The sequence below is a fragment of the Nicotiana sylvestris genome, chromosome 12, assembly GCF_000393655.2.
Source record: "Nicotiana sylvestris chromosome 12, ASM39365v2, whole genome shotgun sequence".
Taxonomy (NCBI): Eukaryota; Viridiplantae; Streptophyta; class Magnoliopsida; order Solanales; family Solanaceae; genus Nicotiana; species Nicotiana sylvestris.
In genome coordinates, this window is record NC_091068.1 from 12,020,262 (window position 1) to 12,092,350 (window position 72,089).

General features: G+C 38.4%; 1 protein-coding gene, 1 long non-coding RNA gene and 1 other non-coding gene across 3 annotated transcripts; 1 reads left to right on the forward strand and 2 right to left on the reverse strand.

The window, feature by feature from the left end:
* Positions 1 to 45,527: 45,527 nt before the first annotated feature.
* On the reverse strand, positions 45,528 to 45,599 carry TRNAD-GUC (transfer RNA aspartic acid (anticodon GUC)). Its single transcript has one exon. It is a non-coding gene; the product is annotated as a tRNA-Asp (tRNA).
* Positions 45,600 to 47,695: 2,096 nt separating this feature from the next.
* On the forward strand, positions 47,696 to 50,710 carry LOC104228212 (ubiquinol oxidase 2, mitochondrial-like). Its single transcript, XM_009780642.2, has 4 exons — positions 47,696 to 48,192; positions 48,633 to 48,761; positions 49,537 to 50,025; positions 50,585 to 50,710. Exons 1-4 carry the CDS (start codon positions 47,779 to 47,781, stop codon positions 50,642 to 50,644), a joined length of 1,092 nt encoding a protein of 363 aa, XP_009778944.1. The 5' UTR covers positions 47,696 to 47,778; the 3' UTR covers positions 50,645 to 50,710.
* Positions 50,711 to 56,042: 5,332 nt separating this feature from the next.
* LOC104228211 (uncharacterized) lies at positions 56,043 to 57,367 on the reverse strand. Its single transcript, XR_711284.2, has 2 exons — positions 56,951 to 57,367; positions 56,043 to 56,218 (listed from the first exon to the last, which is right to left on the reverse strand). It is a non-coding gene; the product is annotated as an uncharacterized lncRNA (long non-coding RNA).
* Positions 57,368 to 72,089: the final 14,722 nt, after the last annotated feature.

Below are 72,089 nucleotides of genomic sequence, written 5' to 3' on the forward strand. Positions count from 1 at the left end.
AAAGCCAGCGTGGGGGACATTGGGAATTCCAAGGCTTCTTGGATTCCACAAATGTTCCCCATGCTTTGATTAAAATAACATCATGCTGGAAATGACCAAATGACCCATTCGCCCTTGACTGAATACAACATGTAGCACATAGGATGCCATAAGATGGTCTATTATTTTCAGGTTGCTTGTCCTAGACGGACCCAACCCCTGTGTTGAGTCCCCTAAGTCAAATGCACATGATGCAAATAAACGTTCCTACTAGGGATCCGGCATGTGGCTTTGTTATACTAAGTTCAGAACCTGGGTGTTTGTTCTAGACCTGGCTTACCCGAGCGGACAACTCGAGCCAAGGATGGGAGCTGTGTACCGGTAACCAAAAGGCCATCCGATTTTGCAACTCCTCCGAATCCTCGTTCTATTTTGGCATATGACACTAACAGAAAGAAGCCACGACCAGCGTGCGCTCCTCAAGAGAGAAGAGAAGGGTTTCGGCACAGTTTATATGTACAGTTCAAACAATATCAAAGCAGTAAAAGCAGCATTTAGCACATTAGGCTCAAAACATGTAATAAAATCAGATAATAAATAAAGTCAAATAATAACAATTACACTAAGCTCGAATTCTTAACCCTGAACCATTGGTTCTGGGTTTATCATCCCCAGCAGAGTCGCCAGAGCTGTCGCACCTCCTTTTTACGCACCCGAGGGGCGCAGGGGGAGTTTTTTCCAATTAAAGGACAATCGAAACGGGATTGGTTTATTATCTGATATTTGTTACATGTTTTGACATAACGTGCTGCAATGTTTGTTTTTTACTGCTTTGATATTATCTGAACTGTATATAAACTGTGTCGAACCCTCCGGGGAGAAGCTCGCTGGTCGAGGCTCCCTATTCTGTTAGTGTCAATACCTGAAATAAGAAAGAGGACGGATAAGTTACGAAGCCGGACGGCCTTTTGGTTCCCGGTAAGTTGCCCCTCCTCGACTCGAGTTGTCCGCTCGGGTACACAGTCTAGAACATCTACCCAGGTTATAAACCTAGTATAACGAAACCTCATGCTGGATCCCTAGTAGGAACGCTTATCTACATCATGTTGCATTCGACATAGGGGACTCAACACAGGGGTTGGGTCCGTCTAGGACAGGCAACCTGGAATGAAAAGACCATCCTGCTACATCCCGTTTGTTTTGCGCATCTATTTGCTTCAGATCTGCATGTCGACCGGTTTCCGAAAATTTTCAAAAAAAAAAAGAGAATAGCGGGGTAGGGAGATAATTACTTATTCTTTTGAAAAAAAAACCAATGTCCGAGTAATGTCAAAACCTCACCGGAATTTTCTTAAAAAAAATAATACATAAAAAAAAATGAAAACAAAGCTTGTCTTTCAGTTTGACTATTCTTTTTAATCACATTCAAAATCCAAAAATATATATAAATAAAAAAATCAAAAAAAAAATTTGTTTCATTTGTAGTACCTCTTTAAAAGATTTTCGAAATTTCAAAAAAAAATGAAAAAAAAGGGAAGTTTAAAATGTATAAGTATTTCCTTGGTCTCTTTTCAAAAAATAAATAATAAAAAAAACATATTCCAGAAAAAATAGTTATCCCTCTTTCCTTTAAAGGATTTTATTTTTGTTCCCCTATTTTGATCCGACCTAACTACGCCGGTTTGATTCTCACACGGTGTGAGATACGTAGGCAACTCTCATCGGGTCCAACCTCCCATTTTGCAAAAAAAAATCTTTTTAATAAAAAAAAAGATCTAGATAATTATAATTTTTGAGTCTAATAAAGGTTTTTTTTAATCACCCTAAATAAATGTGCAGGATGAGCACGATACAAAACGAACCTTTTCCAATGATGACCAAGATCCCTTTTAAGTTGCGATTATGGTGGAACGACTTAGGCAAGGAGGAGCAAGGCAAAGTTAGGAAATATCTGAAAAATCTCCCGGATTTACTAGACATTTAGCCTTGGGGCGATATTATCAGATCATTGGTCACTTACTGGGATTCGGCGCACAATGTATTTCATTTCTCAGACTTCGAGCTCACCCCGACTTTGGAAGAAATAGCGGGATACATTGGGGGTGATGAAGCTCCGTTAAGGTTCAAATACTTGATTGCACCTAGGGCCGTCACGGTACACCGGTTTCTGGATTTCCTGAAAATACCCCGAACATTTCACCATCCAGATCTTGCCAAAGGTTTCTGCAGTCTCCACCTCATGTATGCTAGATACGGTCACGAGGGCGGGTTCAATAAGCCGGATTTCAAACTGTGTAGTAAAGGCAACCGACAAAAGTGGGACGAACACAGGCTGTTAGCTTTTATGACGGCCTTCTTGGGTCTTATAGTGTTCCCAAGGAAGGACGGAAACATCTATCTAAAAATAACTGGGGTCGTCAGTACTTTTCTTACCCAAGATAAAAGTACTCTGGCGCCTATGATTATGGCTGACATTTTCCGGGCTCTCACTGCTTGTCGAGCTAGGGGCGACTTTTTCGTAGGATGTAACCTACTATTGCAAATATGGATGACCGATCATTTATGCCACCGCTCCCCGCTCTTGGGTTACGGTTCGCCCGAAAAAACTTGTATTGGAGAATTCTACACTAGAATCAAAGGTTTCAATCTACCTGAGGGCGTCACATCATGGACCTCATTTTTCCGAACTCTCACTGCTAGCCAAATCCAGTGGACGCTCGGATGGTCGCCTATTGAGGAAATCATATACATGCCGGCAACCATGCCCCACTTTCTGTTGATGGGACTTAAAAGCATACAACCCTACGCACCATATCGGGTTTTGAGGCAACTTGGGAGATATCAAGTGGTGCCGAAAGATGAAGATCTGAGTACCCAAGTGAATGAAATTAGTCCAGACGGTCGTTTCCCCGAAGAAGAAGTTCGCCAAATCTGGAGTGAGTGCCAACATCTGACAGCAAGCACTTGTGTGATGGATATAGCAAAAGGGGAAGTTGCCCCAGGGTATCACGCTTGGTTCAGAGGCGACCTGTCTTGCGAAAGACCAGCTAAGAGACCGCATCTCAAAGATTTTGTAGAATCGTCCCAAGGGCAATGGAACTGGTTAGCAAAAGAAAAGGGGTATCGGGCAGAGATCGGTGATTTGAAGCTACAAATTGACAGTCTGAAATTCAATAACAGCATACAAATCGCGGCGGATCGAAGCGAAAAGAATAAATTGGTCCAAGAGAATGAAGAACTTAAGGCCCAAATCCAAAAATTGAGATTGTCTCTTGATGAACAGCCCAGAAGTCGATCAGACCAGCAGTTGATTAAGGGTTTAAAAAGAGAAGTCACGGAATGGCGAGATGGTTTAGAAGAATCTGGAAAGATTATGGCAAAGCTCAAGGCACAGTGGGGAATAAGAGTAGAGAAGCATCGCCGATACTTGAACCAATTGAAACGCGACCACGAGAAAACTGTTGCCAAAATGAAGAGAGAGATGGCTATACTTGAGATCAAAGCAGCTAATCAGGCCAAGGATTTCCAAATTGAGAGCAGATACTGTTACGACATGTTAAGCCAGATGAAACTAGAAGTGCGGCGACTAAAGAATCAGCATATACAGGATTCTCAGATATTCAAGACGTGCAGTGATCAGATAAGACGCCTACTCATAGAGAAGAAACAAACCAGAGATAGGATTAGGGCCATTGCCCACGCCATCATCAGACGGTGTTTACGGTGTGAGAACATGACCAGCATTACCATTCTCTCAGCAGTGATGAGTTATGTCAAGCAGACCATGCACGAGTTGGAGCAACTTGAAAGGGATCTCACACCTAGGACCGCGGCGAGACCGAATGATGCCCCACGGCCACCAATGTTCAAAACCATAATGTACTCATAAGTCAAGCATCTTCTGCCTGTTTTTTCCCATCAGTTTGTTTTAGTCTATTTGAGTCTAGGTTTATTTTCAAAGTTTGCTCTTTCTTTTGCAGAATGTAGGTTGTAATAGACCGTTTCAACAATTTGTTTCGAATTAACCGTTCATTTGTCATTGAGTTTCTTCCAGGTTTTTGGAAAAGGTGGTTGGTTTGGTGAAAGTCTGGCCTCGCACCCGTATTTCACTAGATCGAAAAGGAGTGTTCAATTACCTATTGTTAAGACAGGAGGCAGTGCTCACACTTACTTCACAAGGTCAAAAGGAAGTGTAGAAATGTCTTCAGAGATTCCGTTGCCAACAATCCTTGTTTCCGAGGAAAGTTCTATCTCGGCCGTCCCCACGCTCGAATCCGCAACTGCGGAGGAAAATAGAATCTTGCAGCTTCGCATGCTCGAAATGCTTGATGACTGGAATAATGGAAAAGATCCACCAAGCATCGTCCCTAGATTCCCTGAGTTATTCTCCAGGACAAGCGGGACTTCTAATGTCCCCATAAGTTATCCTGCTACCCCATTCGGATACCCAGCCATTTCAGCCTTCTCTGCGGGATCGCCCTCTGAGTCTCATCCTCGAGTGTCAACGATGGATGTAAACACCAATATCTTTACTGCACCACCTTGCCCGATCACGGCACAACCTGCTGCATACAAGCCGACTTTTGACTCGTCCTCGTTTACATTCCAAGCCCCATCTTTCTCGATGGAACCAACTAGGTTCGCTACCAGCACTAATCCTCCACAGCCTCAGTGCGAGCTTGCACCTGGGCAGGATCAGAACCCCAGAATTGCGGAACAAAATGAGATGGCCAAAAGAATGAGAAGCCTTGAACAGAGTTTGAAGAATATGCAAGGTTTGAGCGGACAGAAAAACGTCTCTTACGCCGACCTATGCATGTTCCCTCACGTACACCTACCAGTGGGTTTCAAGACCCCAAAATTTGAGAAGTACGACGGGCACGGTGACCCCATTACTCACCTAAAGAAATATTGCAACCAATTAAGGGGAGCCGGCAGAAAAGAGGAATTGCTAATGGCATATTTCGGGGAAAGTCTGGTAGGAATAGCCTCGGAATGGTACATGGACCAGGACATGTCCCGATGGCATGTCTGGGATGATCTCGCTAGAGATTTTGTGAGACAATTCCAGTATAACATCGACATCGCACCAGACCGAAATTCTCTGTCGAACTTGAAAAAGAAACCTTCAGAAAGCTTCAGAGAGTATGCTATTAAGTGGCGCGAGCAGGCGTCGAGGGTGAAGCCTCCCATGGATGAAGTGGAAATGGTCACTACCTTTCTCCAGGCTCAAGAGTCTGACTATTTCCAAAACATGATGTCAGCCATGGGAAAGCCGTTTGCAGAAGCAATTAAGATTGGAGAGATGGTGGAGAATGGTCTGAAAACAGGTAGGATTTTGAGTCAAGCAGCCATAAGGGCGACCTCCCAAGCTGTCCAAAGCGGGTCCGGAGGAATGGCAAGAGGGAAGAAAAAGGAAGAAACAGCCATGGCAGCCTCAGAAGCAAGGGAATATCGTAATCCCAGGCCCCGTTTTCCGGAAAGAACCTCGCAACACTACTACCCCCACTCAAACGCAGTATATCATCCTCAACCCTACATGGTCATGAACACCCAGCCTTATGTCCATCCGCCGCACCAAGCCAACCGAGGCCAAGCTCCACCTCCCAGAAATCAGCCTCCTTACCGCAACCATTATAACCCACAGCCTCCGCAAAATAACTTCCGTCCTCAAGAGCCACCTAGGAGGAGGACTTTCACGCCTATCGGTGAGCCATACTCTACTTTGTTCCCGAAGCTAGTCCAGTTGGGTTTCCTGCAGCCAGTCCCTCAGACAAGGCACAACCCGGCGTCACCTTCTTACAAAGCCGGTGTCATATGCGCCTATCATTCAGGGGCCGAGGGGCACGATACAAATGACTGTTGGTCATTGAGAAGAGTGGTCGAGAATTTAATAGAGCAAGGGAAAATAGTGCTAAGGGACGAGGAGGTCCCAAATGTGACTAACAATCCATTACCTGCTCATAATAACGAGCCGCTGATCGGGATGATTTGCGAAGACAAAGAATTTGACCCTGCTTTGAAAGCTATAATTGCCATTGTCGACGCAGGGAAAAAGCCTGAAACAGCCCAGAAACCAAAAAAGGGGAAAAGGCCAATACTGTAAAGTGCGAGCCCGAAAATAAGGTGGAGAAGAAAGCGGTACCGGTAAAGGATGGATTTCTTTACATCCCACGAGGTCGAGAAGAGAAGCCGCAGAGCTTTGAGGTCAAAAAGGCAAAACCTATGTACGTACCAAAAGGGACCTATGTGGTCCGGGGGACGATTCAACCACCTCGGCTGAATGGGCCAGTGGTTCTCGGACGCGTGCCACAAAAGCCGATGACAAACCCGTCCACAGTACTGTGGAACTATCAGAGGACGTTGGTAACATACAAAGGTAAAGAAGTCACGGGGGAACTTCCAGAAAGTACTCTCATTGGAAGGTATTCAAACACCCAAGAGCTGAACAACGCCACACGGAGACGCTTCCCACCAAAGAAGCCTGTAAGCATTGAAGAAGCAGAAGTTTTCTTCCAACAAATGAAAATGCCAGACTACGAAGTGGTAGACCAACTACGCCAATGCCCCGAGCAAATGTCCATGCTATCGCTATTGATGAGGTCGGCCGAGCACCAAAAGATCTTGCTCAAGACTTTGAATGAAGCATACGTACCAGTTGAAACCTCAGTTGAACAATTGGAACGGATGACGGAGAGGTTCTTCACCATCAACCAGATCTCTTTCAGCAAGAATGACTTACCTCCAGAGGGAGCAGCTCACAACAAAGCCCTGCATCTAACAGCTAAATGCGAAGACTACTATGTCAAGAGGGTGATGTTGGACGGAGGTTTAGGTGTTGACATTTGCCCGCTCTCCACGCTACAAAGAATGGAAATTGGGACCAGAAGAATCCGACCCAATAATGTCTGTGTAAGGGCTTTCGACGGCATCAAGAGAGATACCATGGGGGAAATAGACCTGTTTTTGGTCATAGGACCAGTCGAGTTTGAAGTAACCTTCCAGGTGCTCGACATGGATACATCCTACAATTTTCTCCTCGGCAGACCTTAGATCCATGGGGCAGGAGCTGTGCCTTCCACTCTTCACTAGATGGTGAAGTTTGAGTACGAAGACCGAGAGATCGTGGTCCATGGAGAAGACGAGCATGCTATTTATCGGGACCCATCCATCCCATATCTTGAACCAAGAGAAGGGAGCGAACATACGGTCTATCAAGCTTTCGAGATTGTACTAGCAGAACAGCATGAAGAGGGAATACCTTGCCCCCAGCCTTTCTTGTCTAACGCCTCGGTTATGGTGGCCAAAGAGATGATCCGGCACGGATTTAGGCCAGGGAAAGGGCTTGGACGAACCCTGCAGGGAATAACAAAACCCATCACCTTGCCGACCACCAAGAAACCTTTTGGACTAGGTTTCAAACCCACTCCAGGAGATGAAGAGTGGGCAAAGAAAAGGAAAAATGAGGGTTGGAAATTACCTCGACCATTGCCGGATTTATATGAAACTTTCATCAGGCCAAGGTACACCGAAGAAGAAGACGATGAGGTCTTCACGGCTGAGGAAATCGAGGAGATATGTGGGGAAATGAGAGAAATGCTCTACGAGACTCACATGGTTCAACCAGGCGAAGACACAAGCACTGCTGAGATGTTGTACGTGGGGCCAAACGCAAAACTTCGAAACTGGGAGGCCACGCCGTTCCCGACTAGACGAAAGTCCGGGTAGACCTGTCCTGCCACCTTTCCTGTGTCACAAGTTATCTCCAGGACATAACTTGAACGTTTTCTTCCCTTCAATTGTTGTTTTGAATTCCTAAGTTGTAAACATTGTTGTCTTCCAACTTCCCAAAGAAAATAAAAAAAAATCATCATTGCTTTCCCATTTTTTCTTTTGTTCTGATTTTTGTTATTTTTTCTTTTATCATTCCTTTCAGTTATAATAATGCGGCTTTAAATATGACATGCTTGCGGACTTCACGCCCAGATCACAACGAGCTATTTAATTGTGAATTAATGAACCCAGAACCAGAATATGATGAAGAAGAAGCTTTTAGGGAAATAAACCGAGAGTTGGAACATTTTGAGAATAAACCTAAGCCAAATCTGAATGACACCGAACCGGTTAATTTAGGAACTCCTGAAGAAATCCGGGAGACCAAAATAAGCATTCACACGGACAAGAAAACGCGAGACGCGATAATTCAACTTCTTTTTGAATTTAAAGATGTGTTTGCTTGGTCATACGATGACATGCCGGGATTAGGTGTCGATCTAGTGGTTCATAAATTGCCAATTCACCCTGATTGTCCTCCAGTTCAACAAAAGCAACGAAAGTTCAAAACTGAGATCAGTGACAAGATTAAAGAGGAGATCACCAAACAACTGAAAATGGGAGTGATTCGGGTAGTCCAGTATACAACATGGTTGGCAAATATGGTTTCAGTACCGAAAAAAGACGGGAAAACTCGGGTATGTGTAGATTACCGAGATTTGAATAGAGCGAGTCCCAAAGATAATTTCCCACTGCCCAACATCCACATCCTCGTTGATAATTGCGCCAAACATGAGATACAATCTTTCGTAGATTGTTACACTGGGTATCATCAGGTATTGATGGATGAAGAAGACGCCGAGAAAACTGCCTTCACCACGCCTTGGGGCACCTACTGCTATTGGGTCATGCCATTTGGTCTGAAGAATGCTGGGGCTACTTACATGAGGGCCATGACCGCCATTTTTCATGACATGATGCATCAAGAAATAGAGGTGTACGTGGACGACGTGATAGTCAAGTCCAAGACACAGGATAATCACATCCAAGACTTGAGAAAGTTCTTTGAAAGACTGAGGAAGTATGACTTGAAGCTGAACCCAGCCAAATGTGCTTTCGGAGTTCCATCGGACAAGCTTTTGGGCTTCATAGTGAGCAGGAGAGGTATCGAATTAGATCCAACAAAGATAAAATCTATTAGGGATCTACCTCCCCCAAGAACGAAGAAAGACGTGATGAGTTTGTTGGGCAGATTAAACTATATCAGTCGATTTATTGCCCAGCTGACAAGCACGTGTGAGCCCATATTTAAGCTGTTGAGGAAAGATGCGGCGATCAAATGGACGGCTGAATGTTAGTAAGTTTTTGACAAAGTCAAAGAATATCTTTCAAACCCCCCAGTTTTGGTCCCGCCAGAACCAGGGAGACCGCTGTTCTTGTATCTGACAGTCTTGGAAAACTCTTTCGGTTGCGTCCTCGGGCAACATGACATAACCGGAAAAAAAGAACAAGCAATCTACTACTTGAGCAAGAAATTCACCGACTACAAGGCCAAGTACACTCTGCTGGAAAGAACATGTTGCGCTCTGACGTGGGCTGCTCAAAAGCTGAGACATTACCTCCAAGCCCACACTACTTTCCTCATAAGCAGGCTGGATCCTTTGAAGTATATATTTCAGAAACCGATGCCTACTGGAAAACTGGCCAAGTGGCAAATCTTGCTTACTGAATTCGACATAGTCTATGTCACTCGCACGGCAATGAAAGCCCAGGCGCTAGCAGATCATTTGGCCGAAAATCCAGTCGATGAGGAATACCAGCCATTGAGTACCTACTTTCCAGATGAAGAAATAAACACTGTAGAAGTGGTCTCGGAGAACGCTCATGTTTGGAAGATGTTCTTTGATGGAGCTGTAAATGCCAAAGGTGTAGGGATTGGGGCAATTTTGATCTCGCCCTCCGGTCAGCATTATCCGGCCACAGCTAGACTGCGTTTCTTTTGCACAAACAATACAGCTGAGTATGAAGCCTGCATCATGGGCATACATATGGCGATCGATCAGGATGTCGAAGACTTACTAATTATGGGAGATTCTGACCTGATTATCCGGCAAGCCCAAGGTGAATGGGAAACTCAGGATGTCAAGCTTATCCCTTACCGACAGCACGTGGAGAACCTTGGCAAGCATTTTAAATCAATAGAGTTCAGGTATATCCCGAGGTGTCACAATGAATTAGCGGATGCACTTGCTACTCTGGCTTCAATGCTACCCTACCCAGGCAACGCCCATGTCGATCCCTTGGATATCCAAATCAGGGAAAGACACGGTTACTGCAACGTAATCGAGGCAGGATCAGATACGCAGCCTTGGTACCATGATATCAGGAGGTTCTTGAAGACACAAGAATACCCTGAGCATGCTACTGGAGATCAAAAGAGAACCATTAGGCGGCATGCAATCGGTTTCTTTCTGAGCGGTGAATTGTTGTACAAGAGGACCCCGGACCTCAACCTACTAAGATGTGTTGACGCCGAGGAGGCAAGAAAGATCATGCACGAAGTACACGCAGGAGTGTGCGGGCCCCACATGAACGGTTACGTCTTGGCAAAGAAATCCTTCGAGCAGGTTATTACTGGATGACCATGGAAAAAGATTGCTTTAGCTTTGTTCGGAAGTGTCACCAATGTCAGGTGCACGGTGATTTGATTCATGCACCTCCCACGGAATTGCACCCCATGTCTGCACCTTGGCCATTTGTTGCATGGGGCATGGACGTCATTGGACCAATTGAGCCAAAGGCTTCAAATGGACACAGATTTATACTGGTTTCCATCGACTACTTCACAAAATGGGTAGAGGCTGTCACTCTCAAGTCGGTCACTAAAAAAGCTGTAGTGGATTTTGTACACTCAAATCTTATCTGTCGTTTCGGTATTCCTGCGACTATCATTACAGATAATGCAGCAAACTTGAACAGTCACTTGATGGGAGATGTATGCGAGCAATTCAAAATAATGTATAGGAATTCTACTCCTTATCGGCCAAAGGCCAATGGCGCCGTAGAAGCGGCAAAAAAAACATCAAGAAGATTTTGAGGAAAACGATCCAGAGTTCCCGACAGTGGCATGAGCAGTTACCATTTGCATTGTTGGGGTATCGCACTATGGTACGTGCGTCAGTAGGAGCAACTCCTTATCTTTTGGTTTATGGGACCGAGGCTGTGATACCAGCGGAAGTAGAAATCCCTTCGCTTCGAACCATTGTTGAAGCAGAAATCGAGGACAGCGAATGGGTTAAGACTCGATTGGAGTAGTTGACTTTGATTGATGAGAAATGAATGGTCGCGGTTTGTCACGGACAGTTGTACCAACGAAGAATGGCCCGTGCTTACAACAAGAAAGTCAGACCTAGGAATTTCGAAGTAGGTCAACTGGTACTGAGACGCATTCTGCCACATCACCAGGAAGCAAAAGGGAAATTTGCTCCAAACTGGAAAGGCCCATACATCATCAGGAAGATATTGCCGAGAAGAGCATTGTACCTAGGTGACATTAAAGGAAATGATCCTGAAACAGCAGTAAATGCAGACGCAGTCAAAAGATACTATGTCTGAGTGACGTCCCGGCGGTCCTGACACATTCGAAATGCTGAAGGTTTTGTTCCCACTATCAACTCTCTCTACAGGCCTTTGAGCCGGTTACAAAAAAAAAGAAAAAAAAAGAAAAAAAAACAAACAAAAACAAACAAAACAAAACATTGATCGAGTCCTGAACTACGTCTGACTTGATTCCGAAAGGATACGTAGGCAGCCTCTCCCTGAGGTTCAGTCACACCAACAATAAAATCCCATTTACCCTGAAATTGAAACCGGGGCACGTCAAACGGTTTAAAAGTCGTAGTATCATCTACCTCTCTTTACCAAGTACAACCCTTCAGATCAATTACCAAAGGTAGCGGGAAGCCAAGAAGCGTCACGAATGGAGACCGGCACACTCTGAATTGAGAGAAATAAAATGAGATAGTCTCGACGGTGTAAACCTATGGGCACCGTGAGGCGACGGGAGTAGAGAAATCAAAAAGAGAGAGCTTGTGTAGTAAAAACTCGTAAAGAGTGCTATCAAGCGACAACAAGGAGGGAAACGAGAGAGGTCAACTAGCGAAAACCCGCAAAGGGCGCTGTTGGCCGAAAATATGACTCCACCCCAGGAAGTCTCGGCAAAGTTCCACCGGTTTGAAACACAAACCCATTTTGGTTCGGGAGGAAATGCAAGTTCATTGAAGGTCAGACGTCCAGTCCAAAGAGCATGTCATGTCCATTTAAAGTCAGCATTGTTTTCCTCAGATAAGTCTTTTTCGTCCCGAAAGGGACGCTTCTTTTCTGAAGTTTGCTTTCTCCTTTCTTTGTTTTTCTTCAAATCCCTTTCATTTTTAACCCTAAGTCTCCAGATATACCGGAAAGGACAGGTGGCAGGTTTGGTTTCACAGAATTCCGTTTCGCAAAGGAAATGCCCCGTTTTGTTGGTACGTTTGTCCAAACCCGATGGATCATGATGTTTGACTGCATTTAATAAAAAAAAAATTCCCCAGCAAGTCCGCCTTGTACAAATCCCCCACAGAACTTCCCTTTGTACAAATCCCCACAGAGCCTCCCTTTGTAAAAATTCCCCAGCGAGCTTTCCCAACAAATCCTTGCAAGTCCGCTTTGCAACAAATCCCCGGCAAGTCCGCCTTGTACAAATCCCCACAGAGTATCCCCAGTAAAATCCCCGTTGAGGATCTCCAAGAAAAACGGGACACAAAAAGAGCCTTACAAGGCAAATCATTACGGAATTTGGAAATACAAGCCTGAGCAGTCCAAAAGGGTTTCGCCATTTGAATCCAATCAATGGCAGGATTTCTCAACAGAAATAAGGACGCAACAAAGCAATGGGAACAATCAAGGTCACCGAACCAACCGCCATTTTCGAACTAACAATTGTTCTTTGTTTGAGAAATTGAAACAGGTATAAACCAAGACAACCGTGCAAGAAGCAGGTGTCACCCAAAGAAGAAGGTACATGAGTACAAGAAACACTTTGGCAGTAAGGAATTCACTCGAAAGGTAAGTTTCCAAGTGATTCCCTTTTATCTTCTACTAAAACAAGAAAATTCAAAAAAAAGAGGTCAGTTAGTATCCTCGAACTTTGTCCCCAGCCAGTCAACATTAGGGTTTTAAACCCTGAATTGAACTTTTCCATTTAGTCAGCATTAGGGTTTTAAACCCTAAAAACTGAACTTTTTCCATTTAGTCAGCATTAGAGTTTTAAACCCTAAACTGAACTTTTTCCATTTAGTCAGCATTAGGGTTTTAAACCCTAAACTGAACTCTTTCTATTCAGTCAGCATTAGGGTTTTAAACCCTAAACTGAACTCTTTCCTTTAGTCAGCATTAGGGTTTTAAACCCTAAACTGAACTTTTTCCATTTAGTCAGCATTAGGGTTTTAAACCCTAAACTGAACTCTTTCCATTTAGTCAGCATTAGGGTTTTAAACCCTAAACTGAACTCTTTCCTTTAGTCAGCATTAGGGTTTTAAACCCTAAACTGAACTTTTTCCATTTAGTCAGCATTAGGGTTTTAAACCCTAAAGTGAACTCTTTCCATTCAGTCAGCATTAGGGTTTTAAACCCTAAACTGAACTCTTTCCTTTAGTCAGCATTAGGGTTTTAAACCCTAAACTGAACTTTTTCCATTTAGTCAGCATTAGGGTTTTAAACCCTAAACTGAACTTTTTCCATTCAGTCAGCATTAGGGTTTTAAACCCTAAACTGAACTTTTCCATTTAGTCAGCATTAGGGTTTTAAACCCTAAACTGAACTTTTTCCTTTAGTCAGCATTAGGGTTTTAAACCCTAAACTGAACTTTTTCCATTCAGTCAGCATTAGGGTTTTAAACCCTAAACTGAACTTTTTCCATTTAGTCAGCATTAGGGTTTTAAACCCTAAACTGAACTTTCCATTCAGTCAGCATTAGGGTTTTAAACCCTAAACTGAACTCTTTCCTTTAGTCAGCATTAGGGTTTTAAACCCTAAACTGAACTTTTTCCATTTAGTCAGCATTAGGGTTTTAAACCCTAAACTGAACTCTTTCCATTCAGTCAGCATTAGGGTTTTAAACCCTAAACTGAACTCTTTCCTTTAGTCAGCATTAGGGTTTTAAACCCTAAACTGAACTTTTTCCATTTAGTCAGCATTAGGGTTTTAAACCCTAAACTGAACTTTTCCATTTAGTCAGCATTAGGGTTTTAAACCCTAAACTGAACTCTTTCCTTTAGTCAGCATTAGGGTTTTAAACCCTAAACTGAACTTTTTCCTTTAGTCAGCATTAGGGTTTCAAACCCTAAACTGAACTTTCCCATTCAGTCAGCATTAGGGTTTTAAACCCTAAACTGAACTTTTCCATTTAGTCAGCATTAGGGTTTTAAACCCTAAACTGAACTCTTCCCTTTAGTCAGCATTAGGGTTTTAAACCCTAAACTGAACTTTTTCCTTTAGTCAGCATTACGGTTTTAAACCCTAAACTGAACTTTCCCATTCAGTCAGCATTAAGGTTTTAAACCCTAAACTGAACTCTTCCCTTTAGTCAGCATTAGGGTTTTAAACCCTAAACTGAACTCTTCCATTTAGTCAGCATTAGGGTTTTAAACCCTAAACTGAACTTTTTCCATTTAGTCAGCGTTAGGGTTTTAAACCTTAAACTGAACTTTTTCCATTTAGTCAGCATTAGGGTTTAAACCCTAAACTGAACTTTTCCATTTAGTCAGCATTAGGGTTTTAAACCCTAAACTGAACTCTTCCCTTTAGTCAGCATTAGGGTTTTAAACCCTAAACTGAACTTTCCATTCAGTCAGCATTAGGGTTTTAAACCCTAAACTGAACTCTTTCCTTTAGTCAGCATTAGGGTTTTAAACCCTAAACTGAACTTTTTCCATTTAGTCAGCATTAGGGTTTTAAACCCTAAACTGAACTTTCCATTCAGTCAGCATTAGGGTTTTAAACCCTAAACTGAACTCTTTCCTTTAGTCAGCATTAGGGTTTTAAACCCTAAACTGAACTTTTTCCATTTAGTCAGCATTAGGGTTTTAAACCCTAAACTGAACTCTTTCCATTCAGTCAGCATTAGGGTTTTAAACCCTAAACTGAACTCTTTCCTTTAGTCAGCATTAGGGTTTTAAACCCTAAACTGAACTCTTTCCTTTAGTCAGCATTAGGGTTTTAAACCCTAAACTGAACTTTTTCCATTCAGTCAGCATTAAGGTTTTAAACCCTAAACTGAACTTTTTCCATTCAGTCAGCATTAGGGTTTTAAACCCTAAACTGAACTTTTTCCATTTAGTCAGCATTAGGGTTTTAAACCCTAAACTGAACTCTTTCCATTCAGTCAGCATTAGGGTTTTAAACCCTAAACTGAACTCTTTCCTTTAGTCAGCATTAGGGTTTTAAACCCTAAACTGAACTTTTTCCATTTAGTCAGCATTAGGGTTTTAAACCCTAAACTGAACTTTTTCCATTCAGTCAGCATTAGGGTTTTAAACCCTAAACTGAACTCTTTCCTTTAGTCAGCATTAGGGTTTTAAACCCTAAACTGAACTTTTTCCATTTAGTCAGCATTAGGGTTTTAAACCCTAAACTGAACTTTTTCCATTCAGCCAGCATTAGGGTTTTAAACCCTAAACTGAACTTTTTCCTTTAGTCAGCATTAGGATTTTAAACCGTAAACTGAACTTTCCCATTCAGTCAGCATTAGGGTTTTAAACTCTAAACTGAACTTTTTCCATTTAGTCAGCATTAGGGTTTTAAACCCTAAACTGAACTTTTCCATTCAGTCAACATTAGGGTTTTAAACCCTAAACTAAACTCTTTCCATTCAGTCAGCATTAGGGTTTTAAACCCTAAACTGAACTCTTTCCTTTAGTCAGCATTAGGGTTTTAAACCCTAAACTGAACTTTTTCTATTTAGTCAGCATTAGGGTTTTAAACCCTAAACTGAACTTTTCCATTTAGTCAGCATTAGGGTTTTAAACCCTAAACTGAACTCTTCCCTTTAGTCAGCATTAGGGTTTTAAACCCTAAACTGAACTTTTTCCTTTAGTCAGCATTAGGGTTTCAAACCCTAAACTGAACTTTCCCATTCAGTCAGCATTAGGGTTTTAAACCCTAAACTGAACTTTTCCATTTAGTCAGCATTAGGGTTTTAAACCCTAAACTGAACTCTTCCCTTTAGTCAGCATTAGGGTTTTAAACCCTAAACTGAACTTTTTCCTTTAGTCAGCATTACGGTTTTAAACCCTAAACTGAACTTTCCCATTCAGTCAGCATTAAGGTTTTAAACCCTAAACTGAACTCTTCCCTTTAGTCAGCATTAGGGTTTTAAACCCTAAACTGAACTCTTCCATTTAGTCAGCATTAGGGTTTTAAACCCTAAACTGAACTTTTTCCATTTAGTCAGCGTTAGGGTTTTAAACCTTAAACTGAACTTTTTCCATTTAGTCAGCATTAGGGTTTAAACCCTAAACTGAACTTTTCCATTTAGTCAGCATTAGGGTTTTAAACCCTAAACTGAACTCTTCCCTTTAGTCAGCATTAGGGTTTTAAACCCTAAACTAAACTTTTTCCTTTAGTCAGCATTAGGGTTTTAAACCCTAAACTGAACTTTCCCATTCAGTCAGCATTAGGGTTTTAAACCCTAAACTGAACTTTTAGATTTAGTCAGCATTAGGGTTTTAAACCCTAAACTGAACTCTTCCCTTTAGTCAGCATTAGGGTTTTAAACCCTAAACTGAACTTTTTCCATTTAGTCAGCATTAGGGTTTTAAACCCTAAACTGAACTTTTTCCATTCAGTCAGCATTAGGGTTTTAAACCCTAAACTGAACTCTTTCCTTTAGTCAGCATTAGGGTTTTAAACCCTAAACTGAACTTTTTCCATTTAGTCAGCATTAGGGTTTTAAACCCTAAACTGAACTCTTTCCATTCAGTCAGCATTAGGGTTTTAAACCCTAAACTGAACTCTTTCCTTTAGTCAGCATTAGGGTTTTAAACCCTAAACTGAACTCTTTCCTTTAGTCAGCATTAGGGTTTTAAACCCTAAACTGAACTTTTTCCATTCAGTCAGCATTAAGGTTTTAAACCCTAAACTGAACTTTTTCCTTTAGTCAGCATTAGGGTTTTAAACCCTAAACTGAACTTTCCCATTCAGTCAGCATTAGGGTTTTAAACTCTAAACTGAACTTTTTCCATTTAGTCAGCGTTAGGGTTTTAAACCCTAAACTGAACTTTTCCATTTAGTCAGCATTAGGGTTTTAAACCCTAAACTGAACTTTTTCCATTCAGTCAGCATTAGGGTTTTAAACCCTAAACTGAACTTTTTCCATTCAGTCAGCATTAGGGTTTTAAACCTTAAACTGAACTTTTTCCATTCAGTCAGCATTAGGGTTTTAAACCCTAAACTGAACTCTTTCCTTTAGTCAGCATTAGGGTTTTAATCCCTAAACTGAACTTTTCCATTTAGTCAGCATTAGGGTTTTAAACCCTAAACTGAATTTTTCCTTTAGACAGCATTAGGGTTTTAAACCCTAAACTGAACTTTTCCATTTAGTCAGCATTAGGGTTTTAAACCCTAAACTGAACTTTTCCTTTCAGTCAGCATTAGGGTTTTAAACCCTAAACTGAACTTTTTCCATTTAGTCAGCGTTAGGGTTTTAAACCCTAAACTGAACTCTTTCCATTCAGTCAGCATTAGGGTTTTAAACCCTAAACTGAACTCTTTCCTTTAGTCAGCATTAGGGTTTTAAACCCTAAACTGAACTTTTTCCATTTAGTCAGCATTAGGGTTTTAAACCCTAAACTGAACTCTTTCCATTCAGTCAGCATTAGGGTTTTAAACCCTAAACTGAACTCTTTCCTTTAGTCAGCATTAGGGTTTTAAACCCTAAACTGAACTTTTTCCATTTAGTCAGCATTAGGGTTTTAAACCCTAAACTGAACTTTTTCCATTCAGTCAGCATTAGGGTTTTAAACCCTAAACTGAACTCTTTCCTTTAGTCAGCATTAGGGTTTTAAACCCTAAACTGAACTTTTTCCATTTAGTCAGTATTAGGGTTTTAAACCCTAAACTGAACTTTTTCCATTCAGCCAGCATTAGGGTTTTAAACCCTAAACTGAACTTTTTCCTTTAGTCAGCATTAGGATTTTAAACCGTAAACTGAACTTTCCCATTCAGTCAGCATTAGGGTTTTAAACTCTAAACTGAACTTTTTCCATTTAGTCAGCATTAGGGTTTTAAACCCTAAACTGAACTTTTCCATTTAGTCAGCATTAGGGTTTTAAACCCTAAACTGAACTCTTTCCATTCTGTCAGCATTAGGGTTTTAAACCCTAAACTGAACTCTTTCCTTTAGTCAGCATTAGGGTTTTAAACCCTAAACTGAACTTTTTCCATTTAGTCAGCATTAGGGTTTTAAACCCTAAACTGAACTTTTCCATTTAGTCAGCATTAGGGTTTTAAACCCTAAACTGAACTCTTTCCTTTAGTCAGCATTAGGGTTTTAAACCCTAAACTGAACTTTTTCCTTTAGTCAGCATTAGGGTTTTAAACCCTAAACTGAACTTTCCCATTCAGTCAGCATTAGGGTTTTAAACCCTAAACTGAACTTTTCCATTTAGTCAGCATTAGGGTTTTAAACCCTAAACTGAACTCTTCCCTTTAGTCAGCATTAGGGTTTTAAACCCTAAACTGAACTTTTTCCTTTAGTCAGCATTACGGTTTTAAACCCTAAACTGAACTTTCCCATTCAGTCAGCATTAGGGTTTTAAACCCTAAACTGAACTTTTCCATTTAGTCAGCATTAGGGTTTTAAACCCTAAACTGAACTCTTCCCTTTAGTCAGCATTAGGGTTTTAAACCCTAAACTGAACTTTTTCCATTTAGTCAGCGTTAGGGTTTTAAACCTTAAACTGAACTTTTTCCATTTAGTTAGCATTAGGGTTTAAACCCTAAACTGAACTTTTCCATTTAGTCAGCATTAGGGTTTTAAACCCTAAACTGAACTCTTCCCTTTAGTCAGCATTAGGGTTTTAAACCCTAAACTAAACTTTTTCCTTTAGTCAGCATTAGGGTTTTAAACCCTAAACTGAACTGTCCCATTCAGTCAGCATTAGGGTTTTAAACCCTAAACTGAACTTTTAGATTTAGTCAGCATTAGGGTTTTAAACCCTAAACTGAACTCTTCCCTTTAGTCAGCATTAGGGTTTTAAACCCTAAACTGAACTTTTTCCCTTTAGTCAGCATTAGGGTTTTAAACCCTAAACTGAACTTTTTCCATTTAGTCAGCATTAGGGTTTTAAACCCTAAACTGAACTCTTTCCATTCAGTCAGCATTAGGGTTTTAAACCCTAAACTGAACTCTTTCCTTTAGTCAGCATTAGGGTTTTAAACCCTAAACTGAACTCTTTCCTTTAGTCAGCATTAGGGTTTTAAACCCTAAACTGAACTTTTTCCATTCAGTCAGCATTAAGGTTTTAAACCCTAAACTGAACTTTTTCCTTTAGTCAGCATTAGGGTTTTAAACCCTAAACTGAACTTTCCCATTCAGTCAGCATTAGGGTTTTAAACTCTAAACTGAACTTTTTCCATTTAGTCAGCATTAGGGTTTTAAACCCTAAACTGAACTTTTCCCATTTAGTCAGCATTAGGGTTTTAAACCCTAAACTGAACTCTTTTCCTTCAGTCAGCATTAGGGTTTTAAACCCTAAACTGAACTTTTTCCATTCAGTCAGCATTAGGGTTTTAAACCCTAAACTGAACTTTTTCCATTCAGTCAGCATTAGGGTTTTAAACCCTAAACTGAACTCTTTCCTTTAGTCAGCATTAGGGTTTTAATCCCTAAACTGAACTTTTCCATTTAGTCAGCATTAGGGTTTTAAACCCTAAACTGAATTTTTCCTTTAGACAGCATTAGGGTTTTAAACCCTAAACTGAACTTTTCCATTTAGTCAGCATTAGGGTTTTAAACCCTAAACTGAACTTTTCCTTTAGTCAGCATTAGGGTTTTAAACCCTAAACTGAACTTTTTCCATTTAGTCAGCGTTAGGGTTTTAAACCCTAAACTGAACTCTTTCCATTTAGTCAGCATTAGGGTTTTAAACCCTAAACTGAACTCTTTCCATTCAGTCAGCATTAGGGTTTTAAACCCTAAACTGAACTCTTTCCTTTAGTCAGCATTAGGGTTTTAAACCCTAAACTGAACTTTTTCCATTTAGTCAGCATTAGGGTTTTAAACCCTAAACTGAACTTTTTCCATTCAGTCAGCATTAGGGTTTAAAACCCTAAACTGAACTCTTTCCTTTAGTCAGCATTAGGGTTTTAAACCCTAAACTGAACTTTTTCCATTCAGTCAGCATTAGGGTTTTAAACCCTAAACTGAACTTTTCCATTTAGTCAGCATTAGGGTTTTAAACCCTAAACTGAACTTTTTCCATTTAGTCAGCATTAGGGTTTTAAACCCTAAACGTAACTTTTCCATTCAGTCAGCATTAGGGTTTTAAACCCTAAACTGAACTCTTTTCCTTCAGTCAGCATTAGGATTTTAAACCCTAAACTGAACTTTTTCCATTCAGTCTGCATTAGGGTTTTAAACACAAACTGAACTCTTTCCTTTAGTCAGCATTAGGGTTTTAAACCCTAAACTGAACTTTTTCCATTCAGTCAGCATTAGGGTTTTAAACCCTAAACTGAACTCTTTTCCATTCAGTCAGCATTAGGGTTTTAAACCCTAAACTGAACTTTTCCTTTAGTCAGCATTAGGGTTTTAAACCCTAAACTGAACTTTTTCCATGTAGTTAGCATTAGGGTTTTAAACCCTAAACTGAACTTTTTCCATTCAGTCAGCATTAGGGTTTTAAACCCTAAACTGAACTTTCCATTCAGTCAGCATTAGGGTTTTAAACCCTAAACTGAACTCTTTCCTTTAGTCAGCATTAGGGTTTTAAACCCTAAACTGAACTTTTTCCATTTAGTCAGCATTAGGGTTTTAAACCCTAAACTGAACTTTCCATTCAGTCAGCATTAGGGTTTTAAACCCTAAACTGAACTTTTCCATTTAGTCAGCATTAGGGTTTTAAACCCTAAACTGAACTCTTCCCTTTAGTCAGCATTAGAGTTTTAAACCCTAAACTGAACTTTTTCCTTTAGTCAGCATTAGGGTTTTAAACCCTAAACTGAACTTTTCCATTCAGTCAGCATTAGGGTTTTAAACCCTAAACTGAACTCTTTCCTTTAGTCAGCATTAGGGTTTTAAACCCTAAACTGAACTTTTCCCTTTAATCAGGATTAGGGTTTTAAACCCTAAACTGAACTTTTCCCTTTAGTCAGCATTAGGGTTTTAAACCCTAAACTGAACTTTTTCATTTAGTCAGCATTAGGGTTTTAAACCCTAAACTGAACTCTTTTCCATTTAGTCAGCATTAGGGTTTTAAACCCTAAACTGAACTTTTCCTTTAGTCAGCATTAGGGTTTTAAACCCTAAACTGAACTTTTTCCATGTAGTCAGCATTAGGGTTTTAAACCCTAAACTGAACTTTTTCCATGTAGTCAGCATTAGGGTTTTAAACCCTAAACTGAACTTTTCCATTCAGTCAGCATTAGGGTTTTAAACCCTAAACTGAACTTTTTCCCTCTAGTCAGCATTAGGGCCCCAACCCTAAACTGAACTTTTTCCCAGTTGGTCAGCATTAGAGTTTCAACTCTAAACCGAGCTTCTCCCCAGCTAGTTAGCATTAGGGCTCCAACCCTGAACTGAAACATTTCCATTCCGCCAGCCATAGGGCTCCAACCCTAAACTGAGTATTCTTACTTTGTGGCAATATCGTTGATCCAATTCCCTCATCAATGCTATGAACTTCCTGGCAAATAACTCACGAAATTTTCCTAGTAAAACTGGGGCAGAAAATTTCGTTCGTTTGTTTTTTCCCCGCAGGTCTGACCTCGAGGCGCATGGATCGAGAAGACCCACGAGATGAGCCTCAACCCAGAATAAAAAAAAGAGAAGATGTTCCGAGACGCTTGAAAAAAAATGAAGGGCGGATCGCTCCGAGTTTCGATCAAGGAACCGAACTCTGCCAATCACGTCTCACTCAGTATCCCAGATATAAACAAGCACCTACAACTCGCAAGCATCAAGATTCGGATCGAAGTCTCCAAGCAAAATTAGCTAAGACCCGAGATCAAGTTGCAAAAGAATCATAGATAGGAATCTTGTAACTAGCAAGTGACAAACATAAATATTTAGTTCAGTTTCAATTTTTCTTTGGTTGTAATAAGGCGGTCAGTAAAGCAGCGGTGACAACAGAAACAGCAGTAACAACAAGCATTGCAATCCCATGGTAGTCCCAGCTGCCAAAATTTCCCGAACTACATTGACCTGATTCCTGTTTAGCCAAGGATATGTAGGAATTCTTTGAAGCGAAGATTCGGTCAAATCTTTCAAAACATGCTTCGCACGGAGTAGTCCAATAGGCAAAAGTCGCTCATATCCGCTCACTTTGTCTTTGCACGAAAATTCTTCGTGTTTCCGAACAAAGAGGGGCAGCTGTGAGCACGTGATTTTTGTTTTACGCGACTATCACTCTAAAAGAAATAAAATAAATAGAAAATGGTTTTGCTGTATAATTTTTGGATTTTACGTGGCATTTTGCTAATTATTTGTGATTCTGCCCATTTTTTTTTTAAAAAAAAATACCAAAAAATGTGTCGTGTGTAGTTGAACCGTAATCCGGTTATTAAAAGGAAAAATCGCAAAAAATACATCTTTCATTTTTGTCATTAAGTGATGTTATTTTTATTAAATATTAATTATGTGTTAATTTTGGTTTTTTATAAGTATTACTTGACAAATTAATTAAGAGAAGGGTGTTCGGATTGGGCCAATCCAATTCAAATAAAAAAGCAAAGCCCAAGCCAAAACGACCCAGTCCAGTCAGGCCCTCTACAAGATGCCCAAACGACGTCGTATAGGCATCACCTCTTGAGCCATTGATTGATTCAAAGAATGGCCCAGATCTGGCCAATCCTTTACTCAAACGACGTCGTATGAGGCCGTCTAATCTCAACCGTTAAATCCGATCCCATCCAATGGCCTCAGGTCACACCCATGAACCCGACCCGTTAAACCCCAAACCAACCCAAACCCTGGCGTTTGAAACGACACTGTTTCCCCACCAGTTGAAAGATCCTGGCCTTTCATCTCGCCTCATCCAACGGCCAGGATCTATTCCCTCATTAACTATATAAACCTAAAACCTTACCCTGCCCCCCCTATCCAAACCCCCCTACCTTAGGTCGTCCCCTTCACAGACCCCAACCCCGGAACCCTAGAGCCACCCCCCTTTTCCCCTCACCAAAAACCCGGCGGCATGGACGTCGGTGACCCCCGCCTTAACACCATAGATGCACCTCACCATCCTGAACCTAAATCCATCAACCATTTAGCTCGAATCCCCTCCCACCTTCTCGAATCTTCATTTGAAGATTCGAGTCGGACCTCAACTTACCCCGATCTACCCCAGTTTCACACCAGACAGTCCCCGGACCTCCCTCGTGACCAAACCATGCTTGGTTTGGTCCGAATCTCACTAGGGAAACTTAGATCCCAAATCTACCCTTAGGAACCCTAGAAGTCCTGATGCTTGGTCTGTGGCCTTCTGAACTAAATGATTAGGGTCTAATGGACCTTAATCGAAGTGTTCTTAGTAGAGAACACTTAGATTAAAGTCCATTCAGCCCCAAGAAGGATCGATTCAAATCCGAACTAGGGTTTGCTGATTTTTCAAGACTTCAGGTATTTATGTCTTCCTTTTTATCAGTTCATGAGTTTTGCTGTAGTTAAACGTTTGTTTATTGCCCCAAAATGTTTAGTTGATTGTATTTTTGAATTATTTGTCGACTGTGTCCTGTCCGCCTTGCCTGAACCTCTGTGTTTGATCGAGTCTTTCTTCTATTCACTGATAATGTGTATATGTGTATGTGTTGTGCAATCAATTGAACTTTAAATTTGACTGATTAATTGATTCCCCAGTACAATTTTTGCTTAGTCAGTACAATTCGAATCATGTGTTTGATATTGTTAGATGTCTGATCATGGTTTTCGATTGTACATGTTATGATTAGTATAGTCGAGTCGACATATGTCGTCGATTAATTTCAGTTGTTCGAATGGTAACAATTTGATCTATTGCCTGCTGGAACTTTGTTTGAATCAAAGTAAGAATCAAGTATGGCTACTTATAGTTGCTATATTTGAATCTGAAAATGAAAAAGATTGGATTGTTAGCTGTCATCTGAATTGGTGGCATGTGCATTTGTGCACAACATGTGCATAAAGGCCCTTTTGAGATGAGGAATAACTTGACAGCATGTGATGTCAGGTTATATTCCTGCTGCCCATGTCTGCTTTTTAGTTTAATAAGGTGATTAAAAGGGTTTTGTCAGGGAATATCATGGGAGGGTTTATACTTAAATAGTTGAGTAGAAACTGAAAAGAGGACAGACCACATGGGGGGGGGAGGTTTTTGATGGTTTAACAGGCTGTGAATAGTTTGAGTTTAGGATATAAAAGGAAGCAGAACTTCCATTAAAGTGGACTGATTTTTTTGAGAGCATATATACAGACACATACACAAGAGAGAAAAACACATAGAAAATCAGAAATTGTTTCTTCCTACTGTTTGCTTGGGCTTCATTTGTTTTCAGCCTTTTCGATCAATTCTGATTCTTTGAAGTTCCAATTGAGTCTACTGGTTGAGTGTTTTCATTGGTTTATTACTGGTTTTGATCTGCCTGGGGTTCTGATTCTACTCCATTGTGTGCTGCTGTCATTTGGCTACCTTTTCCTATCGGCTATAGTCGCATTCTTGCACTCAAGCCTGTTCTGCTGTGTTGTTTTTCTTGCTGCTGCTATTCTGTTCTTGCTGCTACTGATTTTTCCTATCTTCCTCCTTTTCGCCTTTGCATTTTCAGCATTCCAGGTACACATTTCGAATCTCACATTGGTGTAGCTGATTGTAAACAATGAAAAGCACGAATTGAAAGATCAGGAGAATTTATGATCGTCTGTTTGCTTTACTTACAACCCTTTTTTTATTAAGTGGTATAAATTTTAGTTTGTAGTTCAATAGGGAAGTACATTAGTACGTTTGTATTTGATTAAAGTTTATGTTAATCTGAAACTGCGGTATTTGATTCGTTTAGTTAGCATACAGGATGTAAATACGATCCATGGAATGTGACACTATTTATACAATTGTTAAACTTAAACTCATTCTTTTAGCATGTTTGAATAGGTAGGGGCAAATGGCTGTTAAATCTAGCCAAATATAATACAGTTTTGAATCATCCAGTTTCGATTTCTTTAGGCAGTTTATAGGACTAGTTTTGAACATCATCAGTAACATCTTTTAATAAGGAACTCTATTAATCCTGTTTAAGCAATTTGATTTAGATTCAACTTAAGGATGTTGTCGGATTAAGTATTGCATTTCATCAATCTCATATGTAATTTCTTTGTTCAACTAAAGCATTTTCGTAAGGTATGACGTCTTTTCACTTTATAAGTAACTAATCAGAAATTGATAGGAGTCCGGTTTAGGCCAAAGCATATACTTCGATTAGCATACATCTTTCTTTCTTCTATTTCTGGAAACAAAATAATAGAAATGTAGTCACTTTAGGATATCCTCTTCTAAAATAATGAGACGAGCCTCGCTAAATAAAAAATGCAAATTGCGGGGCCCTCAACAACTAATCATAATATTTAGAATTCAGGCTAGGCCGTTTAGTGAATCTCATGGCCTTCTCAAAAAATAATAACGCGTTAGACTCTTTAGGCGCGGCTTAATTAAATCATATTCTTAAATTCGGGTGCACATTGATGTGACCCAAATCCAAATCTCAACGAAGTCAAAATGTGTTGACGATCACGGGCGCATTGATTGTGACGTGGTTCGAGATGCATTTTCACGACGTTGCAATTCTATAAAAATAAGTGATAATGATAAAAGCGGTTTAAACTTAATAAAAGCACGTAAGTCATAACATGTATTTAAATCAGATATTTAGCCATTATAACAATTTAAGCGACCGTGCTAGAACCACGGGATTCGAGGGTGCCTAACACCTTCCCTCGGGTCAACAAAATTCCTTACTTAGAATTTCTGGTTCGCAGACTTCATTTGGAAAAGTCGAAAATTTCCTCGATTTGGGATTCAAGATAAACCGGTGACTTGGGACACCAAAAGCCAAACCTTTCCCAAGTGGCGACTCCGAATTAAATAAATAATCCTATTTCGAATATTTTCACTTAAATTAAAAACTCCCTCGCGCATTTTACCCTTCGGGATGGGGCGCGCAAAAAGGAGGTGTGACACCTGTAACAACAGTCTCACTACAATATTGTATACACTCCATAAGAAAGTGACACCTATCATGGCTAATGAATGGTAAAAAAAGGCCATCAAAGGTGATGTTTGAGATCATATGAGGTACAAGAAATTATAGTATTCGTGGGCCAAATGACAAGCCAAGTATTTATGCAACAAGTGATAGAACAACCAGCAAAAGTAATTGCTTACATTTAAGGACAACTGAGAAGGCACGAAAGGAAATTTATGGTGCTAACAAGTTAAAGGAAGGTTGTGAGTAGTATAAATAGATCGGTGTAGGTCCTAAGGTAAAGTATTGTAGAGCAACAAGGTATTAGGTTGATAGGAGTAAGGATATAAAAAGGTGAGTGAGAAGGTGACGAGAATATGTATGTCCTTGTAATAAAAAGCTCGGTACAGCCTGAATGAACATAGAGGAGTCTGAGACTAGGTGCATTTGGAAGAAATGGAATGCTGCCTTGACAGTAAAATAAGGGTCTAATTGTGATAGATAAGAGGATGATGCTTAGGCCTTTGATTGAGTAATGATTTAACGAGAAAGGGATTTCATTAATTGCACGGGATTAGAATACCCCCATAAGATGAATCGCGTTGGGATGCAATGAAATACGGTTATTGAAGTATAGTATTATCCCTAGGTGGATCAGGAAAATCACTTCATATGTTCCCCGATAAGATGTGAGCCCTAGTGACAGTGTATTACGTAAGAGGTTGCAAGTTATCAGTGATAGATTATAGATCAACATTAAGGTGAATAAACAATAGATGGGTACAAGTTCCAAAATCCGAGATGAGATTTGTTTGTTATTCTTAGATGAATAATAATGAGGAAGCACTAAAGGACTTAAATTTATACATATAGGATAAGCAGCGAGATAGTAACCTGGAGTTGGGTAGCAAACCTCGGTAATAATAAACCAAAGTAAGTTTTATGGTATAGTATAACCTACCTAGATGTAGTAAATCCATAAGGATAGATATACAAGGCTATGAAACAAGATATAGAAATAGTCTTAAGTTCGATAAAGTACCAAGCGAAAGACATCAGTACACCTATAGATGCCTAGAGGGACAGCTTGTCATAATTCTATATATGTTCATAAAGTGAGGCTTAGAGATTAGCTAAAAGATGTAGGAAAAAGAGAATACAACTCGCTAGGCGCTCATACAAGGACACAGTCATACATACTGCATGACATAAGGTAGCAAATGTTACGATGTTGGAAGAATTCTGACCACATGTCATGGCGTGACAAAGAGGCCTAAAAGGAGGGAATGCCCAAGCGTTTAGATTTATTCACAAAACAGTGGATTAGATGGAAAGATAAGCATTAAAGTATTCGTAAGAGCTATAGTTTATGCAACTGATAAGCGCATCAATCAACATTCAAGGACGAATGTTCCAAAGGGGGAATGATGTTATACCCCACGTTTTCATACGTGACAGTACGTCGTAAGTCATTGATGTAAGCTCGAAAATGAGAATATATTTGAAAGCAAATAAAGTAAGTTAATCATGTTACCTGGGAGGTTACAAATATTTAAGATCATGAATAACGAGTACCAAGAGGGTTGGGAATCTTAGAAGCTAAACCAATTGAAGAAAATAAGTTTCGTCAAAAGTCGACAAGTTTCGAATGTTATAACATGTACTTTGGGGTGAGACTAGGGTTATTAACATGATAAGGAGGTTATTCTATGAGTTATTTTAGTCGTATGATATTTATTTTCTACATTTTGAAGGCAAGCAAGTTGTGGAACAAGAGTTGGCAAAGGTCATCACAAGTTACATTCATAAATTTGCTGATTTTTAGGTCAAATGTATCTGAGCATTTCTCCAATTACACTTGGAATAATGGGGTGTTCTACCTACCAAATTGAATATATACGAGTCTAGTTTCTAACGCATTAAACCATTCGTCAATACGACATCAGAGTAGATAGATATTCGTATTTTCGAGAGACCGCGCAAGCAGCTCCCAATGGGACCCACTTAGGCGGTGGTTGACCTACTTCAATTTATAAACGATTTGGACGCCTATTTTTGCTCATTTTTCAACTAAAATTCGTCTCCAAACTTCTCCTAACCCTCCTAAACATATACCACAAGGGTTTGAAGTGATTCCAAAGTGATTACACCATATTTCAACATCAAAACTTAGTTCTAGTGAAGAACAACACCTCTTTGAGGTTGTGTTGTCATTGAGGATTATTGTGGGCTGTATTTGGATGAAATTCCAAGTTGTTGCTGTTGTCTAAAGTGAGTATAACATCCTACTAATTGTGCTTAAGCTTTCTTGTATGTTGGTTAAGTTGTTAGGATGATAAACTACAAGATAATACTTGGATTAGCTTAAGTCACTTCTATGGTGTTGTATTGCTATTAAGGGTTGTTGTAAACTGAATATAACTTGGATTTTGACTTGAAGTTACTGTAGGAGGTATGTATATTGTGTTATTTCTTGTACCTAAGGTTATCTTGATATTGATTAAGTTAAATGGATAGGATAGACATGAACTAGTGAATAAAGTTGCTAGTTGGGGATAGTTGAAGCAATGGATTATTTTCGTTGTTATAAATATATGGTATAAGGCTGTAATCATTGATTAATGACTTCATTATCAAGTTAATGATACTTTTATGTTTAAGTAAGAAGTCTACAAGGATTGATAAGGGGTATACGGATTCCAATCGGAGCTTGCCGCTCGTCGTAATGTAGTTGTGACTTGTTGTTGTTATATGGTGTCTTGATATTGATAATTATGTATTGATGGATTGCTCTGGTCATTGTTGTTTGTATATGGTATTGGAGGAGGCCCTTGTTACAAGGGAGATGCTTGCAAAAATTTACGTAAACGAGCTACTAGCTTAAGTTATAGACTTAGCCTTTGCTTAGCACTGATTTTGAATCTCCTTATACTATGATAGATTGAGTTGACTTGTTTGAAGAGTTGCTTGGAAGTGATTAAGGACTCAACGGGTTTAAGGTATGTTAAGGCACTCTCTTCTTCCTTTTGGCATGATCTAAAATGAAATGAACATAAACGATACGCTATTTCATAATGACTTTACTCCTAGCAACTAAGGTTGTCCATGTTGTTCTTTCCTTATAAAATTATTCTAAAAAAGTGTGTATGATCCTTAAATCCTACGAAGGTTCATATTTATGGTAGGGATGTCCATAATGTTCTTAAGTCACTCTAAAAGGTTTAGAATGTGATTCCATGAGTTGAGCATGCATTATATATATGTATCTATTTTACTATACCGAGTCGTGCTATAGTCGGTCGGGTACGGCACCTATTGTGCAACCACAGATCAGTTGGGTTTACCGAGCTCCACGTGGCCGGGTACGATTCTACCGAACCTTATGATGGTCGGGTATGCTTTTACCGAGTCCTCTTTGAGGCCGGGTATGATATGATGATGATGATTTCCACAGAGGTGAATGTTTTAAAAAGTTTATGTATATATATGTATTATGCATTTCATATCAGTAGCCCCCAGAGGCACTCAAATGTTACAGGTTGTATCCCCTCTATCTCTCCCTTTACATTAATGTTCTTATGTATGCTTTCCTGCCTAACATACTCGGTACTTTATTCGTACTGACGTCCCTTTTGCCTGGGGACACTGCATTTCATGCCCGCAGGTCCCGATTGATAGGTTGACAGTCCTCCTACTAGGCTATCAGCTCAGCGAAGGTGTTGGTGCACTCCACTTGCTCCGGAGTTGCCTATTTGGTCAGTATACTTTGGATATGTATTGATTGGTATGGCGGGACCCTTTCCTGACCTTTATGATTTGATGTACTCTTAGAGGCTTATAGACAGATGTCAGGCGTATGGATAATTGTATGGCCTTGTCGGCCTATGCTTCGAGTTTACTAATGGTCATGTCGGCCTTATAGGCCTGTATGTCACATATATTAGTTTGTATATCATGTTGGGTCTTCATATGTTGAGTATTCCCTTATGTTTTATTCTTGTTATCTCATGACGGGTTTTCTGGCTCATTTACTCATGATAGCATGATAAGAAAGATATGTTACGTTGGTACTCGGTTGAGTAAGGCACCGGGTGCCCGTCGCGGCCCTTCAGTTTGGGTCGTGACATGTCATTCCGAGTAGTATAAGTACGTTTCGGCGCATTGGAAGTAAATTGAAGAACTTGAAGTTCTTAAGTTTGATTCAATTGGTTTTAAGGTGTGATTTTTAGTTTTAATATTGTTTCGGGCATTCCGAGGGTTCGAGCGAGTCTGTTTTATAATTTCAAACTTGTTGGTCATTCGGGCGGGGCCCCGGGGGCCCCAAGCATCAATCAGACGAGGCCCGGACCAAGTTGAAAGTTTGGAGCAAGAGCTGGAGCTCTAGCTGTTGTCATAACCGCACCTGCAGTTGGTCAACCGTAGGTGTGAGCTCGTAGGTGCAGGCCAAACATCGCAGATGCGGCCCAGGTTCCGCAGATTCGATGCCCTTTCCGCAGAAGGGGGACCTGAGGAGCAGAAGCCCGTCTGCAGAAGCGACCCCATCCGGCCCAGCCAATTCCACAGAAGCAGATACTAGTCCATAGAAGCGGTACTGCAGATGCGACCAACACACCGCAGGTGCAAAAATCGTTGGGACAATGCACTTCATTTAATACGAGAGCTAGGCATTTTCCTCCCATTCTTTACACATTTGGGCAATTGGGGAACTCTTAAAGAGTGGATTTCAACCTAGCTTTTGGATGTAAGTAATTCCTACCAAATGTGAGTTAAATACCTAGATTATGGGTAGATTAACATGTAAAAACTAGTGAAAATCAAGGGTTTAGAGGAAAACCTAGGTTTTTGATAAAAACGAAATTTGACCTTCGGTTTGGGTCGTGACAGAAGTGGTATCAGAGCAGTTCTGTCCTAGGGAGTCTACAAGCCGTGTCTAATAGAGTCTTGTTTATGGGTGTGTTGTGCACCACACTTATAAGCAGGAGGCTACAGGGCATTTAGGTCTGTCACTTTTTCTTCTTACTCTAGATCGTGCAGTAGAGCTCAGTTGTAAGAATTCAAACTCCTAAATTCGACTTTAGTCATAATACAACGATACCTACATCCACAAAGACAGTTGGTAAGAGATTGCATGTGGATGTGGAAGAGTTGAGTTAGAGGAACTCGATTTCACATCATTCTTATGATGAGTAAATGTGAGGTCTTCAACATATCATGTGTGTACTAAGATGTGTATGCTTCTTAATAAGGAGCCTTAAGGCAAGGATAGCTATTCACGAATATGGTGAAAATCTATGAGGGATTCAGAAGCTAGATACAATTTTCAACAAGTAAAAGAAGTAAGGTGAAGAGGGATACAAGGCACCCAGATAATGAAGATTCTCAATATTTTCAAATCAGGCAGAGAAATATAAGCATTTTGGTACCTTCATCAATGACAGAGGTAAGTACAATTGGCCACACCCATCTCAGTTATGTTCTGTGGGAGCTAACATATATTATTTAAGAGAAAGATGTGATATTAGGATCCAGTTGGAGTTAGAGTAACCCAAAAATTGTGGATAGGTTGTTATCATTAACTAACATTTCCGAAAGATAGTGCAAATGTGGTAATAGATCTCCTTCTAAGACACCCAGATGGTGAACTCTAGAGTAGTACAATCAGATACGAATACTAGAATATTCAGAAATTTCAGAAGATAGGCAGTGGGATCCTAGAAGGGACAAATATTTACCTTAGTATGACTCTAGCCCCGAGTAAAAAAAGAATGTTAGGCATTCCCAATAGCCAGTGAGATGAAGCTATGGGAGCTTATAGGGAAAGAACTTTTTGTTGAAGTTTTCAGAATAAAGTGATAGACAAAAAGAATATTATCATGAGAATAAGAAGAAAATAAATAAAGCATCATGAGTAAGATGTGATATATGGGTGATAACAATAAATCAAAATATGACACGATGACAGAGTCTATAGTCAAAGTGAAGGAAAATACAAGAGGTGACAAGCCTTAAGGCAATAAAAGAGTATAAGCCATAAAGTCATATTCTTATTTTGAGAAATGAGATGGTGACTTCAACGTGATTACCATGAGGAAAGGTTAAACCCTAGAGTAATAAAAATCAGTATGGGTTGGTGAACAAGATAAAACCGAACATGAATTAGGGACCGGAGGATTTGATAATGGCCGACATCGTGAGAATTTCAAAGATCATGCTCCAACAATAATAGAATAGACAATAGACGAATAATCTTTAAAGGCCATTTAGGAAGTCGCTTACCTAAAGCAAGCACTCTGAGCAGAGTTAATCTTAAGGGACTAAGTGTGCCAGTTACAATAGGTATCACCTTCGTGCATAAGAAATTTAGTTATCCCTGGTACAGAAGGTTACCATAAGGTGATTAAGGTTCATTGATAATGTGAAAAGACGCCAAAGATGAAGAGGCAAAACAACTATAGGTAGATCATCGTAGTACTAAATCTTAGTACTCCCCTATAGGGGGTAATATGGTGTGATATGATATTAAGTCGGAGTTAAGAGGTTCAGTTCACTATGGAATGGTAAAGAAAGAATGTGGTAAAAAGGAGAAAGGGATGATGTTGCATTTATTCAGTTCCTGCAGATATGTTGCGACTCCAGAACATTATACAAGCACGACACCGGAGAGAGGCAGTAAAAGTTTCCGGCCAGGATGTTATTGATAAATAAGTGTGAATGGACACTTGAAAAATCAGGAGCTAGTGGCGAGAGATAAGTTAAGACAAAGGATATATCCTAAGAGGGATTATGCGGAATATATATATATGAGAACGGACCAATGAGTAATTAGTAGTTGATTCAGGAAGAGCCCAGTTATGGCTAGACAAGAGGTCACAGATAAATCAATAGATCATGCAAGATAAATGTAGTGAATCGCAGCATAGTGAATTCAGTCTCGCAGATACGAGATCACAATCATTTGAAAAAAATTTCAGATAGGAGTTGAGGCAGTTAAAGGTACCATTTTTAAGGTTTATGAAAATAAGAGAGAGTGCCACTAAGGAGACAATAAAAATTTGAGCTTAGAAGTAACCCTACGAGCACAAAGGCATAAATTTATGTAACTAAGGATTATTATAGGCGAGTAAGAATAACGAAAATTACCTTCGGGTGTACGATATATCAAGCTCGCAACTTTACAAGAGCCAGAAGGTCTCCTTAAGTACTATAATGAAAGACTAGCTGAGAAAATAAGGAAGAAGGTTTCTACCTAAGCATAGTGAGCTAAAGAGTAAATTATCCTGTAACAACAGTCTCACTACAATATTGTATACACTCCATAAGAAAGTGGCACCTATCATGACTAATGAATGGTAAAAAAACGCCATCAAAGGTGAGGTTTGAGATCATATGAGGTACATGAAATTATAGTATTCGTGGGTAAAATGACAAGCCAAGTATTCGTGCAACAAGTGATAGAACGACCAGCAAAAGTAATTGCTTACATTTAAGGACAATTGAGAAGGCACGAAAGGAAATTTATGGTGCTAACAAGTTAAAGGAAGGTTGCGAGTAGTATAAATAGATCGGTGTAGGTCCTAAGGTAAAGTATTATAGAGCAAAAAGGTTTTATGTTGATAGGAGTAAGGATATGAAAAGGTGAGTGAGAAAGTGACGAGAATATGTATTTGCTTGGGATTAAACCCATCAAAACAAGGGAGCTGATGATTTCCATATATAATAAAAAGCTCGGTACTGCCTGAATGAACACAGAGGAGTCTGAGACTAGGTGCATTTGGAAGAGATGGAATGCTGCCTTGGCAGTAGAATAAGGGTCTAATTGTGATAGATAAGAGGATAATGCTTAGGCCTTTGATTGAGTAATGATTTAACGAGAAAGGGATTTCATTAATTACACGGGATTAGAATACCCCCATAAGATGAATCGCGTTGGGATGCAATGAAATACGATTATTGAAGTATAGTATTATCCCTAGGTGGATCTGGAAAATCACTTCATATGTTCCCCGATAAGATGTGAGCCCTAGTGACAGTGTATTGCGTAAGAGGTTGTAAGTTATCAGTGATAGATTATAAATCAACATTAAGGTGAATAAACAATAGATGGGTACAAGTTCCAAAGTTCGAGATAAGATTTGTTTGTTATTCTTAGATGAATAATAATGAGGAAGCACTAAAGGACTTAGATTTATACATATAGGATAAGCAGCGAGAGAGTAACCTGGAGTTGGGTAGCAAACCTCGTTAATAATAAATCGAAGTAAGTTTTATGGTATAGTATAACCTACCTAGATGTAGTAAATCCATAAGTATAGATATACAAGGCTATGAAACAAGATATAGAAATAGTCTTAAGTTCGATAAAGTACCAAGCGAAAGACATCAGTACACCTATAGATGCCTAGAGGAACAGCTTGTCATAATTCTGTATATGTTCATAAAGTGAGGCCTAGAGATTGGCTAAAAGATGGAGGAAAAAGAGAATACGACTCGCTAGGCGCTCATACAAGGACACAGTCGTACATAGTGCATGACATAAGGTAGCAAATGTTACGATGTTGGAAAAATTCCGACCACATGTCATGGCGTGACAAAGAGGCCTAAAAGGAGGGAATGCCCAAGCGTTTAGATTTATTCACAAAACAGTGGATTAGATAGAAAGATGAGCATTAAAGTATTCGTAAGAGCTATAGTTTATGCAGATAAGCGCATCAATCAACATTCAAGGACGAATGTTCCAAAGGGGGGAATGATGTTATACCCCACGTTTTCATACGTGAGAGTACGTCGTAAGTCATTGATGTAAGCTCAGAAATGAGATTATATTTGGAAGCAAATAAAGTAAGTTAATCATGTTACCTTGGAGGTTACAAATATTTAAGATCATGAATAACGAGTACCAAGAGGGTTGGGAATCTTAGAAGCTAAACCAATTGAAGAAAATAAGTTTCGTCAAAAGTCGACAAGTTTCGAATGTTATAACATGTACTTTGGGGTGAGACTAGGGTTATTAATATGATAAGGAGGTTATTCTATGAGTTATTTTAGTCGTATGATATTTATTTTCTACATTTTGAAGGCAAGCAAGTTGTGGAACAAGAGTTGGCAAAGGTCATCACAAGTTACATTCATAAATTTGCTGATTTTTAGGTCAAATGTATCTGAGCATTTCTCCAATTACACTTGGAATAATGGGGTGTTCTACCTACCAAATTGAATATATACGAGTCTAGTTTCTAATGCATTAAACCGTTCGTCAATACGACATCAGAGTATATAGATATTCGTATTTTCGAGAGACCGCGCAAGCAGCTCCCAATGGGACCCACGTAGGCGGTGGTTGACCTACTTCAATTTATGAACGATTTGGACGCCTATTTTTGCTCATTTTTCAACTAAAATTCGTCTCCAAACTTCTATTAACCCTCCTAAACATATACCACAAGGGTTTGAAGTGATTACACCATATTTCAACATCAAAACTTAGTTCTAGTGAAGAACAACACCTCTTTGAGGTTGTGTTGTCATTGAGGATTGTTGTGGGCTGTATTTGGATGAAATTCCAAGTTGTTGCTACTGTCTAAAGTGAGTATAACATCCTACTAATTGTGCTTAAGCTTGCTTGTATGTTGGTTAAGTTGTTAGGATGATAAACTACAAGATAATACTTGGATTAGCTTAAGTCACTTCTATGGTGTTGTATTGCTATTAAGGGTTGTTGTAAACTGAATATAACTTGGATTTTGACTTGAAGTTACTGTAGGAGGTATGTATATTGTGTTATTTCTTGTACCTAAGGTTATCTTGATATTGATTAAGTTAAATGGATAGGATAGACATGAACTAGTGAATAAAGTTGCTAGTTGGGGATAGTTGAAGCAATGGATTATTTTCGTTGTTATAAATATATGGTATAAGGCTGTAATCATTGATTAATGACTTCATTATCAAGTTAATGATACTTTTATATTTAAGTAAGAAGTCTACAAGGATTGATAAGGGGTATACGGATTCCAATCGGAGCTTGCCGCTCGTCGTAATGTAGTTGTGACTTGTTGTTGTTATATGGTGTCTTGATATTGATAATTATGTATTGATGGATTGCTCTGGTCATTGTTGTTTGTATATGGTATTGGAGGAGGCCGTTGTTACAAGCGAGATGTTGCAAAAATTTACGTAAACGAGATACTAGCTTAAGTTATAGACTTAGCCTTTGCTTAGCACTGATTTTGAATCTCCTTATACTATGATAGATTGAGTTGACTTGTTTGAAGAGTTGCTTGGAAGTGATTAAGGACTCAACGGGTTTAAGGTATGTTAAGGCACTCTCTTCTTCCTTTTGGCATGATCTAAAATGAAATGAACATAAACGATACGCTATTTCATAATGACTTTACTCCTAGCAACTAAGGTTGTCCATGTTGTTCTTTCCTTATAAAATTATTCTAAAAAAGTGTGTATGATCCTTAAATCCTACGAAGGTTCATATTTATGGTAGGGATGTCCATAATGTTCTTAAGTCACTCCAAAAGGTTTAGAATGTGATTCCATGAGTTGAGAATGCATTATATATATGTATCTATTTTACTATACCGAGTCATGCTATAGTCGGTCGGGTACGGCACCTATTGTGCAACCACAGATCAGTTGGGTTTACCGAGCTCCACGTGGCCGGGTAGGATTCTACCGAACCTTATGATGGTCGGGTATGCTTTTACCGAGTCCTCTTTGAGGCCGGGTATGATATGATGATGATGATTCCCACAGAGGTGAATGTTTTAAAAAGTTTATGTATATATATGTATTATGCATTTCATATCAGTAGCCCCCAGAGGCACTCAAATGTTACAGGTTGTATCCCCTCTATCTCTCCCTTTACATTAATGTTCTTATGTATGCTTTCCTGCCTAACATACTCGGTACTTTATTCGTACTAACGTCCCTTTTGCCTGGGGACACTGCATTTCATGCCCGCAGGTCCCGATTGATAGGTTGACAGTCCTCCTACTAGGCTATCAGCTCAGCGAAGGTGTTGGTGCACTCCACTTGCTCCGGAGTTGCCTATTTGGTCGGTATACTTTGGATATGTATTGATTGGTATGGCGGGACCCTGTCCTGACCTTTATGATTTGATGTACTCTTAGAGGCTTATAGACAGATGTCAGGCGTATGGATAATTGTATGGCCTTGTCGGCCTATGCTTCGAGTTTACTAATGGTCATGTCGGCCTTATAGGCCTGTATGTCACATATATTAGTTTGTATATCATGTTGGGTCTTCATATGTTGAGTATTCCCTTATGTTTTATTCTTGTTATCTCATGACGGGTTTTCTGGCTCATTTACTCATGATAGCATGATAAGAAAGATATGTTACGTTGGTACTCGGTTGAGTAAGGCACCGGGTGCCCGTCGCGGCCCTTCAGTTTGGGTCGTGACATGTCATTCCGAGTAGTATAAGTACGTTTCGGCGCATTGGAAGTAAATTGAAGAACTTGAAGTTCTTAAGTTTGATTCAATTGGTTTTAAGGTGTGATTTTTAGTTTTAATATTGTTTCGGGCATTCCGAGGGTTCGAGCGAGTCTGTTTTATAATTTCAAACTTGTTGGTCATTCGGGCGGGGCCCCGGGGGCCCCAAGCATCAATCAGACGAGGCCCGGACCAAGTTGAAAGTTTGGAGCAAGAGCTGGAGCTCTAGCTGTTGTCATAACCGCACCTGCAGTTGGTCAACCGTAGGTGTGAGCTCGTAGGTGCAGGCCAAACATCGCAGATGCGGCCCAGGTTCCGCAGATTCGATGCCCTTTCCGCAGAAGGGGGACCTGAGGAGCAGAAGCCCGTCTGCAGAAGCGACCCCATACGGCCCAGCCAATTCCACAGAAGCAGATACTAGTCCATAGAAGCGGTACTGCAGATGTGACCAACACACCGCAGGTGCAAAAATCGTTGGGACAATGCACTTCATTTAATACGAGAACTAGGCATTTTCCTCCCATTCTTTACACATTTGGGCAATTGGGGAACTCTTAAAGAGTGGATTTCAACCTAGCTTTTGGATGTAAGTAATTCCTACCAAATGTGAGTTAAATACCTAGATTATGGGTAGATTAACATGTAAAAACTAGTGAAAATCAAGGGTTTAGAGGAAAACCTAGGTTTTTGATAAAAACGAAATTTGACCACGAAATTTATTATGAAACTTAGTAAAAATCATATATTATATTCCTAAGGTTATAGGTAACGACTTTCTTCGGAAATTTTCGGAATCCGAGCGTGTGGGCCTGGGGTGAATTTTAGGAATCTTGCAATTTGGATTGGGTAATCACTTTAATAGTGGAAATATGAAGTTTTGAGCATAAATTGATTAGTTTACGTAATGATTGATTAATTTAGAGTCGCTTGGCATCAAATTTGGAGGTTTGAGCGTGTTCTTGAATTGGAAAGTAGGCTTTAAGGCGAGGTAAATCTCATTTCTAACCTTGCAAGAGGGAATTAACCCCATAGGTGAATTAAATAAATGTTTGTACCTATCTGTTGGGGCTACGTACGTACGTGGTGATGAGAGTCCGTACGTAGCTACTATTATGTTATTGTTCGGGTAGTTTAGGACCCGTATCATGTTATATTTGAAATGCTTGCGTCCTAACTTGCTATTATAATCACTTAAGTCATGCTGGAAATTGATAAAATAATTATAAAAGGCTATACTCACTTGCTTGAGGATTTGTATGAAATACTTGACTGTAAATGAGAAATTTGTGTGTTTCTTGAAAATAAATTATTATTTATGAATCAGGCCTAGTGACTCGGTAGTAAATAGATGCATCTATGGTTCGCATCATCGACCTCCGGCAGTGCATAGTTTAATACTATATTGGACCGGACCGTGCGACCTCGGTATAACTGCGCATGTTAATTATTTGGAATCTCCATAATTTATACTGCTTAAATGCCTTGAAATGTAAGTTGTTAAATGATATGACTTAAATTGAAATTATATTTATGAAAGAAGAACTTATCACTTCTTGTTATTGAACTGTCAATATTGTTCCCGATATCCATGCTTAGCATAACTCTTTAATTATATTATTGTTAGCCCTAGTAAGTGTCAAGTCGACCCCTCGTCACTACTTCTTCGAGGTTAGACTGAATACTTACTGGATACATATTATTTATGTACTAATACTACGCTTATGTACTTAATTGTACAGGATCTGAGGCAGGTGCATCTAGTTACCCATCCGGCACATGTAGTTGATCCCCACTTCGAGACTTCATGGTGAGCTGCCTTCCGAGCCGATCTGCAGCAGTTGGAGTCTTCCTTATATTTTACTTTTCTGTCTATTTTCTCGGACAATAGGCTAGCAGTATTCTTCTGTATATTCTACTAGATTGTCCACACACTTGTGACACCAGGTCTTGGTACACTCACTAGTAAACTATGATTTTGTGTTCAGTTACATGATTCTGATTAGTACTTATTGCTTCTGTTTATTTATGTTTCACTTGCAAATTTCTAAATCTTTTAACAAATAAGAAAAATGTTATTACTTAATAATTTATTTAAATGGAAAAACCACTAGTTGACCAGTGTTGTCTTGCCTAACAACGGTGTTGGGCGCCATCACGGCCTATAATGGAAATCAGGTCGTGACATCCAGCATATCATGCTGGAACTTTTTGTGTTTCAGCAAAATAATGGCTATTTTGTAATGACTTTGCAAACGCTAGCTAGCTCGTGCTATTTTCATTAAAAAAATGGTTACACAAAACGTACATTTACACTTGTAGCTAGACCCATATATTATATTTTACATGTTGAAGATAGTTGTTATAAAATTAATAGAACCTAAAATTTTCACGACTCAAAATCCACTAGTCGTGATGGAACCTAACCCAACCCGCTAGGTAAGCCAACTAATAACTATCCAATTTCAATAATATTAATAAGACAATTAAACAAAAGGTATTTTCTGAATCTTACACATTTTTCAATGACTGGTAGTACAAATCACGAGCTTCTAAGAATAGAGTTTACAAAATTAGTATGAAGTAAATACATCTTCTGTTTGAAAAGTATATAAAAAGAGTTTTATAAATCTAAGGTTACCATGAACAAGAGGCAGTTACAACCATAACGCAAGTACATCTTCAATCCCAGCTCTCATCGATCATAACAACATCATCAGTCAACATCTGCGCGCAAGGTGCAGAAGTGTAGTATGAGTACAACCGACCCCATGTACTCCATAAGTAACAAACCTAACCTTAGGTTGAAAGTAGTAACGAGCTGAAAAATCGGTCAGGTCCAACACCGATAATCAACAGCAGTTCATAATAATGTAAAGTAAATAATAAAAGAAGTAATTCGAAATTTGAACTGCTAAGTTTTTTCATAATTCCCGAAAATAGTTCCGCTTTTCAAGTATATCAGTGAAAACCCAAATTCTTTACCGAAACTGTCAAAAAATTTGAGATAGTTTGAAAACTGTAATTTTTCAAAAAATCCTTTTCCACAATAAATAAGATGTTTCATTTTCTTTCCAGTTAGCAAGTGTGAAATACCTCTCTGTGCCCACATATAAATATGTGTGAAAAGTCATGAATGACGTGATACCGTACATCATGAGAAAAATGCATCTCTATGCTTGTATGTCATGTGTGCATGCCAATGTCATGTATCTCATAGATGATTCATGTACTCACACTCTTAGAGTACTCAATCTCACCGTCTCACACTTTCTGCTCATCATGCCCATTCACTCAGTATCGTATATGGCCAATCCGGCCCAGGAAAGATCTATCCCGGAATATATACATCAACTGACCCACAATTACTCAGTACTGAGTAGCGCCAATCCAGCCTGTGGAGAAGATCCATCTCCAGGTATATAATGCTTCGGACAAGATCCATGTCCAGTGAAGATCCATCCCTCAATATAATCAACCGTGCTCACTGGGCTGTGCACAGACTCCGGAGGGGCTCCTACAGCCCAAGCGCGATCATAAAATTAGTATAACCGCAGCAGCGTGCAGCCCGATCCCATAATTGTCACTCATAATCAGGCTCTCGGTGTCACTCAATCATCAATCTCTCCAGTCTCACTCACGGGCTCACAATGTCATGAAACTAGCCCAACAACAATGATATGATGCATCAATAAATAACAACTAAGATTGAGATATGATATGAATGCATGAATATAACTGAGTACAAAATATCAAAAAAAAATCAGTGAGATGAAGGCAAGAAATGGCCACTATGGATCCCAACAGTATCGGCATAAATCCTAGACATGATATCTAGTATAGATCACAGCCCAATAGCTCAAGTACGTAGAAATTTCATGGTTATAGGTAAGATCAGGTAACTACACAGTACCACAAAAATAACGGAGTCACAATTCACTCGGTGCATGCCCACACGCCCGTCAACATCAATCACATAACATGTAAGTCGGGGTTTCATACCCTCAGCACCAAGTTTAAGAAATGTTACTTACCTCAAACAAGCAAATTCCAATACCGAACAAGCTAGGCGATGCTCCAAGAATGCGATCTCGCGCATATCAACCTCTTAACGGCTCAAAACTAGCCAAAAACAATTCAAATATATCAAATAAAGTCCAAGGAAACAATTCCAAATGATAAAGATCGAATCCTTAATCAAAATCCAAAACCAGCCAAACATCACACCCGGAACCGCGCCTCGGAACCCGATAAAACTTACAAAATCCGACAATCCATTCAATTATGAGTCCAACCATACTAATTTCACTTAAATCCGACTAAGAATCGATGTTCAAAACTCGAAAATTCACATTATGAAACTTTAGGTCAAATCCCAAATTTCCTCTTTAAAATTCATCAACCAAAAAACTAAAATCGAAGATTGATTCGTGAAATATAATCAAAACCGAGTAGAAAATATTTACCTCAATTCTTATGGTGAAAATTGCTTCAAGAATCGCCCCAATCCGAGCTCCATAGCTCCTAAAAATGTAAAAATGGCTGAACCCTCAAAATAGAGTACTTTATAATCTGCCCAGGCATCCTCTTATATGAACGCGGAAAAATCATCGTGTTCGTGATGAACAAAAATGCACTGCCACAAGAAGGCTCTACGCAAACGTTGACAAGACACTGCTAATGCGAAGAACAAACACAACCATCTCCTAGAATACACTATGTGATCCCAAACAGACCACGCAAAACGCGAGCAACACTACCTCATGCCTTCGCGAACGCGTCTCACTTCACGGGAACGCGCTAAAGAATTACTCTAGTCCCAGCTCAGTCCAAACCACTATGCGAATGCGTTTTCACCAACGCGGACGCGATGCTCAATTTGCCATAACATATGCAAACGCGGATCCGTATTCGTGAGCGCAAAGGAGAAACACTCAGCCTCATATTTTTCCTTTACGTGATCACGTTCCCCATTCTGCGATCGCGATAAAGAAAAGTGACACCGGACATTAGAATACACTACTAAAAATAGCCCGAAATCAATTTGAAACACGCCCGAGCCCCTCGGGACCACGTCCAAACATACCAACAAGTTCCATAACATGACACGGACCTACTCGAGGCCTCAAAATACACATAACAACATTGAAACGACAAATCACACCTCAATTCGAAATCAATGAACTTTGAAACTTCAAACTTCCACAACCGATGTCGAAACCTATCAAATCACGTCCGATTGACCTCAAATTTTGTACATAAGTCACATTTGACATTTCGGACCTGCTTCAACTTTCAGAATCCGAATTTGACCCCAATATCAAAAAGCCTACTCCCGGTCAAACTTTTCAAAATTCCAACTTTCACCATTTCAAGCCTAATTCTACTACGGACCTCCAAATCACAATCCGGACATGCTCCTAGGTACAAAATCACCCAATGGAGCTAACGGAACCATTAGAACTCCAATCCGAGGTCAAATACTAAAAAGTCAAATTTGGTCAACTCTTCCAATTTAAAGCTTCCTCGTTGAGAATCATTCTTCCAAATCAATTCCAAATAACCAAAACAAAAATTGACGATTCACATAAGTCATAATACATCATATAGAGCTACTCATCCCCATAAACTACCGAGTAAAGTGCAAATACTCAAAACGACTGGACGGATCGTTACAAAAATGGATGAAATGCTTTCGGTCATTATCTTTGCTTTTCAGATATAGTGACATTACTTTTATGGCGGCCTTGCAACCTAACATCCCTTTTTTCTTCAACTCAAGGACATACTTCTTTTGAGAGATGGCTCTACTTCTTATAAATCTCGAAAATCTCTGTGTCCAAGAAGTGTCCGAGAGGACGCCAGTCTTTTCTCTTCTATGTTTATTATATTTTTGACAAAAAGGCAGGAATGCCAAGGACTCCCTCCCTCCCCCTTCCTCTTCCCTGGACGGTTCCCATAGAAAGTACATAATGGGAATGTGCAATCACATAATAAGTATCATGTAGAGCAATGCCTAGCCCAGAATTAGCCAGAACTATTCCAGTAAGTCCTCCTATGGTAAACAAAAAGGTGAACCCTACAACAAATAACATGGGTGTTTTGTATTGTATCGAAACCTCCCCCCATCCCACATGTTAGCGATCCAACTAAATTAGACGGGGTACTTTCCTTTTTAGTCTGTTCCAAAATAAATGACACAATTCTAAATTTGGTAATAATTCAACTTTAAACTCTTCATTTAACCCATTTTACCCTTAGTGAGAAGTTTTTATAACCACACAAATATCATGACCCCACAAAACTTTTGTCTCTTAAGCTTTTAAGACCACAAGTTTCAAAAGTCTTCTTTTATTTCTTAAACTCTGCGACGAGTCAAACTACCTCATCTAATTTGAAACGGAGGGAGTAAATATTTTTAATTTATAGAAATTTTACCCTTAACATTAATAATGAACTGTTAGGGGTTTGGGGGTGGGGGGAGGAGGGGGTCATGTGATTAACATTTTCAGTTTTCTTTTTTGGGAGAGGTGGTGGCTGTAGGGCAACTACTTCTATTTTGGTGTTAATTCACTCATCGCACGCATGACCTTATTTTAAGACTTTAAAATATTCCAGGCACTCCATAGCCAGTCCATAAAGCCTAAAAAACATTTAGAAAAAGCTTCATAATTTTGTCAAAAAGTTAGACGACAAGATATTAGAAGAGAGAAGATTTTGATAAGTAAAAAGGAATTCAACTGTTGAGTACTAAGAGCCCCATTTTAATCATGCATTATCATTACTTCTAGATTTTATCTTTTTTATTTTATTTTATTTAGGTTAAAGGTTTGCTTGAGTCGAGGATCTTGGAGATAATCTCTCAATCTACATAAGATAGGGGTAAAGTCTGTGTGTACATTATATTCCTAGCTCAGATTTTATATGTGTAAATATATTGGGTATATTGTTATTGTTAGGTGAAAGGTACAACTTAATTTTGGTATAACATAACTATCTGGTATAATGGTATTCACACCACATATGACCTATTAACAGGGAAGCGCTTCCTACTAGTATTTTCCATTCCCAAGCTTCATTAGTCCCACCACATCTTGATGGTGAATGCTATAACTCCACTAGTTAGTTACCTCTTTTGGAAAAAGTTATTACTATAGTTTAATATTTTACCATATGTTCCTCTTAATTTTAAAATAATGCAACTTTTCTACCTTACAAAATCATCACTAGCTACTGAAATGATCAAATGGGGAAGACGAAAGTTTCCTATTTGCTGAAGTGTCCTCTATTCTTGTGTAGTCTTTTTGAAAATATATATTTTTAGCTAGTTTCAATTATAATAACCGATAAAATATATATTCTTTTATATATATAGATATTATATTCATATAATATATATATTTATATACTTTTTAACGGGAAAATACAATTAATTTTGATCGATCGGTCACTTTTGTATTTTGCCCCTTTTTTTCTCTTTCCAATTGTATCGAATTAGCTCACTTTTGCACTAACATCAAAATTGGGTCAAATTCTTGCCATTTAGAGGGGGGAAGTACACAAATAGCCACTTTTAGGGATTAACCGGTATTTTGTCCTAAATATTTGAACTAAAACTCTTAATTTTCGGACTATGTCCAGAAAAATTAAACTAAAAAATTGAAATTTCAGAACAATTGACTAATTTCTAAATAGCAGCCTTCTAAAATGGCTATCTAATGTCATTTTCTACCATTTAGAGTGGGTTGATCTATTTAGACAATCTACTGGGCTCAACAGATTATAGACCCGTTAATGTAAAAACGCATTCTGCTGAAAATCAAAAGTGATTAAGAGAAAGAAAAAAGAATACGCCGTTGCCGGGGATCGAACCCGGGTCACCCGCGTGACAGGCGGGAATACTTACCACTATACTACAACGACTTTACTGGTAATGTAAGATAATAAAAGACATTTACTCTAAGAAAATCAATGGCAATGAAGGTTCCCTATAGACAGGAGAAACTTTCTACTAATGAGTTGGGTATAGAACATATGGGCGATGTTTGGTTATGCCACAAAGTTTTCACGGGGATAAAATTATAACTAATTCTGATCGAAAGTAGTTGATAAATATTTCAAATAATTAAAACGATTAGGAATACATCCGTAAAAATATATAAGAAGGAAAAAGGTAAAAGATGACGGTCCTTTTGATGAAAATCATTTTATACCAAGTGAAATACTTTTGAATAAATAGTAATTTAGGTATTTATTATTAGCATTTAACATTTGACTTTGTTTATTAATATTAAGTTCTTAAAGTACTTTTTTATGTCACTTTTAACTTTTAAAATATAGAAAAAGAGATAACCAAATAAGACACCTTCAAGCATCTTAATCGTTAAGTGCAACGTGGATTTTGACGATTACATAAAGCAATTGATTTTGATAATTAACATGGACTTATTTTTGCAATTTAATGAAACTAAACATTGATTTTGACATGCACATGTCAATATCATAATGATTCTTATTCAGTGAATAATTACTTATCTAATATAGGGTAAAAAGTAAAAACTTTAGAAAAAGATTTTGAAAGGATGAGAATTTTTTCTTGCTAATACTAGAAAAATTAGCTATTTGATAAAGGAAGCTAGAAATATACATTGAACACATCATTGTCCGGTTTAAAAAAAGTTGATGCATTCCAGAAGAGAACATGTAGATTTTAGGTTGCCACGTTAGCGAATTAAATCTAATTTGAACGAGTTAAAATGAGTTGAATCCGTTCAAAAAAAAATTAGGTGATATAGTTTGATTAAGATTATATTTGAATATGTACATTTTATATACAAAAACCAAATATCATAATTATTTTACTGATGATTAATAAAATATGTTAGTTACCAAAAAAAAATATCATAGTATTAAGTATAACGTAGGTATTAAGCTGCAAATACATTTTATATGTAAAAACAAGTATCATAATATTTACGCAGAGATCGCACTGACTTCGTGTCTAAATGCTTGCCGCATTTTGGGTGTTTTCTAGTTTCTTCTGCGTCTCTTATTGGCTCATGTTTTTTTGAGGTATTATCGCTTTTACTCGCGCTAGAAACTATTAATATTCATTAGCAAAAAGAGTATATAAAATTTATATAATTTTTGTATATAATATACAGAAAGCGCATATATATATATATATATATATATATATATATATATATATATATTTCCGGTATTATTTTGAGAGTGGCTATACGATATCATTTTTCCTTTATTTTCTTTCTATTTGGTGTTCGTACTTACTTTAGAATCTGACAAATTTGGATTTTGTGCCATATAGTTTTACTTTGAAGTAAATTATTCTCTATCAAAAGCGATTCTACTCGAAGTCGAACTAATCTGATTAAGATAAAGAAATATTTATCACTCCACCTTGTTCTTATTAGCTCATGTCGCCATTAAAGAACTCACTATACTAATTAATGAAGACACGGTGTTTCTATCGAACTCTCTAGAGTAATAAGATATAATTTTATACTAGTTTTGGTCAAAATATTGATTGGACTTTGGTCGCGAGATTTCAAATTCTTTTAATGAAAGCACACATGTTAACACATAGTACTAAATTAGATTGTATATATTCTAATATTAATTAATTATCATGATTTATTTTGGAGATAAATTCAAGATGTTATCAATCAATGGATAAATCTCACTCACAATAATTTTGTAACAATTTGTGTAAGTGAAATAAAAAAAATTAAACATAAATATAACATGTTAGTCGAAAGAAACAGATTTGACTTTGACTTTTGACTTGGTTGAGTCAATGAAAGATTTCTCTAGTTATGTCTAGAAACTACAAGTAAATATGAAGCTTAAATCAATTTTTTAATAATAATAAATTTCACAAACAACATTAATTTATTACCCTATATATAAAAGTAGTGCGTCTTAAACCCTTTTCCCTCAAAGACAAATCAAGAAAACACACAAAAATAAACTCCAAAAAACCTTGCCTTCTTTCCCAAGTTTCTTTTCAAACTTATTGCAAATTCTTAAACATAATTTCGATTACCATTTCTTCTTAAATTAATTAGCTTAATTAACAAAAATGATGAGCCGAAGTGTAACGAGGATGGCTCGTTCTATGATAAATCATATTGGTCGACGTAACTTTTCAACTCTACGTCCGGTGACCGGAAATGAAGCCGGAATCGGAGTTGTCACCGGAGCAGCCGGTTTCTTGCATGGGAATTCTATGAAGGGTTCCGAAAAGGCGGTGGCGCATTGGGTTCGGTACTTTTCAGTGATGAGTTCGGGTAACGCGAGCACTATGGCTCTGAGTAACAAAGAGCAAAATGATCAAGACGATCAGAAGATAAATCAGAGCGGTGGCGCTACAGTTAGGAACGCCACCGCTACTGATAGTGGGAATAATAATAAAAGAATTGTTAGCTATTGGGGTATTCAGTCTCCTAAGGTTACAAAAGAAGATGGTACACCATGGAGGTGGAACTGCTTTATGGTAAGTTTGAAACTGCAAGTAAATAATAATATTTCAAGGTTTCTATTGTAAATTTTCATGTTATGTTTTTGTTGCAAATTTAGAGTATTAAGTTTCTTATAAACATAAGTTCTATGCACGATCAATGTAACTTGACATGTTCATGTTACATATTCTCATTATATTGTTTAATTGGACATTTATACTCACTTCGTCTTTGATTAGAGGTCTCGATTGAGAATCCTGAGATGGTTCTAGACGGCACTAATTTGAATTGGCGTGACTAGGGTTATCGAATATCATATGATTATATCAAAAACATTTGTTATGGACGTTTACATATAATTGATTTCTAGAAGATATTTGACATTTTAAGTGACCATTTGATTATTTGAAATTTTAGACGAATACACAATATATTGATTCTATTTTTAAATTTATTTTGATGAATTTGGATGTAGCCATGGGAGACGTACAAGGCAGATTTGTCGATAGATTTAAAGAAACACCATGCGCCAGTGACGTTGTTGGATAAAGTGGCTTATTGGACAGTCAAGGCCCTTAGATTCCCAACCGACTTATTTTTTCAGGTAATTTTTCTTTTATTTGTGCCTTTTTTAATTTTGGATCAGCTTGTAAATAAGTAACGTTCAATATAATTTACCAAATATTACAATTGTCCACTTAATTTGATGGGAGTTATAGTCTGACTACAATAATAACTAAGCCTCATTTTATAGAAATTTGAGGTCGGCTATATAAATTTTCACGGTCAATTTATAGTATATGACATAAGAGATTTAATAATAACTAGCTTCAATATGCAAGAAAAATACTTCGAGTAAGTTCAATTTAGCTTACATAGGAGATTTGTAGTCTTACGACTACAACAACCAAGGTTATTTGAACCCAAACTCATTCAACCCCTCCAACGCGTCCAAGGTGAGGTCAGTTATTGACCCGTCCATTAGATGTAGATGGACTGATCTTTAGCACAAATTAATCCGTGAGTAACTTTGTTAAGATATCTTTAAATAATTTTTTTTGTTTGATCTGTAATATATGATAATAACAAAAAAAACTTATTTGATAAAAATTAGACGGGTTGGACAATGATCGAATTTTAGCCTATCTTGACCCAAACCATCTCAACCCGAGTAACTTTTGGGCTGGTCAGACCCGCTCATTTATTGACTCAACCTATTTTGACCCGCTTAAAATAAACTCAATTCGCCCAATTTGACGCCCCTAATTAACAATTATGCGATCAATAACTAATAAGTTGAGGTCGACTATGTCGTTTTCACTATTTGTTTCGTATTTATAGCATGACCATACGAAACTAATAATTCTAATGTGTTACAGAAGAGATACGGTTGTCGCGCAATGATGTTAGAAACTGTGGCAGCAGTACCCGGGATGGTAGGAGGAATGTTATTACACTGCAAATCGTTGCGTAAATTCGAACAGAGTGGTGGCTGGATCAAAGCATTATTAGAAGAAGCAGAAAATGAGAGAATGCACCTTATGACATTTATGGAAATAGCAAAACCAAAATGGTACGAACGTGCACTTGTTTTTGCAGTACAAGGCATATTCTTTAATGCCTATTTTGTGACATATCTTTTGTCACCAAAATTGGCACATAGAATTGTTGGATATTTAGAAGAAGAAGCTATTCATTCGTATACTGAGTTTCTTAAGGAGTTGGATAAGGGAAATATTGAGAACGTCAGTGCACCCGCTATTGCGATTGATTATTGGCGTTTGCCAGAAGATTCGACTCTTAAAGATGTTGTCATGGTTGTTAGGGCAGACGAGGCTCATCATCGCGATGTCAATCACTTTGCATCGGTAAGGATTAACTACGTATCATTTAAATTTTGGTCCGATTACGTAAAGAGTTTAATTTCTATACGTTAGTGGCATTTTGAACAGATGGCCTTATTTGAGGCCATCCGTTAGTCCAATGAGCTAAATTTGTCTGTAAAGGAAAAAAAAAAATTCATCCAACTAATTTTAGAGGAAAAACATACTGGACTAATGGGGACAAGAGTTGTTGGTCCAACCACTTTACCTAGTTCATTGGTTCCAACCGTTTCTCGTGCCTCTATTGAAACAGATTGGTTTCATGTTCTTTCGTCAATTAGTTATTCTTCTCCGTTCGTATCTGTTTTCCAATTTCAGTCTCGGTTAGTTCACAAGATTGAACGGCCAATTCTTCCCCAAACCCTGATTCTATCAAATAAGTAATTGTTCAGGATAAGTGAGATTAGTTACCCAAAAAATAAGATTGACAATCTGTTATAACTGGTTAAACTAAATTGATGTCAGCAATATTTTACTATGTTTAGTATAAAATGATATTTGTTTAGGACTGAACTAACTAAATTCTTGTGTGAATTGATTGCAGGATATTCATTACCAAGGACAAGAGCTGAAGGATTGTCCAGCCCCACTTGGGTATCATTGAGAAGACAGAAATCTTAGCTGAACCAAATTAAAGAATTCAAAATAGTAATAATATTATTGATTTGTGTAGGATTAATATCTTGATTATTGTACATAATACTCTGTGATTTTTGAGTGTGTTTTATACTGAGTTAGACTGGTATAAGTCCTCTGGCTAGTACTACTAATAAGTGTTCTGTGTAATTACTAAAACATTAAAAAATTAAAGACTCATTGATAAAATAGGGGATCTCATTCATATACATTTGTTCTTACTATATATTACTCCCTCTATCCCGATGCGCATCTAATAAAGTTGACCTATAATAACAGGTAATCCTTCACATCAAATCTAATATAGTAAACTGGAAAAAAAAAATAGAGCGAGAACTTACTATAACTAGTTATTATATTATATTGATAGCGTAAAACTTATCTATATTATCAGTGTACATAACTTAAATCCAAAATCTAAACTACTACTAAAACAGTTGTATAAGAAGGAAAAAGAGGAAAACTAGCATTGCAAGCCCCCATCCTCCGAACCCGTCTTCATGTCCATAAACACGACTCTGCTGGTAATTGTTCCCTTGTAAAGAAGGTGCATAAAAACTTGCTAAATATATTATAATTACCAACACAAGAGGGCCAATAAGGATTTTTGAAACTGTATAAGTAAGTAATATGACAGAAAGAGGTAGTATAATTGATTGAGTTGTATAGTGAACTAAAAGAATAGCAAGAAGAGGGATGACAAGGAAAAATGTCAAGTTTATGTCTTCTGCTAATGAGACTGTGTTGATAAGGCACTGACCATGAAGGAGTAATCCTAAAGTGAGTACAAGGAGAAGAGGGATTAATGGAGAAGGCCCTTTGGCCATATTATAAGATTTAAACAATCTTGATTTTCTCTAATGAATTGAAATAGACTTGAGTTAATTCAAGAAATTAATATTGATGGGGTTTGAGAAAGGTGGCGATGAATGAGGTTATATTTATTCTTGGAGCAAAAATGGGTAGCTGGTTGCCACGAACCTTTCACCCTTAACTAAAAGTTTCGACTTAAAGCACTAGGAATAGAAAAACTCCTTGTAAGGAGTGCTTTCCCTTTATGTAGACCTTGCGCAGCGCAAATTCAAATTAGTCAAGCGAGTAGATTTGGATACGGAGTTAGAAACGGGTAGTTGGTTCTTTGTATTGTTTTGCTTTTTCTTCACAAGCTTGTTGTTTGGTATTAGCTAGTTTCACATGGATTATGCGACCTAGGAAATCCTTCATTTGTAGGAAAAAATTTAAAACTGAAAAAGAAAGAATTTCTCAAGGAATAAATAAACTTTAGGGTGAGAAATGCATGCTTATATATGAACCTCTTTTCAGCTGAATATGCAACTAGTGCTGCATCTCTACCTGCAATTATATATGCTAATTTTTTTGGATTTTCGAATCAAATGTACAGAACCTAATTAGGGCGTTGCATATCTTTAAATAAAGAATGAGGGGTTTAAACCAGAATATTTGCTCTTAGTAATTAACTTTAAGTGATGGATAGCTTTGCTTCTAATGGAAAAATGATTTACAACAAAAAAAGATTTGCTTTTAAGGGTTCTAATAATGAGTCAAACCTTTCATTTTCACATAGTTTTCATTGGCCTTAATTGTTTTGCATTTTAAGATTGTATTGATGATAAAATCTTCACTTCAAGACTCACTTCATTACAATCACTGGCTGTTCCCTATGCTTTAAAGGCATTGTTCCAAATTGGCAAAGAGAGTTAATAGATATTTGAGCAAGAAATACTACGAAATTAAAATATAAACAAATGTTTCATTACTATTTCTGCCCTTCATGCTCTGACCCTTCAATTTGTTTGGAGAAGATTTGAGGCGGATTTGTGCTATCAGCGTATATATCCCTGAATATCTGTCTATATTCCCATGTATATCAGTGTATATCTGCTTATTTCCTGTATATAATGTATATGTGTGTCTATCCATGACTTTCTGTGTGTGATATACACTGATATATATGGTGTATAATGTGATGAATACATGTCGCACAAACGCTTTTCAAGTCTAAAATTTAAATCCAATCCATTCAAATCACCTTGAATCTTTCTCAAATTTTGTACATAGTTTTTCTAGGTGTTTCCATTGAATCCCAACTACCACCACTCAAAAGAACTACGTATTAAAATAGTTCAGATCCGACAATAACAATAACAACAACAAACTCAGTATAATTCCACAAATGGGTTATGGGGAGGGTAGTGTGTACATAGATCTTACCCCTACCTTCAAGAAGGCAAAGAGGTTGTTTCCAGAAGACTATCGGCTTAGGAAAGGTGAAAGGAAGAGCAACAACAAACACACCAATTAGAAAACTAAAGTAAAAATACAAAACTAAATACACTAGGTACTTCAATCAGAAAGCTAACACAAAAACAATGGCAAGTAGTCACAGAAGTTTAGATCCGAGTTTTATTATAATTTCAATATTGGAAATTTGATAAGATTTTTCACTCATGAACTCAGAGGATTTTTGTGGAGTATTGGAGAAATTCTATGATTTCATAGGTGATTGGATAATGGACGAGGATCAAAGGAATCAGTCCGGTTGGTAGTGGGTGCATAAATCGTGCAATATTACTTGGGAAATTTTTATAAAACACTATCTTTTAGTAGTAATTAGTCATTTATAGATATCATTTGCTATATTACGGATTATAGATACCTTTTATATGGTTATAAGATGTATTTGATGTATTTAAACTATTGTATTCATGAATACAATAGTAAAAATAGGCGTGAATCAGGGAAGTCCAGTTAATCAGTTGTTGTATTCGAGTGTGTTCGACTGTATTCATATAGTGAAACATGGGATTACAACTGGGCAAATTATTGTATTCGACTATATTCGATTGTATTCACGGCGTGAAATAGGGGATTACACTGTTTTTAAAACAGAAAGTGAATCAATTAACATAATAGACTCCTAATATAACTCAACAAACTCAATTATAACACACAAATTTTGTATTTTCAGTTATAAAAAAGATTCTCAACCGAAAAATACCCCAAAAACATAGCAATCTTCAGAGAAATTATATAATACATCTGAATACATAAATTATATTAATTAAAGAAAACTTATGAATACATTCATGGCATATAGCGAGACAGTGAATACAATGAAATACATAGAATATAACGGGATACATTGAAATACAATGAGAAAAAAAGATAGTGAATACAATGAAATACATGGAATACAACGAGACACATTGAATTACAATAAAAAAAAAAGACAATGAACATAATGAAATACATGAAAAAATATTGAAATATATTAATAGAAAATCAAGTTGCTCAGCCCCAAACTCCATCGTCTTTATTCAAGAACAAACTAACCAGATTATATGTCGGCGGCTGCTGTTCAAGAATCAGTTTAATGTCGGCGGCTGCTGTTGTTGGTGAGAAACTTGAACATAGCAATCTTCAAGAATCATTTTTTTTTTGAATATTCGAAGATTGCCAAAACAAAGTTCTTAATGTTGAAAGTGCTCAGACTGCAAACAGTTTTGCTTTTTCCGTGTTGGTTTATTTATGAAAAACATGTACAATTATGGTGTTTAGTTTTATGGAAGACGAAACAATTGTTCTCTGGCAAACAAACTACAATTGTTCTCTGAGAAAGGTTCGTGGGTTTGTTGTGTTCTTTGCACAAATTCGGTGGAAGGAGGAAGAGATCGGAAATTTTAATGGGATGGGAAAAGAGAATGAGATGTATCAAAGTAGAGAGAAAAAAAATAGTGTAACTGATTAGCGTATTTAGTGGCTTAGGGCTAGAAAATAACCAAAATTAAATATTTTACTATAAACCTTAAAAGGTATCTATAAAATATAATTTTTTTAAATGATATTTATTTAAAATAAATAAGGTGTTAATCTTTGCTATAAGAGGTAAAAATTCCATATTACTAAAGATGGGATTTGGCTATTCGCTGCCACTTTTTGGGCTACATTTGCTAAGCTTAGTCTTTGACAAAAAATATGTCAATTATAGGCTGGCTGTTTGGTAATTAACCCAAATAGCAGCCCGCCCTATTACTTAAACTAAAAATAGTCAATGAATGTATAATATATGCATAATTTATATATTATATGTGTATAATATATGTATATAACTAGAAAAAATAAATAATTAATATGATTGGCTATTTTTGTAAAGATCCCGTGTATATGTCAATTAGATTATTTAGAGTTGTTTTATCTCTTTTAATAGATCATCCTCGTATCCATCCATAAAAAATTGTAGAAATGACACCACGTAGCCACTATAAAGTGTTGCTATTTAGGAATTAGCCAGTGCATCTTAAATTTCAGTTTTCCAATTCAAATTTTCAGGACATAAATGTTCTGAGTTGTCCTTAAAATAAGATATTTAGTTAAAAAATTCAGGACAAAATAAGTACCGACTAATATCTAAATATCATCCACAAAATGGCTATCTGTGCACTTGCCCCAGTTGCTCCCTAATTTCCAAGTTATCTATAAATCATGATAATCATCCCTATTTTCTCGCTTCAATAAAATATACAAGTACAATTACAGAATTAGCCATGGTAAAAGTATAACTTCATACCCATCCTCAGTCGTAAGTCGTAACATGTAATTTACAGCAAATTTGTTTCTAAGGAAAAAATAGTTACACACTCTGTGAACTATTGACTTCCAAAATTGCATTTACCTTAATATTTGTGGGTGCCCATCCAATATTCGTATTGGGAATTAATTAAATTTAAATTTGTTTCGGAAAATTCCACAATAGGGGTAAATGTTCTTTAACAAAAACAAATCTATAACCATAATTCAAACCCGAGATCTTTGATTAAAGAGTTGTTGCTCTCTTTATGTTAGTTCCTGATCCACATTAATGCTCTAGACTATATTTTTGTACTTCATACTCATGAGAAATCTCAAAAGGCGATTCCTTTGAACCTTGATAGTGGCAAAGTCTGAAATTCTATTAAACCTTGCGTGTGTGTGTGTGTTATTGAAGCCTATTAGCAGTTAAACCCCAAACCTCTTTTTAAGTTCCACAAAACAAACATTATTTCAACCTAATCATGAAACTGACCAATTTGGTGCTAATAATAATTCACCTTAATAAATGATGTAACTGAAACATGATAAAAGCTCACTGAAATCTAATGCTAATAAATTAAGATTCAAGCAAAATTCAATAAATATATTTTATATTCGAAGAATAACTTCAAGGAAATGTTAACAAATTAACTAAGCAAGGAAATGCCAAAGCAAGCTAATAAAGGTGTGAACACAGTAAACAAGAGAAATTAGATCATATCTACAATATGCTTACGTAAAGTAAATTAAAGACTTTTAAGTGCAATAAGGTGAGATATGGACTTTCAACAACTAGACAACAATAAGTAGAGAGTTATCTTTTAAAAGCCATAACTACTGCATATTTACATGTTCTTATACATAGGTACAACATTTATTCTTAAGCAAACACCAAGTACAACATGCTTCAGCCATCCGGACAAGTTCGAATCTTCTTATTACTATCAAAAATCTGCAATACAAAGACGTAGGAATTACCTGGTTTGCTGAATAAAAATACAACAATGAGATGAGCAGAAACAACAACAAAATAGCAGAAAAATAGCAATGAAAACGAGCAACAACAGCAGCAAATTTGTATCCAGATAGCCCCAAAACCTTTAGAGAAGAAACCCGAAATCAACTCTAAAAGACTTATTCTTTTTTAAAAGAGTTTTTACTCTAAGAAGCACTCATAAAACTCACAATTTCAACTTGCTTTCTTTAAGTTCAGCTGTTTTTTACTGCTAAAAGTGTATTTTTTCAGTGTGTAAAAATGCCTAGCAGATGTGTGAAGGAGTGTGTCAAAGATGTGTATTTCTAGAGTCCAAGATGTAATCAAAGATAAGAGGAGAAAGGACTTTGGGACAGATTTTGTTTTACCAAAAATCTGTCCAAAATGATAACTTTTTTGACGTAAAATCTATCCAAAACCAAAAATCTGTCCAAGAAACAGTCTTCTTTTACCAACTAGGGATAAATTTTTGGAGTATTATACTTGAAACAGCCCGCAACAATGAAAGCAACCAAACACGGACCCTACATTCAAGTACTCTAAAACTATTCTACTACTTCAACAAATGCAAAAACAGAAACTTTAGCACTTCAAAACTAATGCTAAAATAATTAATAAGAGACAAAATAAAATCTGAAAGAAAAATAAAAATAAAAAAAATCAACCATGAAAAAAGAATAGTATTTTTACCATTTTAAAATTCAAGTGGCCGAAAAATGGTGACTTGCCAAACGAGGGCATTCGGGGAGGCCGTCGGAATTTGGCCGGATTTTAGGGACCAGATTTTTGGTGTAGAATTGAAATCAATAGGTAGGTCTTGAGGAGATCTATCCGTTGATGTAGGTATTGCGGAGTGTTAGTGGCCAGAACTTCAAGAATTTGGGAAAAAAAGTTGCGGCTAAAGTTTCCTAGATCTAAAATTCAAGGAGTTTGAGGGTTTTATTAAGGATTTGGTTTGGAGATATGTAAAAAGTAGGTAGTGGAGATTGTATGGTGAGATTTTGGGGTGATTTGGAGGTGGTCGGCCGCCGGTGGGCGATTTCCGGCGGCGGTGGAGAAGCAACGGTTATGGAGAAAAAGAGAGTAAAGAGAGAGGAAGGAGAAAAGAACTATGGGGAAAATATGGGCAAAATTTCAGCATTTTTAAATCTTAAATACCTAGTTGGGAGATTGATTGTGGACCATTGGATGAGGGAGAGATGAATGGATGAGATTTAATCTTGATTCACTTAATGAAACAACGTAGTTTTGAGGCAAAACTACGTAGCTTCGGACCCTTTCAATGGCAGCCTCTTATCTTGCACTCTTGGCCACGTTTTCTTTCAAATTTGGCCAAATTTCTTCCTTAATCCTACTTATTAAACTAAATTTACACAAATAAATAAATTAATTAAATAACTTATTCAAGTGATCAATTAACTGGATTGATTCACCAATTGAAAAGTTAGTCAATTCCTAGAATGCACAAATGAAGGAAGAACTATTATTTTTTGGTATGTTCATGATAGGAAATATGCAATTAAAGACACAAAATTTGAGAAAAATAATTAAAATAATAAAACACTAATGACTTTAGGAGGTGTTAAAATAGTGCAAAAATTATGTGTTCATAGCTGCCCCTCTTTGCTCGAGAACATGAAGAGTTTTCGTGCAAAGAAAAGTGAATAATATAGCTAATTTTTGCTCAAATATCACTCCAATGGAAGCAATTTTTTAAAAAATATTAACCAAAACTTGCTTCCGATGTTGCCTACATATCCGTGTTTAGAGAAATCAGGTCAGTGTAGTTCTGAAAAATTTGGTAGCTGAGACTACCAGGCATTGGAGTTAAAACTGTTGATGTTGTTGTTGTTGTTGTTGTTGTTGTTGCTATTACTGTTATTTGTTGCTTACATCAAAAGGAAAAGAGAGAGAACTATATATGTTAGCTAACTAAGAGTTACAAAATTCCTATCTATATGCCTTCGGGAATCAAATCTTGATTCTTGACCTGGTCTCTTGTGTTGACCTTAGATTGGATCTTGATGATCTTTGAAGAAAGATTATGACTCAATTTCAGTTGCTTGCTTTCTTGATCTGAAATTGAGAGGATGAATCTTGAGAAGCTGGGTTGTTGGCACATTGTCAAAGTTAACTCTACCTATCCCATGATCGAAAGTTCTTCCTTCTAATGATAACTGAAACTGCAAGCTTTGATTGTCACACCTGTGCTCTATGGCGGGGCCTGCAAAGCCATCAAAGACGAACAAAACAAACAAAATTTTCTGCCCCAATTTGGCGCTGAGAAAATTTTGTGAGTTATTGGGTAAAGCTGTAGATCATCTTATTTTATTTGAAAGATGCAAAAATGATACTGAAGACTCCGAATCGAATGTGCTTCTCTTAGGAGTAGAACTGATCATGCTTAGACTAATAGGTGCATCTCCCATGGGTAGAATTGGAATGACTGCGAAATTAAAGGTCGAAACTAGGAATTGTGTCTCCTAGGATTAATGGTTCATATTAGGATATGTGTCTCCTAGGATTAATGGTTCATATTAGGATATGTGTCTCCTATTAGAATGAACAGGGTTAAATTAGGAAGTGTGTCTCCTACAAGTGAGGTTGAAGGACTCGTACTAGAAAGTGCATCTCCTAGGAATAAAGGTTCAGATTAGGAAGTGTGTCTCCTACAATGTGAGGTTGATGGACTTGGACTAGGAAGTGCGTCTCCTAGGATTGATGATTCAGATTAGGAAGTGCGTCTCCTACAATGTGAGGTTGATAAACTTCGACTAGGAAGTGCGTCTCCTAAGATTGGAGGTCCAGATTAGGAAGTACATCTCCTAATGGAATAAGTCAAAATAGGAAGTGCGTCTCTTACGAGTGAGGTTGAAGGGTTTAGATCAGGAAATACGTCTCCTGCGAGTGAGGTTGAAAGACTTGGAGGGAATGTACCAAGGGTTGGTGCCTTGTATCACTAAGAAAGAAGGTAACTAGGGGTTGGCGCCCTGTATCACTGAGAAAGAATGTAACCAGGGGTTGGCGCCCTGTATCACTAAGATGGAATATAATCAAGGGTTGGCGCCTAAACTAGGAAGTGCGTCTCCTACGAGTGAGGTTGAAAGACTTGGAGGAATGTAACCAGGTTGGTGTCCTGTATCACTGAGAAAAAATGTAACCAGAGGTTGGCGCCCTGTATCACTAAGAGGAAATGTAACCAGGATTTGGCGCCCTGTATCACTAAGAAAAAATATAACCAGGGATTGGCTCCATGTATCACTAAGAAGGAATAACCAGGGATTGACACCCTATATCACTGAGAAAGAATGTAACTAGGGGTTGGCGCCCTATATCACTAAGAAGGAATGTAACCAGGGGTTGGCGCCCTGTATCACTAAGAGGGAATATAATCAAGGGTTGGTGCCCTGCATTAGTAAGAAGGAATGTAACCAGAGGTTGGCACCCTGTATTACTAAGATAGAATATGACCAGGGATTGGCACCATGTATCGCTGTAAGCACGTGATTTTTGCCCTATATGAGAATTACTCCCAAAAAATTTAAAATAAAATAATTTTTCCTTGGTGTGCAATTTTTTGAATTGTTGTGGTATTTTTGTGTAATTATTTGCATATTTGTCTGTGCACGTTTATTTGTTAAATTAATAAAAAATACAAAAATATGTCGCATTTTGCATTAGGATTTAATTCTACAATTGTTAGTAATTAAGTTTGTTTTACAAAAATTGAAAATTACAAAAAATAGGCATCTTTCGCATTTTTAGCATTTAATGTCCAAATATATAATTTTATGCTTAATTATTACTTAATTGTGTGTTAATTGTTATTGGGAGTTAATTTGCACTTTTATAACTTAATTTAGTTCTTAATAATAATTTAAGTATTTTTATAATTTAGTTTTAGAAAAATAAAAGAAGAAAAGAGAGCGAGAATATAAAGAAAATCGGAATTGGGCCTCTTCTTCAATTTCAAACCACAAGCCCAAAAAATTGTCCAACCTTCCCACGACCCGGTCCATTTCAAACCGGGTCGACCCAATCCATAACCCAACACCCCCTATCTTGCATTTCAAAAACAAAACAAAACAAAACAAAAAAAAAACCCTAAAAAACCCTAAACTCATCCGCCCCCCCCCCCTTCTCTTTCTCTCTTCTCCTTCACCATCTTCAAGCTCCAAACAAACCTATCAATGGCTTCCCCTCCATCCTCACATCCAAGCAGTCCGCCATCGTCATCTCCTGCTTTGTCATCACCATGTTCGCCACTGCTGCGTCTTCGTCGTCAATCATCATCCATGGCTGCCATGGCTAGTGCATCCATCGATGCCACACCTGCTTCTTCGTCGTCCATGGCTGCTTGCTTTCTTCTCCAGCTGCTGCTGCTTCTGTGTTCAACCTCACCTCCCATGGCCGCCTGTGTCGTCGACTAAACGACCAGCTGCTTCACCACAGTCCGTCGACCAGCTCAACCAATCCGTCAACCTCACGTCCATTACGACCATCGTCGTTCACCTCCAAACCAGCAAAACAACCAACGTCCCTGGTTGTTGCGCCATTTCTGCTCCTGCTACGTCCAGTCGACGACAACGAACAGATCGTTGACCTCCAGTAGACCGAAACGGCTCACCTTCCATGATTGCCTCGTCGAACATCGACTGCCATGGCAGAGCTGCTTCTGCTTCCCGCTGTTGCTGCCTTCTTCCTCAGCTCGACTGTTCCACTTTCTATCTTGATGATGAGTGATAAGAATCTTTCGATCATTACTGCAACATGGTGCTTGAAAATGGTAAGGAAAATGTTAAGGAAACGTCAACTTGTAAACAAAGATAGGTTTATTAGCAAGATGTTCCTTCGTGGAGATTCTGTGACCATTGTCCTCCGAGTTTTTCGTTTCCGTTCGAGTTCATCGTTGCTCATTTCCGGTACACAACTGACACGCTGGTTATTGTAAACCGAAATATGAAGCATGAATACGAAAATGAAGAGTTGAAATTCTAAATTTAATTTAATTATATTCTGAATTTTATTTGTATGTATAAATTATTTAGCTTGCAAAAATCAGAATCATGTAGCTATTTAATACATAGTGGAACATCCGACGAATGCTTAACGGATGAACTATCTATATATTGCCTAAAAATAAATAAATGGTGTAGTAACTCCGTCTAGTCAAAAATCAAACGAATAGGCCATATAGGAACTTGGTAGGAATATTGTTTAGTTAAATAATATTGGTTAATTTCAGCATGTAAATGGTCTAGGATTAAAATCAGATTGCTAAGTTTTTTTTTAATTTGACAAACTGAGAACATGCCTAGTATAATGTAACTAGATAGAGTAACATGTGAATAAGATGGCCCAGGTCTAGTTTTATGTCATACACGTTGGGCTTGGGCCCGCAGTGGCAACAGACTGTCCTGTTTGCATCATTTTCAGATTTTATGAATCATATTCGAAACTCATCTATAACAACTCAAGCATGTAATTAAGACATTTTCTCTTTTATTTTGTAGAGACAAATTTAATAAGAGAAAAATGTAAGCATTTTAGGATTATCCTTTTAAAAATAAATGAGATGAGCCTCGCCTAATAAAACGCACAAATTGCGAGGCTCTCAATAAATGTTTAATTAAAATTGCTTAGACTTCGGGATGGACCGTTTAGCAAAATTCCACGGCCCTACCCAAAGAAAAATGATACGCTAGTCGCTTTAGGTGTTAATAATGTTGGCTTCTTAAACTCGGGTGCACATTTATGTGACCCAAATCCAAATCTCAACAGAGTTGAAATATGCCAACAACCACAGGTGCATTGATGCGACGTGGTTCGAGATGTGTTTCCACGATGTTGCAATTCTTGATAAAAATAATAATAATGACAAAAGCGGTTAAAAGTTAAAATTCGCACATAGGTTCAATATGTATTAAATCAGATAATCAAGCCGAATAAAACAGTTGAGCGACCGTGCTAGAACCACGAAACTCGGGAATGCCTAACACATTCTCCCGGGTTAACAGAATTCCTTATCCAGATTTTTGGTACGCAGATTGTAATATGGAGTCATTCTTTTCCTCGATTCGGGATTAAAATTGGTGACTTGGGACACCCTAAAATCTCCCAAGTGGCGACTCTGAAATAAACAAACAAATCCCGTTTCGATTGTCCTTTAATTGGAAAAAACTCCCTTGTACCCTCGCGGGGGCGGAAAAAGGAGGTGTGACAGCTCTGGCGACTCCGTTGGGGACAAAAGTGACCCAGAACCACTGGTTCAGAGGTTAGAAATTCGAGCTTAGATAAATTGTTATATTTGGCTTTATCTGATTTTTACATGTTTGAGCCTAATGTGCTAAATGCTGCTTTTACCGCTTTGATATTATTTGACTGTATATATAAACTGTGCCGAACCCTTCTCTCTTCACCTCCGGGGATGTGCTTACTGGTTGAGACTCCCTATTCTGTTAGTGTTATACCCTGAAATAAGAAAGAGGTCGGACAAGTTACGAAGCCGGATGGCCTTTTGGTTCCCGGTAAGTTGCCCCCTCCTCGACTCGAGTTGTCCGCTCGGGTACACAGTCTAGTACACTGACCCAGGTTTTGAATATAGAATAACGTGACTTCATGCCGGATCCCTAGTAGGAACGCTTATTTGCATCACGTTGCATTTGACTTAGGGGACTCAACACAGGGGTTGGGTCCGTCTAGGACTAGCAACCTGAAATGAAAAAGACCATCCTGATGCATCCTACTTGCTATGTACATATATTTGTTTCGAACCTGCATGTTGACCGGTTTCTGAATCTCAGGAATGTTGAAAAAAAAGAGAAAAGAGAAAACAAAAAGAGAAATAACAGTTAAGGCGTTAATTGATTATTTTAGAAAATGAAAAATAGAAAAAAAGAGTCTTTTATTTTTGGAAAGTCGTTTGTTGAAAAAGAAAATGAAAAAGAGTCTTTATTTTAGTTTGGAAAAATAGGTTGTTTTATTTTTTGTTGAAAATGAAAAAAGAGAGTCGTTATTTTGTCTTGTTTTCAAAAATAAAAAAGGAAAATGGTTTGTCTTGCAATGAAAAATGAAAATCAAAAAGAGACTTGTTTTAAAATGGTTCGGTTAATTTAACCGAACTACGCGGGTCTGATTCTCACCGGATGTGAGATACGTAGGCAAACCTCATCGGTTCCGGCCCCGATTTTCCAAAAAAAAAAATCCAAAAAGAAAATAAATAATAGTTTCTTTCAAAATAAATAAAAAGTCAAAAAAAATTCTTTCAAAAAAAAATCTTGCGAAAAAAAAAACTATTTTTAGAAGTCTTTCTTTCAAGAAGTCCGAAAAAAAAACATGATTGAAATGGTTAAACTGCCTAGGTACATTACATTACAACGTGCATTTGCGATACGTGTTAAAACTCTAACGCTGACAAGTTTGTTGTATATCAGAAGTTTCAGACAGTTAGTTTGTTAGAGCGTACTGGCAATATACCATTATCAAACAAGATAAAAAGGGCCTATACCAGAAAGCATGACTGGCTCAGAAAATAGTGTTGAGTCGGAAAAGACGACACATCAGATGCTGAAAGAGGCGATGGCCAATATGGAAAAAATGAGATTAGAAATGAATGAAATGCAGCTAGCCATGGCTAAGGTGCAAAAGGGGCCCGAACCAGTTGTCACTTTTACTCCCCCACCGGGACACACGCCAGAATACCCTTCCCCCGACCCTTCAACAAGCTTCTCAAGCCACCACTACTATCAGGGGAGGGATGCCTATGTTCCCCAAGCTCCGCCACCCAATCAGAACCCTCCACCACCAAATGTTCCCGTCTTTGTGGCGCCTCCCCCAGCCCCATTGCACAGATCATCCAGTGAGCCGCTGTTTCAGGCTCACGCCACACAATATTACCCCCTGAACTCACATTCAAAGCACCCGAGCCACATACCTATAACCCCCAATTTGAGGTCCCGGCGGAGATTGAAAAGCCGGCTAAGAGCCCAGAGCAGGATGAAGTGATGCGGAAATTTAAAAGCCTGGAGCAGTCCTTCAGGAACATACACGGGTTAGGCAACCAGGTCAGCATGGCCTACAAGGATCTATGCCCTTTCCCTGATGTCCAATTACCAGCAGGGTTCAAGATGCCCAAGTTCGATTTGTACGAAGGGCATGGCGATCCTATGGCACATCTACGGGGCTTTTGTAGTAAGATGAGAGGAGCAGGTGGTAAAGATGAGCTGCTGATAGCTTATTTTGGTCAGAGTTTGAGCGGATCTGCGCTGGAGTGGTATACAAGGCAGGATCCCAGCAGGTGGTACACCTGGGACGACCTGGCGCAAGCATTTGCTGGTCATTTCCAATATAATCTTGAGATCGTCCCTGACCGTCTCACATTGTTAAAACTCGAGAAGAAACCTGGAGAAAGCTTCAGAGAATTTGGTTTTCGTTGGAGGGAACAAGCAGCAAGAGTCGATCCTCCGATGAGGGAAGGTGAAATGGTGGATTACTTCTTGCAGACTTTAGAGCCAACCTACTTTGGTCACTTGGTAACGTCGGTTGGCAAATCTTTCAACGAGGTTGTAAAGATGGGCAGCATGATTGAAGAGGGACTTAAGTCCAACAAAATCCTGAGCTATTCGGCAATTAAAGCAACCACTCAGGCCATCCAGAGCGGTATTGAGGGTGTACTTGGGAAGAAGAAGAAAGAAGATGTCACGACTGTTGAGTCTGGAGCCTGGTTCGGATTTAGAGGCCCGTCACCCTACTATAGCCAACCACGACCCTACCACCAAAATTACCCCCGCACTCCATATAGCCCTCCACGACATTACTACCCACTGCCAGATCCCCATTTTTCCGTTCATCATGCACAAACCTATACCCACACCCCAGCACACGCACAATGGCGTGCGCCGGATCCCCAAAATACATACCCACCTCCACCAAACATATATCCACTTCCGAGGGCCTATAGAAATCCTCCAGGGTCAGGTTTCCGTGGGAATCAAGCTTTTAAGAATGAGAAGAAGCAGAAATATACTCCGCTGGGAGAATCCTATACTACCTTGTTCCACAAATTGAGGCAGTTAGGCCTATTGAATCCTATTGAGCCCAAATTGCCAAATCCCCTTCCTGGAAATCTTGACCCTTCAGCAAGTTGTGAATATTGTTCGGGGGCTCCCGGACACGATACTGAGAGATGTTGGAAGTTGAAGAATGCCGTGCAAGAGCTTATTGACACAAATAGGATCGAGGTTCAGGTTCCAGAGGCGCCAAACATTAATTAGAGTCCGCTACTACCACACCATGAGACCCACATGATCGAACTAGGGCACAAGGAGCTTAAGAATCCCTCACAAACGGTAATGATGATCCGTGCCGGTGAAAATAGTTCGAAAGAAAATCGACCAGGGAAAAGCAGGGGTGCAGTGTGTAGATGACAAGTCGGTCATGGTGATGGGGAAAGGGTCCAACAAGGCAGATGTACAGTTTGTAGGGCTGAAAGCAAAAATCAACAATTGGACGGCTACTCTTCTTCCTATCTGAAGGGAGTCTTGGTAGTGGGCTCTGATTTTTCTTTCTTGTTTTGGATTATTGCAGAGTTGTAATCCAGTTTTGTTTTGAAAAGTGTGAAACTCTCTTATCCCGTATTTTTTAAAAGTGAAAGTTTTCTCTTCTTATTTTGTTTTAAGTTTGTTTTCTTCTTTTTCTCTTTCTAAACAATGCTCTTTATACTGATTCCAATGACATGGCATGCACAACGGATCTTCAACTTAGTCTAAAAAATCAATCTGAACCCGAACTAATTGTACAAAAGGTCAATCATGATGACGTATCGGAATACGGTGATGATGAAGTGACAAACAGAGAGCTAAGCTAGTTGGAAGAGAAATCCAAGCCCAACTTAAATGACACAGAAGCCATCAATTTAGGGGATGCAGACGATATCAGGAAATTTGAAGAGGGAAAGCAAGTGTTGAAACGGATTCTCCCACATCAGGCCAAAGCAAAATGGCAAATTTGTCCCGAATTGGCAAGGGTCGTCTATTGTGACCAAGATGTTATCCAGTTGCGCTTTATGTCAGACAGATGTCGAGGGAAGATGCATCGACATGGCTATTAATTGTAATTGTTGTTTGTTTGTTTATACTTGGCATTTATCGGAGAATGAAATGACGGAGGCAATTCTTTCTTTTATCCGAACACTTTTAACCTTTGTTTTACCCCTTTGAGCCTTACTTATTCCTTCATACCCCTCTCTTGGAATCGTTAATGAAAACGAAAAAAACGAAAAAAAAGAAGGAAAATAATAACAAAAATAAAAGAGCATGTGAACTACGTTTGACCTGATTCCTCAAAGAAGGATACGTAGGCGCCTCACGGCTCGGTCATAGTGTAACCAAAAAATAAGAATCCCCAAGCAAGAAACTGGGGCAGAAGTTATGTTTGTAATGTTGGGAAAGAAGTTCGATTCCAAGAGTTGTAATGGTTTTTACCCATCAGAATTATTTTGAACCCTTTTGATGCCCCCTTTTCTTTTAGCCATAAACAAAAACCCATGTTGATGTCCAAAAAGACCTCCCGATCAGAATCCGAGGAGTGTCAAGTCGGGCAAATGAAAGCAGAGAAAAGTCGGCAACGAATTAATAACCTAAAGAATCCCTAGCAAAGAGTCATATCAGTAACACTCTAATCTCCAGCTTAGAAAAATAAAGTGAGAAGAGTCTTATCGGTGAAAACCTTTACAGGCACCATAAGGCGACGAGAGTTGAGAGAAATGAGAGAGCCTCATCAGTGAAAACCCCTCGAAGGGCACTATGAGGCGACAAGGATATAAAAGGGGCTAGCAAGATAAGATTGGCAAAAATGATCCGCATCAGGCGACAGTTAGGCTTCTACGCATCCCCAGAAAATAAGGCCGTCAGAAAAATTGATTGATATAAATAGACTGGGTTGGTTAATCCGGAAATGCATGACATGATCATTGGGATTGATTGTACCATTCAGATAAGTTCTTTTCTTTTTCTTTCCCCAACATTTGTTCAGAAAGACTTTTTCTTTTATCTTTTTGAAGTCATCACTTTTCATTTCTTGGTTTAAAGTGTTTTTCTCCAGTAGTTTGTTTTTAGAAGAATTTTTTTTCCAGAGCTTACTACTAATTGCCAAAATGGTGCGAAGCAAAAGGCGAGCAGGACATGCCAAAGATAAGGCAATGAAACGGAAAAGACGTTTGTTGCAAGACCAAATGATGAGTTGGTCTAAATGTCAAGGGGGTATAATGATAAATAAAAAAAAACTGAAAAGCAACAATTGAGAAAACTGAGGATGAAGTTCCATGAAAATCCACAGCAGATCATCGAGATGCAAGAGCATCCTTGGCCGATCATCGACCAAGTTCCAAAAGGGTCGGACAACGAGGAGCGAGGAAAGAAGAGGGGGAAAACCACCCCAGCGGGAATGTGATCACCAGCAGGAATGTGATCCCCAGCAGTAATATCATCCCCAATAAATAGTATCATCCCCAGCAAGTTCTGATAGTATAATGGAACACCGAGCAGGGAAGGGAGAAAGGAAAAAACCATCCCCAGTAGGAGTGGCACGACCACTCACCATGTTTTTTTAAACTAACAAAATCTTTCTTTGATTTGAAGCAGGGAAAAGAAATGTTACAGATAGCGGAAAGACAGGACATAAAGAAGATCATCAAACCGGGGCAGAAAATTTTCTCATTGCGAAAATTTTCTCAAAAATCAGGTACCCACTTGGGGAAGGAAGGAAGGCAACGCAGGTCTGGATAAAGTGATATCCCCAGCAATTTTCGGAGGAATGAAACACTAATTTTGAGGAAAGAAGTTCTGAAGGGAGATGATTCAAGTAAGAGGAAAAATGACTAAGGAGGCAGGAAAGAATAACGCCAACAGAATGTTATACTTTAAGGAGTGTTGAAGTTGGGAGCCCGCCCATATAACAGAGGAATACATTTCAGTCTTTACATTTCAAGTATTGAAGTTGGGAGCCCGCCCATATAACAGAGGAATACATTTCAGTCTTTACATTTCAAGCGTTGAAGTTGGGAGCCCGCCCATAGAACAGAGGAATACATTTTAGTATTACTTTTCAAATATTGAAGTTGGGAGCCCGCCCAAAAAACAGAGGAATACATTTTAGTATTACTTTTCAAGTATTGAAGTTGGGAGCCCGCCCAAAGAACAGAGGAATACATTTCATTCTTTACATTTCAAGTGTTGAAGTTGGGAGCCCGCCCATAAAATAGAGGAATACATTTCAGTCTTTACATTTCAAGTATTGAAGTTGGGAGCCCGCCCATATAACAGAGGAATACATTTCAGTCTTTACATTTCAAGCGTTGAAGTTGGGAGCCCGCCCATAGAACAGAGGAATACATTTTAGTATTACTTTTCAAATATTGAAGTTGGGAGCCCGCCCAAAAAATAGAGGAATACATTTTAGTATTACTTTTCAAGTATTGAAGTTGGGAGCCCGCCCAAAGAACAGAGGAATACATTTCAGTCTTTACATTTCAAGCGTTGAAGTTGGGAGCCCGCCCATATAACAGAGGAATACATTTTAGTGTTACATTTCAAGTATTGAAGTTGGGAGCCCGCCCATATAACAGAGGAATACATTTCAGTCTTTTCATTTCAAGCGTTGAAGTTGGGAGCCCGCCCATAGAACAGAGGAATACATTTCAGTCTTTTCATTTCAAGTGTTGAAGTTGGGAGCCCGCCCATAGAACAGAGGAATACATTTCAGTATTACATTTCAAGTGTTGAAGTTGGGAGCCCGCCCATAGAACAGAGGAATACATTTCAGTCTTTTCATTTCAAGTGTTGAAGTTGGGAGCCCGCCCATAGAACAGAGGAATACATTTCAGTATTACATTTCAAGTGTTGAAGTTGGGAGCCCGCCCATAGAACAGAGGAATACATTTCAGTCTTTTCATTTCAAGCATTGAAGTCAGGCGCCCACCTGTATAACGAGAGGAATACTTTTCAGTCTTATACTGCAGATCTTGAAAGCAATAACCCCACCGGAAGGCAGAAGGTTACAACAGGAATCCCCAGTAGGAAACAATAAAAATCCCCAGCACCGGAAAGCAGAAGATTGCAAAAAGAGGTCCCAGCACAAATTCAAGCGCGTGAGTCAAAAGGAAGAAAAGACGCGTCTTGAAAAAAAGCGGCTTGTGAACATTAAATCATGCCCAACATAACATATCTGATGAAGAAAGCCGTATCCCCAGAGGAACCACCGAAAAGCTTAATGAAGAAAGCCATGTCCCCAGCGGACCGAACAAAATGATGAAAAATTGGCATTCAGAAAAGCAAAGGGCCAGTGTAATCACCAAATTCACGGAAGAAAAGCACCGGAGGAAACAAAATCCTACAAGAAAGCAAGGCAACAAGAACAAGTTGCAGTCTAGCCTAGCTTCGTGTTTTCTTTTAAACACGGTGTAACAAGGAGATCGGTAAGCAGTGGTAATAGCATGCAACAACAGTAACATTGCAGTCCCACGGTAGTCCCAGCTACCAAAACTTCCCGAACTACATTGACCTGATTCCTGTTTAGCCCAGGATATGTAGGAAACCTCTGAAGCAAAGGTTCGGTCAAATCTTTTTCAAAAAATGCTTCACACGGAGTACTCGGATGGGCAAAAATCGCTCACTTTATCTTTGCACGAAAACCCTTCGTGTCTTCGGGCAAAGAGGGGCAGCTATAAGCACGTGATTTTTGCCCTATATGAGAATTACTCCCAAAAAATTCAAAATAAAATGATTTTTCCTTGGTGTACAATTTTTTGAATTGTTGTGGTATTTTTGTGTAATTATTTGCATATTTGTCTGTGCACGTTTATTTGTTAAATTAATAAAAAATACAAAAATATGTCGCATTTTGCATTAGGATTTAATTCTGCAATTGTTAGTAATTAAGTTTGTTTTACAAAAATTGAAAATTACAAAAAATAGGCATCTTTCGCATTTTTAGCATTTAATGTCCAAATATACAATTTTATGCTTAATTATTACTTAATTGTGCATTAATTGTTATTGGGAGTTAATTTGCGCTTTTATAACTTAATTTAGCTCTTAATAATAATTTAAGTATTTTTATAATTTAGTTTTAGAAAAATAAAAGAAGAAAAGAGAGCGAGAATATAAAGAAAATCGGAATTGGGCCTCTTCTTCAATTTCAAACCACAAGCCCAAAAAATTGTCCAACCTTCCCACGACCCGGTCCATTTCAAACCGGGTCGACCCAATCCATAACCAAACACCCCCTATCTTGCATTTCAAAAACAAAACAAAGCAAAAAAACCCTAAAAAACCCTAAACTCATCCCCCCCCTTCTCTTTCTCTCTTCTCCTTCACCATCTTCAAGCTCCAAACAAACCCATCAATGGCTGCCCCTCCATCCTCACATCCAAGCAGTCCGCCATCGTCATCTCCTGCTTTGTCATCACCATGTTCGCCACTGCTGCGTCTTCGTCGTCAATCATCATCCATGGCTGCCATGGCTAGTGCATCCATTGATGCCACAACTGCTTCTTCGTCGTCCATGGCTGCTACCTTTCTTCTCCAGCTGTTGCTGCTTCTGTGTTCAACCTCACCTCCCATGGCCGCCTGTGTCGTCGACTAAACGGCCAGCTGCTTCACCACAGTCCGTCGACCAGCTCAACCAATCCGTCGACCTCACGTCCATTACGACCATCGTCGTTCACCTCCAAACCAGCAAAACAACCAACGTCCCTGGTTGTTGCGCCATTTCTGCTCCTGCTACATCCAGTCGACGACGACGAACAGCTCGTCGACCTCCAGCAGACCCAAACGGCTCACCTTCCATGATTGCCTCGTCGAACATCGACTGCCAAGGCCAAGCTGCTTCTGCTTCCCGCTGTTGCTACCTTCTTCCTCAGCTCGACTGTTCCACTTTCTGTCTTGATGATGAGTGATAAGAATCTTTCGATCATCACTGCAACATGGTGCTTGAAAATGGTAAGGAATATGTTAAGGAAACGTCAACTTGTTAACAAAGATAAGTTTATTAGCAAGATGTTCCTTCGTGGAGATTCTGTGACCATTGTCCTCCGAGTTTTTCGTTTCCATTCGAGTTCATCGTTGCTCATTTCCGGTACACAACTGACACGCTGGTTATTGTAAACCGAAATATGAAGCATGAATACGAAAATGAAGAGTTGAAATTCTAAATTTAATTTAATTATATTCTGAATTTTATTTGTATGTATAAATTATTTAGCTTGCAAAAATCAGAATCATGTAGCTATTTAATATATATAGTGGAACATCCGATGATAGCTTAACGGATGAACTATCTATATATTGCCTAAAAATAAATAAATGGTGTAGTAACTCCGTCTAGTCAAAAATCAAACGAATAGGCCATTTAGGAACTTGGTAGGAATATTGTTTAGTTAAATAATATTGGTTAATTTCAGCATGTAAATGGTCTAGGATTAAAATCAGATTGCTAAGTTTTTTTTTTTAATTTGACAAACTGAGAACATGCCTAGTATAATGTAACTAGATAGAGTAACATGTGAATAAGACGACTCAGGTCTAGTTTTATGTCATACACGTTGGGCCTGGGCCCGCAGTGGCAACAGACTGTCCTGTTTGCATCATTTTCAGATTTTATGAATCATATTCGAAACTCATCTATAACAACTCAAGCATGTAAATAAATTAAGACATTTTCTCTTTTATTTTTTAGAGACAAATTTAATAAGAGAAAAATGTAAGCACTTTAGGATTATCCTTTTAAAAATAAATGAGATGAGCCTCGCCTAATAAAATGCACAAATTGCGAG

Bases quoted from the DNA above. Each gene is read 5' to 3' on its own strand.
- LOC104228212 (XM_009780642.2), top strand. From the start codon at position 47,779: ATGATGAGCCGAAGTGTAACGAGGATGGCTCGTTCTATGATAAATCAT. The intron at 48,193-48,632 runs GTAAGTTTGAAA...ATTTGGATGTAG, and splicing joins GGAGGTGGAACTGCTTTATG to CCATGGGAGACGTACAAGGC. The intron at 48,762-49,536 runs GTAATTTTTCTT...AATGTGTTACAG, and splicing joins CAACCGACTTATTTTTTCAG to AAGAGATACGGTTGTCGCGC.